Source organism: Anser anser (assembly GCF_964211835.1).
Source record: "Anser anser genome assembly, chromosome: 1".
Taxonomy (NCBI): Eukaryota; Metazoa; Chordata; class Aves; order Anseriformes; family Anatidae; genus Anser; species Anser anser.
Genome location: NC_139720.1, coordinates 211,965,939 through 212,036,859, shown reverse-complemented (window position 1 = coordinate 212,036,859; position 70,921 = coordinate 211,965,939). Strand labels below are relative to the sequence as shown.

The 70,921-nt window shown below is 49.2% G+C and overlaps 2 protein-coding genes across 2 annotated transcripts; one reads left to right on the top strand and one right to left on the bottom strand.

The window, feature by feature from the left end:
- Window positions 1-22,456: 22,456 nt before the first annotated feature.
- Window positions 22,457-32,309, top strand: LOC310892363 (unconventional myosin-VIIa-like; the record flags this gene model as incomplete). The annotated part of the gene is made up of 12 exons (XM_083820036.1): window positions 22,457-22,583; window positions 23,693-23,846; window positions 24,018-24,173; window positions 24,380-24,485; window positions 25,772-25,885; window positions 26,683-26,770; window positions 26,957-27,063; window positions 27,985-28,170; window positions 29,121-29,237; window positions 29,947-30,030; window positions 30,303-30,422; window positions 31,423-32,309. 12 exons carry the CDS (start codon window positions 22,457-22,459, stop codon window positions 31,510-31,512), a joined length of 1,449 nt encoding a protein of 482 aa, XP_083676162.1. The 3' UTR covers window positions 31,513-32,309.
- Window positions 32,310-34,005: 1,696 nt separating this feature from the next.
- LOC310898752 (glycerophosphodiester phosphodiesterase domain-containing protein 5-like) lies at window positions 34,006-66,272 on the bottom strand. Its single transcript, XM_083834180.1, is given in 16 exon segments — window positions 34,006-35,062; window positions 35,517-35,599; window positions 36,699-36,781; window positions 37,898-38,045; window positions 39,774-39,851; window positions 39,853-40,085; window positions 40,613-40,763; window positions 41,618-41,700; window positions 42,043-42,188; window positions 43,675-43,768; window positions 45,089-45,187; window positions 46,757-46,816; window positions 51,368-51,461; window positions 52,309-52,412; window positions 53,152-53,360; window positions 65,928-66,272. Coding segments are annotated over 15 exon segments (1,671 nt in total). The 5' UTR covers window positions 53,335-53,360; window positions 65,928-66,272; the 3' UTR covers window positions 34,006-35,030.
- Between the last annotated feature and the right edge of the window lie 4,649 nt (window positions 66,273-70,921).

Genomic DNA, 70,921 nt, shown 5'->3' with positions numbered 1-70,921 from the left:
TGGCAGCTTTGCTGCTCTGCCCAAGGAATTCATCTTGCGAGGGGAAACTCTCCATATTACATGAAGATGAAGAATATATACAAGGGGAGGAAGGCAGAAGATTTGGCAATGGGCTTCAGACGTTACAGACTCACGTCAGACAGTGGCCACCCTGTAGCCTGAAGGATGGGAGAAGACACCAAAAAAGCAAGGGACCTTACAGGCTTTATCTACGCCTGTAAAACCAGTGCAAGGGCTGTCACGTATCGCAGAGTGAATGGGGAAAAATATATGTATATATTTCAATCACAAGCCCAGGGCAGGGAGGAAAGGACTGATCCAGCAGCAGGTCTCAGCAAGAAGCAGGAATGAGTTTCTGTGCAACACAAGTGCTTTGGGGAGAGGAGAACTGGATTAAACTCACCCTGGAAATGACCAAAGCGATACGTACAGAGAAAGCAAGATCTTTTATCCGTTCCCTCTGTGTGCAGTTACTCCTCTTCAGAGCCACTCGCTATCCCACAGGACTACAGAAGCTTGTATCACTTAATGCATCGCTTGTAAGCACCCAGTGACGATAACATGAAAACCCATCCCATCCGACAGAATTGTCTGGTGACAGTGAATTCTCCAACCCTCCCTCAGCCCCGAGTTAAGAAATGCAGCAGTCCTTTTATTAAAAATCAGGATACAGTTCAACATAACGCCAGTGTTTACACCCGATCTCTCTAGTAGTTCCAGGATTGCTGTTGTTTTACATATCATTAGCAACCAAAGGAGTCAGTAGCATAAAGATATCAGTTCACTCGCTCATTTCAAAAAAAAAATAAAATGAATGCCCCTATGCTTCCAAGGAAACACTGTCCATGATCAGTTTGTTTTCTGTTGGCCTTGGTCTAAGAAGCAAGAGTTTTCACCATCATCTTGCAGGCAGATCTTATCTTCCTAAGAGCAATTGTTCTGTTTGCTTTCTCTTACAGGGCAGGTCTCCACGAAGCCTGACAGCACTAATAAAATAACCCTAAAAGAAATCCCAGTTGATTTTTCCTGTGATTTTTCTAGAATATCAGAACTATTTGAAAGCTGTTTAATTACTTGAGTTGAAACGAAAGTGTGCGGGGAAGGACCTTGATTCACACAATTTGGCAAAAAGATCACGACTTGTCCAACAGCTGCAAGAAGCACACACAGGCTTTCTCCTTGCTCCCCCGAAGCATCCAGCGGTGCTGCAGGAGGGCTGCATGGTCCTGCCCTCGTTCCCCTTCCAGTTGTTTTAGCTGTCCCGATTGCTGCTGCCTGCTTCCTTCCCTCCTCAAGTCATCCAAAGCAGAGAGCAGCCTCAGTGCTGGAAGAGCAGCTTGGCAAAAGCAGGAGGAGTCCAGCCAGCAGAAGATTTACTTTATTAAGATAAACATGGCCTAAAGGCTCCACATTATCTTTAAAAATAAACACAGTAAGAAATACGAAAACAAACTGGCTTTGCTACGGGTAGGTCAGGTTCAGATGTTCTCAGAAGATCTTCCCAGCCATAAAATATACCCTTCCCCTACCGTGCCCATCAAGGAGGATGGAAAGACAGTTCACTACGCAAGATCAGCAGCGTACCTGTTGCGTGCCCTCCCACATTCAGCAAACGATACATCTGCTACCCTTCAAGGCAGATCAAAGTTTTAAGAACACCCCTGTGAAGGAGGAGCAGGAGGGGACAGGGACAGGTAATTCGGTTTCTGTAGGGAACATCTAAAAGGCTTGACACGACGGCTGTGCTGGCTCCCCCGCTTTAATGGTTGTTCTTTGCTGCTTCTTTAGCAGCAAGAATCAGAGGAGTGAGACTAGAAAGAGGCTTTGCAATTTTCAGGAACTGGTGCTAGGAAGAGGAAAAAGGAAAAAAAAAGGTTACATTTCTCAGAACATGTCCCAAAAGCCTGGTGTTTACACAAAATATCAGGACCTAGACCTGTATGAACTCCAACAACCTCCAAGCAGGTGAAACAAAAAAGGCACGATGAGCAAGAAAGTTCACCGTGACTTTTGGGCCTTACCTGAACTGATAAAGAGCTTTGCACCCAACACATCCTAATTTCTCCAATGTTTATACACTCTCAAGACCAAGCAAGTTCTCCCAGGAAATAAATTCATGCAAAATCTACAGTGAAATTCTTTGTGGAAGGGAGGTGTAAGTAAAAGCAACCTGTGCAGTTCCAAAACATTGCACAGGGCTTCCTGCAGCAATCATCTCTCCATTCTTCCTTTCCTGTCACCACAGATCTGCTGAAAACATTGCCTTGGCCTTCTAAAGCTATTAGAAATTTTCAGAACAGCTGGGACTGAAGAGCACAGCAGGGAATTCACAACAGGACCAGTCAGGCCATCTCCTATACCAGGTGCTCTGTTCTGTTAAACAATATTGATTATCGAGCATGCAACAAGCAGTAGGTGGTGTCACAAAGTGCTTCTTGCAGCACATGTGGTGTTTGTTTCGGGGGCAAGGCTTAAAACATAACATCTGGAACAGAGGAAGAAGTTTTCCCTGTGTTCAGGGTTAAGTGGAAAGCTTGCAATACTCCAGCCTCGCAGAGAAAGTCTAGGTTGAGGACAGAGACTGACACAAAACAGCCAATCAGACGAGTGGAGGCATGAAGCCCACAAGCTGTTCAGAAAACCCAAAATAATTAAGTCCCCCAGGACTTCTGAGCATCAGAAGGGATCAACCACCCAATCTGAACACACTTCAGAGGTGGTAAAATCCGAGGCCAAAAGGTAAAGGCAGGCAGAAATGCTGCAGTCCCAATGTTCTCCTGCCCCAAGGAACACAACCCTGCTGCTGTCTGATACTCTGGAGCTGGCAAGTCCAGGAGAAAAAGTCAGCTTTCATCTACTGCCATTCTTTCTGCCGGTGATTAATGCTTCATTAGAGTCTCAGAAAGGCAGCAGCACTCCCAAAGCTGAACCCAGTAGACAAACTAAAGGAAAGAAGGGAACACCAAAAAAGAGACAACTGTCTCACAGTCGACGTCTGAGGGCCCCATCATCACCGATTTATTTTACAAAGAGATGAAGCACGTTTTCCACCCCCGTGGGAGGTCTGACAAAAGGAAACACATGAACACTCCTCATCTGTGTTGGTAAAAAGCCTGGGAGCTTTGTCCTTCACTTTCACCACGAGTCCAGACAAAGACACCAGGTTTTCAGTGAAATAACTGAGGATTTCTCACAAGCTTGGTTCCATCACCTCTGCAGGAAGAGCTGTATCTGGCAAAATGTGTTAACGCCAAACTGCTGCAGTTAATGCAAGACGTGCCCCTTCCAGAAAGCTTTGGGAACTCTCCCCCAGAAGGGAGACAACCAGAGCATTCGATAGCTGGAAGCCCTCCTGTTATCCAAATGGGAACAAGCACGGCCAGACCGCAACACCACAGCCAGATGTTAGGGTGAGCTGCGTGAAGAAGCCACGGGAATTAAGGGGCTCGGCAGCTGGCAGGCTCGGGGCACGGCAATTATTTGAGGTTGGTTACAGAACACGCTGCACAGCTGCTGCCAGTAGCAAGTACAGCACAAAAAGGAAAGTACTCTGTTAACGCTTCGTTAGGGATTTGGGGTTTTTTGGTTGGTTGGTTTTGGTTTTTTTTGTTCGTTTCTTCATGGTAAATTATCTCTGCTGTGCTTGTGACTTCAGATGACGCAGTATTTAAGACCCCAAATGACATTGCTCCACGTGCCTATTCTCACTCTAGAATGCTTAATTCCGTCCCGTTCCCCGGCACTTACCTGGAGCAGCTCTTTTGCAGAACCTCTTTTTTCCACGTCCATTTCAAGACAGCGATTTAGGAAGTCTCGGAATATGGGTGAAAGCTTTTCTGGATTCTGCAGTTCCGGAGTCCCGTTAGTAGCAATGAGATACAGGGCCTAAAGCAAAGCAAGCACCAAAGAAACAGGAGGTTACGAAGGTCAGACTCCAGCTGCAGATTACAGAGGCACCCATTTTTCCTCTCCCTCCCCACAGTTCAATGGGGAAAAACAAAACCAAAACAAACCCTTATCAGGGTGACTAATAAATGCTTAAGTTTCAGCAAAGAGAAGAGCTGCCGGCCCTATTTTTATGTGGATGGGATCCAATCCTTTTTGCTTTACCCTCGTAATCTGGGTTTGGATCCTGCAGCCCTCTCAAGGGATTAAGAGGACAAAACCAGCAGTCCAGACTGTGTTTACAGAGGGAAGTTGGCTGGCACAGCTCTGCCAGTGCTCGACTCCTGCAATAACTATATCCTCATGGGAAGGTACCCCTGAAGAAACAGGAGGCTTTGTTCTCTCGATACTTTGCCCAAATGCACAAGGCCTAAAAAGTCAATACTCTAAAGATGCAGTTGGTCCCTTACAAAAGATGGCCAGTAGGTTCTCAAGCAGCACTTAACACCCTACAGAAACAAGTGGAGTCGTTTTGCTGCTGCTTGGGAATGAAGAATTCTCTAAGAATCAGGAAATTCAGAATTCATCCACTGCAAAATTTTACTATTAAAAGAAAATCGCTAGATGCCTTTTAAAAGGAAACAGACATCTGGCAGAGGCCTTCTGAGCTCACTGCTCATCACATCTCAAGGTAGAGGTCTGATAGCCTGGGAACTGCAACAAGTTAAGTTAAATGAGAGCAAAGCACCCCGTTGCTTAGCCATCCTCATTTAACTCCATACCAACTTTTTCCTTTCGCATTTCTTCACTGCTGCGCTTCTCTCCCAAAATCATCTCCAGTAAAAGAGGTGGAAACAAGTTAAACAGAATTGTTCTAGATCCCTTCGTCCTGTTTAGCTTAGAAAAAAAGCCATAAAACTGGCTTACACCAAGAACAGCCGCATTCCTACAAACTGATAGAATTTCCCCTTTCATTAAAGAATACGAAGGGAAAGACACCAGCAGGGGCAAAGCCTGACTAAAGGCTTGTTAAACCTGGAGCTTTACTGGGAGCATGCAAAGAGGAACAATGCACCAGCAAGAAAAAGCCCTGTTTATAAAAGAGTAATGTGGTATTCTTTGAATTCAAGGACAGCTCTCTTCCCCACTCACAAGGATTTAAGAAGCCGGGCACTCTGGGGCCAGAAGGTGCCCCTATCGGCCTCTCCAGAAAGGGGGGAATTATGGATGCACCACATCATTAACTCAGACCCTACCTGAAGGTCTGCAACAGGAACAGCCTGTGCCCTCTGCCACCCAGAACCAGTCATGGCTTCTAACTTAAATGACCACAATCTTCTCACTACAGCATCTAAGGAGACGTGTAGCTGCATGTGATGAAACCACAGCGGAGGTTCACCTGCCTCCTCCAGAGCCCAGGTTAACCAGCAGGCTCAGCGAAGGCCTGAGGGCAAAAAAAAGGCACTCGCTTACTCTCAGGGGGTTTTCATTGAGGTAGGGGGGTTCTCCTTCGATCATCTCGATGGCCATTATCCCCAGTGACCAGATGTCCACTTTGGGCCCGTAGGCTTTTCGTGTCACCACTTCAGGCGCCATCCAGTACGGGGTCCCCACCATGGTGCTGCGCTTGCTCTGTTCGGGAGTGATCTGGGCACAGAAGCCAAAGTCAGCTGGAAAAGCAAAGAAGGAGGGAAGAAAAAGTTAGAAATCAGCAGGTTTCTCCAAAAACAACACGTACTGATGCCAATGCTGTGGTACAAGCTAGCCTGTTGCACTGCCTGCTACATTGCTGCTGCAAAGGAGGCCCTGGTTTTGTGGTTAACAAGGTGTTCAGGAGTAAGCTTCTAAATCTGACTCGCTGAGGCCATCAACATCACAGAGCTGCTCACTTGTCGATGTGATGTGATGGTGATCAGTAAAGAGCTGTACATGGATGCTGTGAAACGTGGCAGTGCAGCGTTTGGCAGCTGTAATACACTGTGTAACACATGCTCTCAAGCCTGTTCCTGGGTCTGTGAAAACAGAAACCAATGCCCAGTCTGTCCTCCCTCCACCAACACCCACCAGCATTATCTGGTCGTATTTTCAGTCCCAGAGATAGTATTTCCCCAGAAGATGTACCATCTCTCAAACACGATTTGCTTTCTAGAGCAAATACTGTGTTCAGAATAAATTTAAGTACCTAATTTGGTACTTATTATTTTCTTTGAGAAGACAGAAAGCTGGAGAGCCTTCCTGTGGAAATTGCTTGGCCCTGTCTTATTTGCATTTGACTTTCCAAAAGATCACAGAATAATAGAATCATAGGAAAATTAAGGTTGGAAAAGCCCTCCAAGATCACCTGGTCCAACCATCCCCCTACAAACAATGTCACCCACGAAACCACGTCCCCAAGCACCACGTCCAACCTTGCCTTGAACACCCCCAGGGACAGGGACTCCACCACCTCCCTGGGCAACGCGTCCCAATGCCTGACCGCTCTTTCTGAGAAGAAACGTCTCCTAATTGTTTTAATTGGTGAAGAGTAGCACTCTTTGTTCAATTCTTTGTTTTAATTGTTGAAGAGTAAGGGCATGACGTTTCCATTTTTCCACTCACCAGTGACATCACCTGACTGCCAGGACTTTTCAACTGTGATGGAGAGCGGCTTGGCAACCCCATCAGCCAGTTCCCTCAGGACCCTGGGATTCATGTCACCAGGTCCCATAGACCTGGACCTGTTTACATTCAGCAGGTGGTCTCGAACCTGCTCTTCACTTACCGTGGGTGGGACTTTGCTCCCCCAGCCTCCACCTACAGGTTCAGGGAAATGAAAGACTTGGGAAGCCCATCTACCAGTGCAGACGGAGGCAAAGAAGTTGCTGAGTACCTCAGCCTTCTCCGTGTCTGTCGTTACCAATTACTCAGGTATAGAAACTCACTCCTAATATAAGAAATTAGCCACCTCTAATCGCTTCCACACTACTATTTTCACCCCTCAGTTTATTTTCACAAATGTTAAAGGCGCATGGTGGCCCCTGGGGACTCCTCCTGTCAGCCCAGCGCAGCAGCCCGAAGGGAGCTGGGTCCTCTCTTGTGCTCTTCCTCGAGGCTCTGTGCAGAGGGGCTGACACCTCTCGCACAAGGGCTGGCGGGTGGGAAAGAAACACGCACACAAGCCCTGAATATCAGCAAGAGTTCTTTATTGCCAGGTGTTTGGTGGCTCCAAGCTAATGCCTGGGATGGAGCCTGCGCGACGAGGAGTAGGGAGCTCGCCGGGCCCTGCTGCGTAGCTACCGGTGTTCTCTCATGGCACGCAGCAGAGAGCTGCCGGGGTAGTCCCAGGTCTGATGTGGCCGAGGTGGATCCACTTCCATGGGTTCCTCCGCCTCTTCTTGTGGATCCACCTCCATGGGCTCCACGGTGTCAGGCAGGAGGACAAGCCAGTCCTTGCCTGGGACTGCCCACACGGGATGCCTCCCATCAGCTGTGTTCTCCGGCCAGGGTGCCGAACGAGGGGGTCGCCCAGTTCCATTGCCTGGTCCCATGCCACTCTCCACTTGATATTCATTCGTGGGTTTCACGCCGCCATCTCTTTTACGGCCACGGCTGGGTCCCTCGCTGCGATCTGGCCGATGGGCACGCCTCTGCTCCCCACGGCTCTCCGCATCACGCTCCCGTCTTCGCTCCACACCACCACTGCACCTCTGGTTAGGCCCAGGCCCCCTGCTGCTGGATGTCTGAGGGGCCGGCCTGTTCCCCGCATCGCTGCGGTGCCAGTGATATCTCCAATAATCGTCTCTGGGCCGGGCAGCAGGCTTCCCCCAGGCACTGATGTCTTTTGTGCCGCAGGTGCTGTCCCTCTGCCCATGAGACATCTTTCTCCCATTAGCTGCCATCTTCTCGGTGCTTCCTCAGATCGCTTCGCGGTCCTCACACCGAGGAGGGCTGCCGCTCGCCTTGCTCCTTTCTCTGGCCTTCCTCCTGCCGCTTACGCTGGCTCTCAGAGGACCGAGTCGCTGAGCAAGTGGCGGGCCAGCGGCAGGGGGCCTCTTTTATAGGGCCCGGGGCAAAGGCGTGACAGCGGTGGCCACTGTGACCTCAGCAAGGCTCTGTGATGGAGTGGCCCGTGCGAGGCCAAAGGCGGCTGCGTTGGGAGAGGCCTGGAAGATGCCCTCATGTGGACAAGGAGGAGGGCTGGGGGGGCTGAGGGGCCCCTTTTCTGGGGCTGGCTCCCCCCCAGGCCATTTGGCTTGACAGAGAGAAAGGCTGCCCCATGCAATCCTGCCTCAACCCATTTTTTCTCCCCATCTCCAAGGCTTAGAATCTCTGGTTAACAAAAGAAAACTCCATCAACAAAACCAAACCAGACCCATTCAAAAGGCTAAAGCGGTCACAGCTGAAGTACCCATCTTCAGGAGATCTTTGATCTGTTTGAGGGCAGCACAGCCCCAGGAATTGGAGGGGAGCAGCCAGGTTAAGCCCGGCAAGCTCACGGAGTTCAAGCTCTAAATTCTCCCAAAAGATGAGCCTCGGGACCAAAACTTGGGACCCTTCTGGGCAATAAAAATCAGGGATGCAGGAAAAACATCACTTATATAAAGTGCAGCAGTTTTCCCTGAAGCATGCGATAATAACCCTCTCTTCCTCTCTTGTACCTACCAGCGTATTGCCTCTGCTCCTGCTCATTCCCCCCACTTCGCTCCCAAATAATAAGACCCTGCAGAACTGTTCCCACCAGTGAAAACGCTAAATTTAGGTATGAAAAAGTAAAAGTTTAAAGATCCAGGGCAGGTTTTGTGTGTCCCAGTGCATATTTAGCCTTGGGACACCCCTCTGAGATAACCACAGGTACATTTCCCTCCCGTGCAGGTGGAAAAAAAAGGCAGCAGTGGGATGAGAGGACTGGGGTTGGGAAGCATTTTGCAGCCACGAGGTTTCAACCAGGACCTCTGCAGAAGCTCCTCTCCTTTGCCATGGGACTAAAAATAAAATAAAATAAAATAAAATAAAATAAAATAAAATAAAATAAAATAAAAACACTCAAGTAATGGTGTTGAGGGAAATACTGGCAGAGCCACCAGCCCCGTTACCACTTTTTCAGGCACTTTTGGGGTACGTTACCAGGCCCTCCGGTCTGCCTGGTGCCCGGCTTTGTGAAGTTTCACGAGGGGAGCAGCAGGATGCAGGATGACACAGTTTGGCTGCCGGGCTCTCATGGGACAAGGACATGGACATGGGATGCACATCGCAGCAGTGCCACCACCAACTAGTTTGCCAGCTCCCCCTTCCAGACGTTCCCTTTTTCTTCCCCCTCCGACGTGGGGCTCAGCACCCAAATGGCTTGTGAGAGCTCGGCAGGGCTCCCAGTGCCAGGAGGCTGAGCTGGGAAAGTCCTCTTCACGTTAGGCTTGGTTTCTTGGACTTCCAGCACCCAGCTCTGCCCTACAGCCACAAGCGGATAAAATCCTACAGCAGGGGGCTTGTGGGGGCACACGTGTCCTCCCCTTAATATTCCTTAATCCAAGCTGGGACGAGGCACTTGCACAATTATGTAGGTGATAAACTCCTGCTCTTGTCATCAGCCTCACCCTACTGACCCCACATGTAAAAGTGATGCTGGGGAGGGCAGCTTTAGGGACCGATCCCAAATCCTCCCCCGTTTCCTCCTCTGCACCTGGAGCCGCAGACACCAAGCTCTACCTGGGGAGACAGCAAGCAGCCAGGAGGGTCCATTTCATCATCTGCCTCCTCCTCTTCCTCCTCAAGCTGGGCTCTACATCCTGCTTCCACACTGGTGTTTCTCAGAGCATTAATGACTTCCAAACAGGTGAAAATAAGCAGTAGAAATCACACTTTCTGCATCAGCTTTCAGTGTAAAGTCACTTTGCTCTATCAAGTAAGATCTAATTAAAACAGATCAGAGAAACACAACTCCTTCAAGCACCCCCCAATTCATTTCTGCAAGCGTCATTGAAACAAAGGGGAGGAGAAGCAGGTCATTCATTCAGGTTTTATTTAAGGTTTCAGCTTTGCTTTCTAAATGACTGAGCTGACCCTAACAAACCGGGCACTACCGGAGAGTTACACCAAGGCAGTACAAAGAAAGAGAAACACGTTTTCCAGCTGATTTTAAAATGGCAAAGGCCCTTATTTCCCAGCAGGACAAGACACACAGACACCTGGCAGCAGGTCAGATTAGCTCCAGCTCACTTAGCACGAGTTGTTGCTCAAAGACATAAGGCTCAGTCCTCACTCTGAGCACCCCTTCATTGCACAGGAGCCCCCCGCTCCTTCCTGCTCCCAAACAGGATGCCTCAATCCACCGTAGGCTGCTCCAGCATCCTCCAAATTCCCTCAGCAGTTGGGAAACTGAGCTTTTACCTTTTGCTTCCACCTACACCTGCAACCATCCTCTTCCTCAGACCAACACCATCTTCTGTTGCCTTCCCACCCCTTCCCTGGGGGCATCCATTTCGGCTGCAAGTTTCCATCCAGCCCCTGCCGGCATCGCTGTTCTGCCACCACCGGCAGCTCCCTGCTTCTCCAAGACCCCAGCCTTGATGCTGAGAGCTGTCATTAGCAGCAAACCATGAGATCCGCCCTAGGACATTATCTATATGCTCAATCCAGTGTGTTTACAACCCCAAAATACATCCACATGTTCTCTATTACTATCAAAATAAGCCACTGAAAAGTCTCCGTATTTTATGCTAGGGAGACAAACAGACTCAGCCTTCACCTTTGACAGCTTCCATATGAAAGATGCTGGGGAATCTGTAAGCTCATAATTAAGAAAGGCGTTCAGATACGTACCGTTCTTCTTGGACTTTGGGCTGGACCTTTCACTGCCAGCTGAGCTCAGCAAACTTGAAGTACCAGCAGCCTACAGGCCACTTCAGCCCATCCTTGCATGGTAAATATCATCTGGTGATACCAACCCGTGATACCTTGAGACAGACACGTTCGGATACTAACGGAGATCTCAGCTCAGAAGCGATCTCAGCTCAGCCAGCCCCTCTCACCCAAACTCTTGGCCCCACTGAACTTAAATCAATCATTTGTTTAAAGAAAACCTAGGGCTGCAGTAATCCAGCTCAATATCAGCTCTTTAAATATAGGAAGCTTGAAATGCACCAGCTGCTTCTTAAATACGATATTCTTCAGTGCTTTGGAAAAAAAAGAGATGGGTTTTACCTTCCGCCACCACCCGGAGCTCTGGGAGCTGTAGCACGTTGTGCCATTTCGGCACCTAACCTGATGGGGTTGCTGAGGATCCCATAAAAACAAAGCAGGTTTTCAGGATGGATAGTCAAACTGAATATTTCATGTTCTCATATAGAAGAGAGAATCTAATAATCAAATAAATAAGGGCTGTGATTAAAAATGGTTCAGACTCAGTAGAATTAGTTCATACTGTAGGTATATTAAAATATATTTTAAAATGCTACCAAATCAGTTCTCTTCTCTTGGAAGTTGCGTTCAAATCCCAGCAGTAAGGATGTTCTCAGAAAAAAAAATAAGAATTATTAAGTCAGACACTTGTGCTAACAGCTCTCTGTAGTGACCAGAAAGTGCTGTAAAAGGCTATGCAGCAGCTGCCACCAGTGCTGAAGCTGAGCGATGCCCAGATGAACCTAAGAGTAGAGAAAAGGATCCATCTCTGGACAAAAAAAAATGTATCTCATTCTCCTAAACTAACTACATTCTTTTATTTATCTTTTTATTTAAGATTTCTGAGACCATGAAAACACGATGCGTCTGTTAACTTGGAATTGGGGCTAGGTACAAAGTAGCAAGTCAAACTCTTTCGCATCACAGGTTGGTAAAATAAAAACAGGAGAAGATGACATGTCTACAGCCGCTGTCTTACAGCTTCCCAGTGCATAGCTCTCAGTCCTTACCAAACCAGTAAGGACCAATCCACAGTCGAAGTCAATGAGACAGAAGCACATCACGGGCTTAAGAATGGGGAGAAACAGTCACTCCTGCAGATTCCTTTCCAATAGGCAACAGAGAATCCAGCAGAGTAACTTAAATACAAGTCACCCTTTTTACCATTTTTCCTCCTGCAGAAAAATAAGCTCACGGATTTGCTCGCAGGTAGGGCACATCTGCATTACCACTCTCACCTCAAAGGGGTGTCAAGGATGGAGTGGGAAGGGAAGGCGAAGGGAAGTCAGCAACACTCAGTACATTCATGGATCAGGTTTAATCCTGTGCTGTCAAAAAATGTCAATTGATGGGTCAATAAGACCAGAGCAACATTAGATTTTAGACCTAGTGAGATCTAGCCCATCATTCCTTCCCATCTACCCCACGCGTGGCATTTGAGACTTGCACAGAAAATAAAAGCAAACTCCTCACCAAAGAGAATTATCCGAGGGTAGTGGCCTTCCCTTTCCCGATCTCCACCCCAGCCCCAAGCAGAGGAGCTCATCAAGAGATCAGGTCCCCCCCAGGGCTGGCAGCTTTGCTGCTCTGCCCAAGGAATTCATCTTGCGAGGGGAAACTCTCCATATTACATGAAGATGAAGAATGTATACAAGGGGAGGAAGGCAGAAGATTTGGCAATGGGCTTCAGACATTACAGACTCACGTCAGACAGTGGCCACCCTGTAGCCTGAAGGATGGGAGAAGACACCAAAAAAGCAAGGGACCTTACAGGCTTTATCTACGCCTGTAAAACCAGTGCAAGGGCTGTCACGTATCGCAGAGTGAATGGGGAAAAATATATGCATATATTTCAATCACAAGCCCAGGGCAGGGAGGAAAGGACTGATCCAGAAGCAGGTCTCAGCAAGAAGCAGGAATGAGTTTCTGTGCAACACAAGTGCTTTGGGGAGAGGAGAACTGGATTAAACTCACCCTGGAAATGACCAAAGCGATACGTACAGAGAAAGCAAGATCTTTTATCCGTTCCCTGTGTGTGCAGTTACTCCTCTTCAGAGCCACTCGCTATCCCACAGGACTACAGAAGCTTGTATCACTTAATGCATCGCTTGTAAGCACCCAGTGACGATAACATGAAAACCCATCCCATCCGACAGAATTGTCTGGTGACAGTGAATTCTCCAACCCTCCCTCAGCCCCGAGTTAAGAAATGCAGCAGTCCTTTTATTAAAAATCAGGATACAGTTCAACATAACGCCAGTGTTTACACCCGATCTCTCTAGTAGTTCCAGGATTGCTGTTGTTTTACATATCATTAGCAACCAAAGGAGTCAGTAGCATAAAGATATCAGTTCACTCGCTCATTTCAAAAAAAAAATAAAATGAATGCCCCTATGCTTCCAAGGAAACACTGTCCATGATCAGTTTGTTTTCTGTTGGCCTTGGTCTAAGAAGCAAGAGTTTTCACCATCATCTTGCAGGCAGATCTTATCTTCCTAAGAGCAATTGTTCTGTTTGCTTTCTCTTACAGGGCAGGTCTCCACGAAGCCTGACAGCACTAATAAAATAACCCTAAAAGAAATCCCAGTTGATTTTTCCTGTGATTTTTCTAGAATATCAGAACTCTTTGAAAGCTGTTTAATTACTTGAGTTGAAACGAAAGTGTGCGGGGAAGGACCTTGATTCACACAATTTGGCAAAAAGATCACGCGTTGTCCAACAGCTGCAAGAAGCACACACAGGCTTTCTCCTTGCTCCCTCGAAGCATCCAGCGGTGCTGCGGGAGGGCTGCATGGTCCTGCCCTCGTTCCCCTTCCAGTTGTTTTAGCTGTTCCGATTGCTGCTTCCTGCTTCCTTCCCTCCTCAAGTCATCCACAGCAGAGAGCAGCCTCAGTGCTGGAAGAGCAGCTAGGCAAAAGCAGGAGGAGTCCAGCCAGCAGAAGATTTACTTTATTAAGATAAACATGGTCTAAAGGCTCCACATTATCTTTAAAAATAAACACAGTAAGAAATACGAAAACAAACTGGCTTTGCTACGGGTAGGTCAGGTTCAGATGTTCTCAGAAGATCTTCCCAGCCATAAAATATACCCTTCCCCTACCGTGCCCATCAAGGAGGATGGAAAGACAGTTCACTACGCAAGATCAGCAGCGTACCTGTTGCGTGCCCTCCCACATTCAGCAAACGATACATCTGCTACCCTTCAAGGCAGATCAAAGTTTTAAGAACACCCCTGTGAAGGAGGAGCAGGAGGGGACAGGGACAGGTAATTCGGTTTCTGTAGGGAACATCTAAAAGGCTTGACACGACGGCTGTGCTGGCTCCCCCGCTTTAATGGTTGTTCTTTGCTGCTTCTTTAGCAGCAAGAATCAGAGGAGTGAGACTAGAAAGAGGCTTTGCAATTTTCAGGAACTGGTGCTAGGAAGAGGAAAAAGGAAAAAAAAAGGTTACATTTCTCAGAACATGTCCCAAAAGCCTGGTGTTTACACAAAATATCAGGACCTAGACCGGTATGAACTCCAACAACCTCCAAGCAGGCGAAACAAAAAAGGCACGATGAGCAAGAAAGTTCACCGTGACTTTTGGGCCTCACCTGAACTGATAAAGATCTTTGCACCCAACACATCCTAGTTTCTCCAATGTTTATACACTCTCAAGACTAAGCAAGTTCTCCCAGGAAATAAATTTATGCAAAATCTGCAGGGAAATTCTTTGTGGAAGGGAGGTGTAAGTAAAAGCAACCTGTGCAGTTCCAAAACATTGCACAGGGCTTCCTGAAGCAATCATCTCTCCATTCTTCCTTTCCTGTCACCACAGATCTGCTGAAAACATTGCCTTGGCCTTCTAAAGCTATTAGAAATTTTCAGAACAGCTGGGACTGAGGAGCACAGCAGGGAATTCACAACAGGACCAGTCAGGCCATCTCCTATACCAGGTGCTCTGTTCTGTTAAACAATATTGATTATCGAGCACGCAACAAGCAGTAGGTGGTGTCACAAAGTGCTTCTTGCAGCACATGTGGTGTTTGTTTCGGGGGCAAGGCTTAAAACATAACATCTGGAACAGAGGAAGAAGTTTTCCCTGTGTTCAGGGTTAAGTGGAAAGCTTGCAATACTCCAGCCTCGCAGAGAAAGTCTAGTGGGGGACAGAGACTGACACAAAACAGCTAATCAGACGAGTGGAGGCATGAAGCCCACAAGCTGTTCAGAAAACCCAAAATAATTAAGTCCCCCAGGACTTCTGAGCACCAGAAGGGATCAACCACCCAATCTGAACACACTTCAGAGGTGGAAAAATCCGAGGCTAAAAGGTAAAGGCAGGCAGAAATGCTGCAGTCCCAATGTTCTCCTGCCCCAAGGAACACAACCCTGCTGCTGTCTGATACTCTGGAGCTGGCAAGTCCAGGAGAAAAAGTCAGCTTTCATCTACTGCCATTCTTTCTGCCGGTGATTAATGCTTCATTAGTGTCTCAGAAAGGCAGCAGCACTCCCAAAGCTGAACCCAGTAGACAAACTAAAGGAAAGAAAGGAACACCAAAAAAGAGACAACTGTCTCACAGTTGATGTCTGAGGGCCCCATCATCACAGATTTATTTTACAAAGGGATGAAGCACATTTTCCACCCCCGTGGGAGGTCTGACAAAAGGAAACACATGAACACTCCTCATCTGTGTTGGTAAAAAGCCTGGCAGCTTCGTCCTTCACTTTCACCACGAGTCCAGACAAAGACACCAGGTTTTCAGTGAAATAACTGAGGATTTCTCACAAGCTTGGTTCCATCACCTCTGCAGGAAGAGCTGTATCTGGCAAAATGTGTTAACGCCAAACTGCTGCAGTTAATGCAAGACGTGTCCCTTCCAGAAAGCTTTGGGAACTCTCCCCCAGAAGGGAGACAACCAGAGCATTCGATAGCTGGAAGCCCTCCTGTTATCCAAATGGGAACAGGCATGGCCAGACCGCAACACCACAGCCAGATGTTAGGGTGAGCTGCGTGAAGAAGCCACGGGAATTAAGGGGCTCAGCAGTTGGCAGGCTCGGGGCACGGCAATTATTTGAGGTTGGTTACAGAACACGCTGCACAGCTGCTGCCAGTAGCAAGTACAGCACAAAAAGGAAAGTACTCTGTTAACGCTTCGTTAGGGATTTGGGGTTTTTTGGTTGGTTGGTTTTGGTTTTTTTTGTTCGTTTCTTCATGGTAAATTATCTCTGCTGTGCTTGTGACTTCAGATGATGCAGTATTTAAGACCCCAAATGACATTTCTCCACATGCCTATTCTCACTCTAGAATGCTTAATTCCGTCCCGTTCCCCAGCACTTACCTGGAGCAGCTCTTTTGCAGAACCTCTTTTTTCCACGTCCATTTCAAGACAGCGATTTAGGAAGTCTCGGAATATGGGTGAAAGCTTTTCTGGATTCTGCAGTTCCGGAGTCCCGTTAGTAGCAATGAGATACAGGGCCTAAAGCAAAGCAAGCACCAAAGAAACAGGAGGTTACGAAGGTCAGACTCCAGCTGCAGATTACAGAGGCACCCATTTTTCCTCTCCCTCCCCACAGTTCAATGGGGAAAAACAAAACCAAAACAAACCCTTATCAGGGTGACGAAGAAATGCTTAAGTTTCAGCAAAGAGAAGAGCTGCCGGCCCTATTTTTATGTGGATGGGATGCAATCCTTTATTGCTTTACCCTCGTAATCTGGGTTTGGATCCTGCAGCCCTCTCAAGGGATTAGAAGGACAAAACCAGCAGTCCAGACTGTGTTTACAGAGGGAAGTTGGCTGGCACAGCTCTGCCGGTGCTCGACTCCTGCAATAACTATATCCTCATGGGAAGGTACCCCTGAAGAAACAGGAGGCTTTCTTCTCTCGATACTTTGCCCAAATGCACAAGGCCTAAAAAGTCAATACTCTAAAGATGCAGTTGGTCCTTTACAAAAGATGGCCAGTAGGTTCTCAAGCAGCACTTAACACCCTACAGAAACAAGTGGAGTCGTTTTGCTGCTTCTTGGGAATGAAGAATTCTCTAAGAATCAGGAAATTCAGAATTCATCCACTGCAAAATTTTACTATTAAAAGAAAATCGCTAGATGCCTTTTAAAAGGAAACAGACATCTGGCAGAGGCCTTCTGAGCTCACTGCTCATCACATCTCAAGGTAGAGGTCTGATAGCCTGGGAACTGCAACAAGTTAAGTTAAATGAGAGCAAAGCACCCCGTTGCTTAGCCATCCTCATTTAACTCCACACCAACTTTTTCCTTTCGCATTTCTTCACTGCTGCGCTTCTCTCCCAAAATCACCTCCAGTCAAAGAGGTGGAAACAAGTTAAACAGAACTGTTCTAGATCCCTTCGTCCTGTTTAGCTTAGAAAAAAAGCCATAAAACTGGCTTACACCAAGAACAGCCGCATTCCTACAAACAGACAGAATTTCCCCCTTCATTAAAGAATACGACGGGAAAGACACCAGCGGGGCAAAGCCTGACTAAAGGCTTGTTAAACCTGGAGCTTTACTGGGAGCATGCAAAGAAGAACAATGCACCAGCAAGAAAAAGGCCTGTTTATAAAAGAGTAATGTGGTATTCTTTGAATTCAAGGACAGCTCTCTTCCCCACTCACAAGGATTTAAGAAGCCAGGCACTCTGGGGCCAGAAGGTGCCCCTATCGGCCTCTCCAGAAGGGGGGGAATTATGGATGCACCACATCATTAACTCAGACCCTACCTGAAGGTCTGCAACAGGAAGAGCCTGTGCCCTCTGCCACCCAGAACCAGCCATGGCTTCTAACTTAAATGACCACAATCTTCTCACTACAGCATCTAAGGAGACGTGTAGCTGCATGTGATGAAACCACAGCGGAGGTTCACCTGCCTCCTCCAGAGCCCAGGTTAACCAGCAGGCTCAGCGAAGGCCTGAGGGCAAAAAAAAGGCACTCGCTTACTCTCAGGGGGTTTTCATTGAGGTAGGGGGGTTCTCCTTCGATCATCTCGATGGCCATTATCCCCAGTGACCAGATGTCCACTTTGGGCCCGTAGGCTTTTCGTGTCACCACTTCAGGCGCCATCCAGTACGGGGTCCCCACCATGGTGCTGCGCTTGCTCTGTTCGGGAGTGATCTGGGCACAGAAGCCAAAGTCAGCTGGAAAAGCAAAGAAGGAGGGAAGAAAAAGTTAGAAATCAGCAGGTTTCTCCAAAAACAACACGTACTGATGCCACAGCTGTGGTACAAGCTAGCCTGTTGCACTGCCTGCTACATTGCTGCTGCAAAGGAGGGCTGGTTTTGTGGTTAACAAGGTGTTCAGGAGTAAGCTTCTAAATCTGACTCGCTGAGGCCATCAACATCACAGAGCTGCTCACTTGTCGATGTGAAGGCTGGTGATCAGTAAAGAGCTGTACATGGATGCTGTGAAACGTGGCAGTGCAGCATTTGGCAGCTGTAATACACTGTGTAACACATGCTCTCAAGCCTGTTCCTGGGTCTGTGAAAACAGAAACCAATGCCCAGTCTGTCCTCCCTCCACCCACACCCACCAGTATTATCTGGTCGTATTTTCAGTCCCAGAGATAGTATTTCCCCAGAAGATGTACCATCTCGCAAACACGATTTGCTTTCTAGAGCAAATACTGTGTTCAGAATAAATTTAAGGACCTAATTTGGTACTTATTATTTTCTTTGAGAAGACAGAAAGCTGAAGAGCCTTCCTGTGGAAATTGCTTGGCCCTGTCTTATTTGCATTTGACTTTCCAAAAGATCACAGAATAATAGAATCATAGGAAAATTAAGGTTGGAAAAGCCCTCCAAGATCACCTGGTCCAACCATCCCCCTACGAACAATGTCACCCACGAAACCACGTCCCCAAGCACCACGTCCAACCTTGCCTTGAACACCCCCAGGGACAGGGACTCCACCACCTCCCTGGGCAACGCGTCCCAATGCCTGACCGCTCTTTCTGAGAAGAAATGTCTCCTAATTGTTTTAATTGGTGAAGAGTAGCACTCTTTGTTCAATTCTTTGTTTTAATTGTTGAAGAGTAAGGGCATGACGTTTCCATTTTTCCACTCACCAGTGACATCACCCGACTGCCAGGACTTTTCAACTGTGATGGAGAGCGGCTTGGCAACCCCATCAGCCAGTTCCCTCAGGACCCTGGGATTCATGTCATCAGGTCCCATAGACCTGGACCTGTTTACATTCAGCAGGTGGTCTCGAACCTGCTCTTCACTTACCGTGGGTGGGACTTTGCTCCCCCAGCCTCCACCTACAGGTTCAGGGAAATGAAAGACTTGGGAAGCCCATCTACCAGTGCAGACGGAGGCAAAGAAGTTGCTGAGTACCTCAGCCTTCTCCGTGTCTGTCGTTACCAATTACTCAGGTATAGAAACTCACTCCTAATATAAGAAATTAGCCACCTCTAATCGCTTCCACACTACTATTTTCACCCCTCAGTTTATTTTCACAAATGTTAAAGGCGCATGGTGGCCCCTGGGGACTCCTCCTGTCAGCCCAGCGCAGCAGCCCGAAGGGAGCTGGGTCCTCTCTTGTGCTCTTCCTCGAGGCTCTGTGCAGAGGGGCTGACACCTCTCGCACAAGGGCTGGCGGGTGGGAAAGAAACACGCACACAAGCCCTGAATATCAGCAAGAGTTCTTTATTGCCAGGTGTTTGGTGGCTCCAAGCTAATGCCTGGGATGGAGCCTGCGCGACGAGGAGTAGGGAGCTCGCCGGGCTCTGCTGCGTAGCTACCGGTGTTCTCTCATGGCACGCAGCAGAGAGCTGCCGGGGTAGTCCCAGGTCTGATGTGGCCGAGGTGGATCCACTTCCATGGGTTCCTCCGCCTCTTCTTGTGGATCCACCTCCATGGGCTCCACGGTGTCAGGCAGGAGGACAAGCCAGTCCTTGCCTGGGACTGCCCACACGGGATGCCTCCCATCAGCTGTGTTCTCCGGCCAGGGTGCCGAACGAGGGGGTCGCCCAGTTCCATTGCCTGGTCCCATGCCACTCTCCACTTGATATTCATTCGTGGGTTTCACGCCGCCATCTCTTTTACGGCCACGGCTGGGTCCCTCGCTGCGATCTGGCCGATGGGCACGCCTCTGCTCCCCACGGCTCTCCGCATCACGCTCCCGTCTTCGCTCCACACCACCACTGCACCTCTGGTTAGGCCCAGGCCCCCTGCTGCTGGATGTCTGAGGGGCCGGCCTGTTCCCCGCATCGCTGCGGTGCCAGTGATATCTCCAATAATCGTCTCTGGGCCGGGCAGCAGGCTTCCCCCAGGCACTGATGTCTTTTGTGCCGCAGGTGCTGTCCCTCTGCCCATGAGACATCTTTCTCCCATTAGCTGCCATCTTCTCGGTGCTTCCTCAGATCGCTTCGCGGTCCTCACACCGAGGAGGGCTGCCGCTCGCCTTGCTCCTTTCTCTGGCCTTCCTCCTGCCGCTTACGCTGGCTCTCAGAGGACCGAGTCGCTGAGCAAGTGGCGGGCCAGCGGCAGGGGGCCTCTTTTATAGGGCCCGGGGCAAAGGCGTGACAGCGGTGGCCACTGTGACCTCAGCAAGGCTCTGTGATGGAGTGGCCCGTGCGAGGCCAAAGACGGCTGCGTTGGGAGAGGCCTGGAAGATGCCCTCATGTGGACAAGGAGGAGGGCTGGGGGGGCTGAGGGGCCCCTTTTCTGGGGCTGGCTCCCCCCCAGGCCATTTGGCTTGACAGAGAGAAAGGCTGCCCCATGCAATCCTGCCTCAACCCATTTTTTCTCCCCATCTCCAAGGCTTAGAATCTCTAGTTAACAAAAGAAAACTCCATCAACAAAACCAAACCAGACCCATTCAAAAGGCTAAAGCGGTCACAGCTGAAGTACCCATCTTCAGGAGATCTTTGATCTCCTTCTATGACCAAGTGGCGCGCTTGGTGGATGAGGGAAAGGCTGTGGATGTGGTTTACCTTGACCTCAGTAAGGCTTTTGACACCGTTCCCCACAACATTCTCCTCAAGAAACTGGCTGCTCGGGGCTTGGACTGGCGTACGCTTCGCTGGGTTAGAAACTGGCTGGATGGCCGGGCCCAGAGAGTTGTGGTGAATGGAGTCAAATCTGGTTGGAGGCCGGTCACTAGTGGAGTCCCCCAGGGCTCGGTACTGGGGCCGGTCCTCTTTAATATCTTTATTGATGATCTGGATGAGGGCGTCCAGTGCACCCTCAGTAAGTTTGCAGATGACACCAAGCTAAGTGCGTGTGTCGATCTGCTCGAGGGCAGGAAGGCTCTGCAGGAGGATCTGGATAGGCTGGAGCGATGGGTGAGGTCAACTGCATGAAGTTCAACAAGGCCAAGTGCCGGGTCCTGCACCTGGGGCGCAACAACCCCAAGCAGCGCTACAGGCTGGGAGATGAGTGGCTGGAAAGCTGCCTGGCCGAGAAGGACCTGGGAGTATTGGTGGATAGTCGGCTGAATATGAGCCAGCAGTGTGCTCAGGTGGCCAAGAAGGCCAACAGCATCCTGGCTTGTATAAGAAGCAGTGTGGCCAGCAGGTCTAGGGAAGTGATTGTCCCCATGTACTCGGCTCTGGTGAGGCCGCACCTCGAGTACTGTGTTCAGTTTTGGGCCCCTCGCTACAGGAAGGACATGGACGTGCTCGAGCGAGTCCAGAGAAGGGCGACCAAGCTTGTGAGGGGTCTGGAGAACAAGTCTTACGAGGAGCGGCTGAGGGAGCTGGGCTTGTTCAGCCTGGAGAAGAGGAGGCTCAGGGGCGACCTCATCGCTCTCTACAGTTACCTGAAAGGAGGCTGTAGAGAGGTGGGGGTTGGTCTATTCTCCCACGTGCCTAGTGACAGGACGAGGGGGAATGGGCTAAAGTTGCGACAGGGGAGTTTTAGGTTGGATGTTAGGAAGTACTTCTTTACCGAAAGGGTTATTAAGCATTGGAACGGGCTGCCCAGGGAGGTGGTGGAGTCACCATCCCTGGAGGTCTTTAAAAGACGTTTAGATGTAGAACTTAGGGATATGGTTTAGTGGAGTACTTAGTGTTAGGTCGGAGGTTGGACTCGATGATCTTGAGGTCTCTTCCAACCTAGAGAAATCTGTGAATCTGTGAATCTGTGGGAGGCTGTGCTTAGTGGTCTAGTATTCCTTCCCAGTGATCCCTTACACAGCCTGAGACCACGTAGGCAGCAGGTGAATTACGTGGGGACATTTTCATCTCAGCTCCAAAGCATGCACCACTGCTGAATGTAGCTTACCAGACTGATCAAAAAACTCCCGCTCCTGTTTAGAGGGGTTGGCAGCCCATGGAGACAGACCAAGTCCTGTGAGATGTCTTCACCCTGGTGGGTTTGTTCTACTGGGCAATATTCTTTCATTGTTGCTGCCCATCTCCCTCACCACCCATTGCCATCACCCCTTCTCTTGTGGTTAGAAGCTTTTTTTTTTTTTTTTTTTTTTTTTTTATTTCAGTAGAAAAGGTGCTTGGGTAGGGTCCAAAAGGGACTTTTCTGAGCCCTAGGAAAGGAAAAATGACTACCTTTGGACACAGCGGGAGACAGATACTCTGTAAAACTGTGAATAGCCACTTGGTGTAAGAGTTCTTTATTCTGGTGTTGTGAACAGCCTTCCAGGTGAAGCACTGGTTACACACAGTCCATTTTATCCCTGTAACCTCTCCACCTTTCCTTTTGCTTTTCCTTTGCCACCAGGCCACCACCCAAGCACACCCTGAGCAGGGTCATGATCACCAAGAGCCGTGGGAAGGACAAGTTGTGGTGTTACACCCATGAGCCCATCAAACAGCCGTTGCTGAAGAAGATCCTGGGGAGCGAGGAGCTGTCCCAAGAAGCCTGCATGGCCTTCATTGATATCCTTCCACTTCCTGGGGCACCCCTTGGGCAACAGGGCTGACAGGCAAAGGGCTGAGCAGCTTCTTCAGAGACCCAACTAAAGCCCATAGAAAGGTTTCTGGTCCCTCTTAAGGGCTTTGGGACCATGTCATGGACTTGGAGATGGATCTGATCCCGAAATCTGTATTTGAGCATCCTTGAGAGCTGATGGGTGTCTTCTCCATAAGCAAGGTCCAGGGAGTAAGTTACTGAGTCTTGCAGGTACACATCGCTTAGCGGTTAACTCAACAGTTCTGTTTTGGCTTGCTTCAACTCTCCAGGATGCATCTGCTGTAGAAGGGAGTAGACCTAATCATTATGGATACAAACTAGTCCTCATGGCCTCAGGGACAGGGCTTGATGCCTGAGTATCACTTTCCTGGCAGAATAAAGACAGCATGGGAGAAAGAAGCTGAGTACAAATATAAATCTAACCTGTGGAAGTCGCCTTTGTGTTTTGGTAGGGTTTTGCTCTAGGATACAGACTTTAGTTCGAACAGTTCTGTTGGTATAAACCCGGTACTGATGCTACAGCACAGTTACTGCTGCTACAGTTTTCCTCCTAGCAGCAAATAACAGCAGTAGTAGGAACTAAAAGGACTGGTAAAAATTGAGAACATCTGCAATTTTATCATTCTCCTTTCCATGTTAAACACATTTATTCAGAATACTGTGACCTGTTGTCATGCAGAATAGGTACAATATGGTGAAGTGGTGAAGGTCATCATTTGGTTTATGTTACCACAGCTCCAGTGCTGTCTGCAGAGCTCTGCCTCATGACACCAGCTGAAAATCTGGTCTTTTATAGTGGTATCACTATGTGTGATCAGGTAACACAGTAGTCACAGAACTTCCCTAGGCCTACATCCCAACCACAAAGTGGTTCTTTCTGACCTGAGATGATGCATGAAAAAGAGAGAGAGCTCGCTGGACATCTCCTAAAGAAATTTAAAGCCTTACCACTGTGCCCCCTCCACCAAATTGCAGCCACTTCTGTAGTCAAATGTGGGATGTCTTTTATCACATCATCAACAGAAGGGCTTCTCCAGACCTCCCGCTTAGCTGATCCTTGACTCCTGCCTCCCACCAGTGCTGAAGTACATGGGTGACTACCCATCCAAAAGGACCCGCTCAGTCAATGAGCTGACAGACCAAATATTTGAAGGTGCCTTGAAAGCTGAGCCTCTGAAGGATGAAATCTACTGCCAGACCCTGAAGCAGCTTACGGACAACCACATCAAGTAAGAGTCGTTGGTTTTGCTTGGCCCAAAGACACTAGCCTCTGTTGGGCAAAGGAGATCTGGAGCCTAAGCACGTCTCCTCCCCTCTAGCTGAGAACCACCCACCCATGCCAAAGCACAGAGCAGTGTCCACGCCATAACTTTTTTCCTCCTGGATCTTTCCTCATTTAGGTACAGTGAAGAGAAAGGCTGGGAGCTGCTGTGGTTGTGTACAGGCCTTTTCCCTCCAAGTAACATCCTCCTGCCCCATGTCCAGAGGTTTCTGCAGTCCCGAAAACATCACCCGTTGGCAGCAGACTGCATCCAAAGACTCCAGAAAGCCCTAAGGTACAGCACCAAAAGACCTCCAGGTCCTGACCATGTCACAGCATCCAAATATGCATTAGAAATTACAAGTAGGAGATGTTTTGGTAGTAGTTGGAGGGACACTGGAAGCTCACAGCCTTTCTCTGCATTCAGCCAAACTGAACTAAAAGGACTTTGGGTGGAGGATGTTGCTGATGCTATGGCACTTGCCTCTCCCTGTTTTGCAGGAATGGATCCAGAAAGTACCCTCCCCATCTCGTAGAAGTGGAAGCCATTCAACACAAAACCACCCAGATTTTCCACAAGGTTTACTTTCCTGATGACACCGATGAGGTAAATGGGATAGAAGGAAACTTCATTTTTGTCAGGATGGATGTCAATTTTCTTATTAAAATCCCAGAAAAGGCTACTGTTGTTTCTGATTCAGAAAAAATTCAGCCTTCCCAGAAGAGTCTGAAACAGCAGCATCAGAAAGATCCATCCTTATCTACCTTGGTGAGGCAGGATAGAAGACTGGAGCTCAGGGGTCTGATTTCCTGCAATTCACCTTCTCCAGACATGGGTGCTGAGTCAGTCTTCACTGCAAATTTTGACTCCAGGAAGAGAGAAACAGGATGTGTTCATCTCCATCCACGCCCTCAGTGGTTCACAGGCCTTGGCCATCAGTTATTTGCAGCCTCAACTGACAGATTCAGTCCACCAAACCATACCCAGCTGGGTACCAGTCCCAGGGACTGGGCTGGGAGCTGGCAAGAAGGAAACTAAAATTATTCCCCATTCTGACCTGAGATGATGCAGAAATCATAACATCTGCACTCAGGAACCTTTCATTAATCATCTTAGACATTAATAAGGCATGTAGATAAATTGAGGCTGGAGCAGATAGGCATGTCCTTGCAGGTACTGCTCTCTCATGCTACTGATTAGTCTCCCAGTGAGGTTTGCCTGCTCCTCTCTTTCATCATGCCCTTGGGCACAACTAAATTCTTGTATTTCCAAGGGAGTTTATGTGAAAAGCAGTGCACACCCATGAAGGGAAAAGGGTATTCTTCTCCAGTAGCTGTGTGTGTGCCCATGTTTTTCTGTAACGGGGTTTTACAGATCTCCTGGGACTTCTTATCACTCTGAGTATTTTTTCTATGTGACTAGTAATAAGCTGCTTTATACACACGCATCTGTGTGAGAGCCAGTAGAAGGAGGCAGAGGGGACTTCGGCACGTGTCTGTGGTCCCTTTGACCATGGCAGTCACCCAGGTGGGCTGGCCAAGTAGTGTCCCTGTGGTACAACACGCATTTGCACTGAGGGGCAGTGGCACTGAGCTCCAGGCCATTCTCTCATGGTATGTGGAACATGGGTTCTGGTGGTTCAGGCAAACGTGGCCATGCATGGGACTGGCAGAAGTTTAAGTTCCCAATAAGTTCCCAATAAGAAGTTCATGGCTGAACTTCTGCAAATTTCCTTTTCACATGTCCAGAGCCACAATCCATAAAATCACTTCTTTCGTTGGTGGTGGGCACTTACATCTTTTCACATATCTGAGCCTAGAGCTCCTCGAAGAGAGCATGAAGCAGAAATTAATCTTGAGGTAGCAGTGGTGATGATCTTCCTTTCTTTGTAGGCATTTGAGGTGGAGTCCAGCACAAAAGCCAAGGATTTCTGCCAGAACATCTCCAACAGGCTGCTCCTAAAATCTTCTGAAGGCTTCAGCCTCTTCGTCAAAATCTCTGACAAGGTGAGTGACCCACACAGAGGCTGGGGTAATGCCAAAACACTCGGTGCTTCACAGCAATCATCCCAAAGGGCTTAAAACACAAACAGGCAAAGGTCTCCTGTGTTGAGAGCAGGTGGCTTTAACGCCCGATGATAGCACTGTGGCAGCCTGCTGTGTCCTGCTGACTGAGTGATGCAGCCAGTGCCACCCTATGTGCAGGATCTCACACTAATTGTGGCCCACCGAATCCCTGTGTGATCCAGAGTGAGGCAAGAGTCACTCTTTTTTTGCCTTTGTTGTCATTTTTGTCATTTTTTGCCCAAAGAGGTCACTGCATTGCGAATTAATTGAATGTTAAAGAGCACATGGGGACTGCCAGATGGAGCCAGCCTGGTCCCCTCTGGGTAGCTGTTCCTGTGGTGCTGCATTGATCTGGGGCAAAGGAGATAGGGTCCATCAGGAGAAAGAGGTAGAAGACCCATGTTGCTGAGACGGTGTCCTGGTTTTGGCTGGTTTATAAGGATTAAGAAAAATGTGCAAGCTTAGAGCTGCCTTGGGCAACTGGAAGAAATCTACAGAGATAGTCATCAGGAAGGGAAATTAATTGCTCCAGGGAAACAGGAAGGTGCAATAAGAATTAATGGGTGGAATTAGAGCGAGTTGTTGGCAATGGCTTTCTGGCATCAGCAGTTTGTAGCAGAGAAGTCTAATTGAGACAAAGCAGTGAGCAAAAACTGCAGGAGATGGGGCAACAGCCAGCCCTGCCTGTGGCCTCTCGCTGCTTCCTCAGCCTTTGTAACCATGTGCTGTGCCCCCAGGTCATCAGTGTGCCCGAGGGCGATTTCTTCTTTGACTTTGTGAGACACCTGACGGACTGGATAAAGAAAGCAAGACCAGCGAAAGATGGTAACAGTGACTTTTCTCCCTTTGGGGTCACGCACAGCCCTCCTTGAGCCCTCCAGCCCTTTTAAAGATGGGCCACGCTGCTGTGGTTGTGCTGCCCGTGCCAGCCCTGGGGGCAAAACCTGACAGATGACCTGGCTGGTGCTCTCAGCATTGCTCTCAGATCTGCTCCCTGCTTCCTTCGCACAGGTATAGTGCCTTCCCTCACCTACCAAGTGTTCTTCATGAAAAAGCTCTGGACCAACACAACGCCTGGAAAGGATTCGATGGCAGATTCGATCTTCCACTATTACCAGGTGCTCTGGGAACCTGAGATAGCAGCAGAGACTTTGGGAGGAATTAGGGTGGAAAGACTGTGTATGTGCAGATGCCTGAAGTTTTACTTTTAACAGAACAAAGTCCTGCCTTCAACAGAGAGCTATGAAGAACAGTTGGGTTGTATGGCAAGGACCAGGCTTCATGCACTGTAAGGCAACCAACTCAGCTGAGATTTGGGCCAGATGTTCTTGGGAAAGTAGCAAGAAGTGGGACACAGTAGCACTCAGCCTTAGCAGGGAGTACAAATTCACAAGCATTCTGAAGGTTTTCAGCTCCTTCATTCTTGGGCGTGAGCTGTGATGGTCCCAGCAGCCAGTCAAGAAGCTGCAGCTCTTCTGCACTTGTTTCATCTGGGAAGAAAGAGACACGTGCATGTCCCAAAGCTTTCTCATACACTTATGCAAATACACAGATGTTCCCTGTGTTCTTGCCTGGATAAAGCAATTATCCTAATATTATCATAGCCTCTGATGCTTTGATAGTTACCTGACACATTTTCAAGCATCTTTTCGTAATGGGGGAATAGATTGAAAAAAAAATGAAAAGGAAAAATAAAGGGAGGAAAAAAAACCCATTCAATTCCAATTGTCCATTACAAGGGTTGGATTTTCAGCAATGAGGGAGGGAGAACAAGACTGTAGGTTCACACATCTGATACCTACCACAGGGACCACCCTGTAACACGAGAACGTTTCAGGCCAGAGAGGATCTTTAGACATCAAGTGTGGTCTCAGCTGAGCAGCTGCCTGTCCACCACACTTGGTACAACAACTATGAGTGTTCCTAAGGCAGAGCCTCATATCCAGGAGCTGGAGACCTCCAAAAATGTGATTTAGCACCAGAGGGTGAAGGTCTGAGGTCACCCCCTCTATTTCTGAATGGCTTTCTTCCACATACAGGAGTTACCAAAGTACCTGCGCGGCTACCACAAGTGTACACGGGAAGAGGTCCTGCAGTTGGCAGCTCTCATCTACCGGGTGAAGTTTGAGGATGACAAATCCTATTTCCCCAGCATCCCCAAGCTTCTGAAGGAGCTGGTGCCTCAGGACCTCGTCCGGCAGCTCTCTCCAGATGACTGGAAGCGGGTAAAACAGCAGCTTTAGTCATAGGTCAGGCTTGGTGGGGGGAAACCCAGCATCTCGTGTGACTTGTCTGATGTTCAACACTGAAGTCAGGTTGCCAGAAGGAGTGACCCATGGTCCCTCTTGAGCCTTAAAAGGGCCACAATCTCTCCAACAGCACCAAGAGAAGGAATTGTACATGTGTTCAGACACACACACACGTTGTGGGCTTTGTGCTGCACGTTGCTGTGACTGTAGTGGTGGATGCAGTGCTGTATGGACACATCTAGGGGATGGTCTCATGTAAAGCTTTGTTGTTGAAGGCAGACTGCTGAGCAGAAAGGCAATTCTCCCCGCTTTACACAAGGAGAGCTGTGGCACAGGTACGGACAAGTCTAGGCCATAAAGTAATGTAGATGTCTCACTGCCAAGAAACAATCTTGTAAGTCCTTTCTGTTTGCTGGGACTTGAACTTGGCCATGTGTCTAACAAGCAAATTATTGGCTTCTCTGTGTCGAAGTCCCCTCAGTCCCTTCTGCTCCCAAAATTGAAAGATCAAAATTTATAATCCCTATAATGGAGTCATCAGTACAGCTTCTAAGAAAGGACCTACTTTAGTTCCAGGCTCTGCTCCAGTGACCCACCAACACTTCTGTGAAGTGTTCATTGGAGCAGAGACTAGAATAGATGTCTCCACCTGGAAAACTTCTCCAGCTACTTTCTTGGCCCAATTAATATTTACTCATCCCAAGAAACTTGCCATCTGAGAACAGCTAATAGGCAGGAAGAACTGATCACAGGTTCACCATATGCTGTGGTTTGTTAATGAATCTCAGCGAAAGCCCAGTTACCGTGAAGCAATTATGGTTTCTGGTAGGATAGTCCGTCTTTGTAGCATGATGCTTCTTTACCTGCAAAAATCTTTGGTCCAAGGTAATGCAAACCCTCCAGCTCTGCTGTCCTCTCTGTTGCAGTCCATCGTGGCATACTACAATAAGCACGCAGGCAAAACGAGAGAAGAAGCCAAGCTTGCCTTCCTAAAGATTATCTTCAAGTGGCCTACATTTGGATCAGCATTCTTTGAAGTGAAGGTACCTGCTCTGCCTGGGGGTTCCCTGGCAGCTTTGAGACAGTATCAGAAGTCCCGTATCATGGAGGGGTTCCAGGTATGCAGGGTTGTCCCAGTGCCTGGAGTGGAACAACCCTGATAAGACAGGGAAAGGATGTAAGTCTCTCCATCAGTAAAGGGCTGAGATACTCATTTATGGCTGCCCTGTCTCTTTACAATACTGGGGCATTGTAGAGCATCAACGTATCTCAGTCCTCTTCAGGTCTATCCTCGCAGCTGTACTGCTGAGGAGGCAAGAGCCATTCTCTGTTTTGTGAAGGGAAAGGGGAACGTGTAATTTTCACACACCTGCACACACTGTGAACCCAATCCAGATCACCCATCATGGCACCAGGTTCCCATCACAGGCAGGGGAGGCCAGTAGTGATGAAGTCCAAGAACTCTGGGCACCTTATTGCAACCCCCCATACTCAGGGACCATACATTAAGCATGGTGTGGAAACATGACGCTGAAACCGTTCATGATATCTTTGAACTTAGGCACCTTAATTTCTGTCATGTTCATTAGATGGCATAGTGGATCTGAATAATATCCTGTGATTTTTCCACCCAGAGTGATTTAGCTGCCAAATGTAAATGCAAATGCTGGCAGAAGATACTGGGTGAGGAAATAGGAAAGCACCTGATTTAGCACGACGCTTCCCCTAACCAGTTCATCTCATTTCCAACAGCAAACTACAGAGCCAAATTATCCAGAAATCCTTCTAATTGCCATCAATAAGCATGGAGTGAGCCTCATTGATCCCAAAACCAAGGTAAGCAAGACTGAGGTCTTCACCAGGTGCTCCTGAGCCAACTCCCCAACCCCTTACAGGGTTAATCCCAAAGGCTGTGCTATTCCACCAGCCACATGGACCTTCCAGTAGAGCAGTCCTCCACGAGAATGGAGGATCCGCAGTCTTGCACTTCACTGCTGTTCCTGTGAGGCCATGGTATATTCTCATTTCAGCAGACATCCTTGGTCTGCTTGAAGGAAAGTTAAAGGTTGAGGCTCTCGTGTTGAGTGTGAGTCTTGTGTTCCCACCAGGATATTCTCATCACTCACCCCTTCACCAAGATCTCCAACTGGAGCAGTGGCAACACCTACTTCCATATAACTATCGGCAACCTGGTGAGGGGAAGCAAGCTGCTCTGCGAGACATCCCTGGTAAGGAGTGTTAAAGATTGATGGGCACAGTTAGAAAAAATCCTGACTTTGGCAGGCTAAAATAAACTGCTTCCCATAAGCCATGTCTCAGGGATTCTCTGGACTGAAAGTGGTCTCATAGAAGACCCAACAATGTGTGTTTTTCTTTTTTTATTTTTATATTTTTTCCCCTTGATTTCAGCACTGTCTGGTTGCTATCTCCAGAACAGCTTTTCCTAGGGATGATTTAGATATTAAGTATGGGGATATGTTAAGTGTGTAAGGCCTCACCTCCTATGCATCCATGGAGAGCTTTATGGCAGCACAGAGTTCATCCAAGACTTCCCTGCCACTGCCCCCAGGGCAGTAGCACTGGACAAGCCTGTAGTAAGCAAACAAGCAGCACTCACACCATGGCTCTGCCCAAGCAACTGGGGCTCTCATTAGGTCCATCTTCCAAGTTACAGGCAAGCCTGAGGTTCTTGGGGCATTGCCGACCCAGGAACATGGGACACTGCTCCATGTCACTGGAGTGAAAAACGTATCAAAGCAGATGTGGGCTCAGGGGGTGTCCTTTTACCAAGATCCTTTGCCCAGCTTGTACCTACTAACAGCCACAAGGAAAAAAAAAAAGAAAACAAAACACTTCTGCTTAGTCTATCTTAAACTCAAAGCATGTAGGATAAAAAGTCCTGTCCTGTTATTAATTTGGGGCGTTCACATTATTTTTGGCCATTTGAAAAATCCACTCCCCTTCCAAAGCTCCACACATCCTTAGCCTCAGCAGCCTCCTGGGAGAGACTTGCGCTGTAAATTGTGTTTGATCCTTGTGTCAGGGCCATATCACTCAAGGAGAACTGTGGAAAAAGGAAGAAGGAAAAAGAAAAAAAAAAAAGAAGGGAAAAATATACCTGGAAACATATATATAAGTTAACGACTTGTAGCAAGTGTGTTCAAGAGGCATGAGCCAGAGACCAAGCTGTGCTATAAAGGCAGGTAACATCTTCTCTCTCCTCACCAGGGCTACAAGATGGATGATCTTTTGACCTCGTACATCAGCCAGATGCTAACAGCCATGAGCAAACAGAGGAGTGCAAAGGGTAGCAAGTGAACTGCAAGAAGCCACTGGCAGGTGGCCATGGGGCTAATTCGCCAGCTGAGGGCTGTGGGGTACCCATGCAGCTGGGGGAGAACCTTTGCCTCCCAGATGTGGAAGATGAGCCGAACGCCGTCAGGGAGTTCGCTGGACTCTGACCTCGAAGGCTCCAATCCCACCTCCCCTTCGAGCGAGGATGACTATCTCTGACCCCCCCCCCGTCCTCCTTCCCCACCCTGCAACCCGACTCCACCTTAAACCTCAAAGATTTCCAGGGGACACCACTGCTCTCAGGCAGTGACTGAGCAAAGAAACTCCGGCAGGACGTTTGCCTGAACCCAACAGCTGGCATCGCAAAGGCTCTGGGAAGAGGATTTGTGTGTGTGTGCGTGTGCGTGTGGCTTGGTTTGGTTTGTGTTTTTATTTTAAGTAAAGAGAGAGCTATTGAGATGCTAACGGCTTTTGGTGAGCTTATGGGCATTTCAGGTTTGAAGAGGAGTAGCAGAGCCCCAGTCCATGCTGGAAAGGTGTCTGATGAACACTGCGGGGCTTGTTTTTTGACATCACAGAAGAATACACCGTGTTCTTAAGGACAGGAAGAAAAAGCAGGCTGGGAGGAGCACATTTTAACCAGGAATCAGAACAAACAAACCACTGATCGAACAGGCTAGAGTACTGAAGTGCTGTCCGTGCAATGCTGGAAATATTTAAAGAACAAATTTTAAAGTTCTGTTTCTTCTTCTATTTATTTTTTAAAATATTAAAAAGAAAAAAAAATATCCCGCAATTTGCGCTGGTATCTGGACGATGACTCAGGGCTGAGGGCGACCTGCAGGACAATTCCTCGCCCTAGGATCCCCCTGGCACCGTGACAGCCAGTGACTGGGGCACATCTTCCCCAACCTAAGGGCTCAGCTGGAAGTGAAGCTCAGAAGATGTCATCTCCTTTTGCCCCCCTTGTGTCCAGACAAATTAACCCTGGGAGGATCTTTACTGCAAGCTTCAACGTGGACGTAGGGATTTCGAAGTTCCTGCTCTTGGAAGATTGTGGCCAAGCCCATGTGCAGAAAGGGCTCTGATCTAAACACGGACTTGGCCATCACAGCTGGAAAAAACTTAATGATTTTGTTGTGCTTTTGTGTGTGTTGCTGTATAAAAGGGCTCTCTGCCAGTCCCGGTTGGAGCCTGAAGCACTCTCAGAGAGCACAGGCCCATGATTTCAGAGGGTTTTTCTCCATCTTTGGTTGGCCCTGCCGATCTGCTGGCTGGTTGTCCCATTGTCCACCCAGCACCACGCAGTGTGGAGCAGCTCCTTTGGACCAGAGCTGGGACCTGCCGGCAGAGAGGAGGCTAAAGGCATGTCGCGTCTGGGGGGAGGTAGGGGAAGGAGCATGGGGTGCCTTTCCAAAATCCAGGCTTCAGAGGAGCACGTTCCTGGGCAGGTGGCATCAGGAGGGGTGAGAAGTGTCTGCTGAGAGCTGATGTTGGTGTCACTAACCAGTTAAGCTCAAGTAACCCTTGCTGGGCTTACTGGGCTCAGTCTCCCAGCGCTGTGGCACCAGGAGCACTACCTGCCAGGCCACCAGGAGCACGGCATCTGACGGGGATACAGCAGTGGCTTTGGACCTCGGTCTCTCCACCAAAGCAAACAAAATGCTGCTTGGAGACGTCCACCAGCCAGCCAGGGCTGCTAGGAGATCCCCCTTACCACCACGACGAGCCTCCAGCCACCCCTGCCGCCCACAACACGCTCAGTAGACGATGCAGCCTAGCAATGTTCTCCAGTGCTGGTCTGGGCCAGCTTTCCCCCACCGCCACCCTCGTCCCTTCGTTCACAGCTCTGTTGGCCTCCCGTGCACCCCACCATTTAGGGGGTGCTGGGACTCTTGTGTGCGTGTGCCTGTGTGTCATATGTATTAGCATCTGCTGGCCTCTTTGTATTCACACCGAGCAATGTAACACGAAAAAAAACGTATGTCCAAGTGAAATATTCTCATTAAAAGGCATAAAGTGGCTTGCGGGAGGCTGTCCTGCACTGTGCGGTCGTGGTGGTGGCTCCACGGGTGGGATCAGGGCCCCCAGGTCCTCAGCAGGGAGAGGACTTCTGGTGGAACGGGGCTCCTGGTGAGAATATCCGGCAAGGGGGAGCGAACCGTCAGTGGACACAAAAATTAAGAAAATTAAGAAGGGGGGTAGGGAGCTAACACCATCATTAGGATCCTTTCTGCACGCTTCATAGATCTGGAGCTGCTCTACACCAATCCTTTTGCCCTTTTCCAAGGGAAGCTACTGCTTTTTCGCACATCTAGCCTCCAAAATACCTCAAAATTGCAAGCTTAGAAAATTTGAGTGCTTTTCAGCACAGTTAACTTTGAAACCCTGTACTTCCCTTTCACCTTTTATTTGTGATGATATGTTTAATCAGCAAAAACACACCTCTGAATGATGATGATCTGAATGCCACGTTCTTCCCCTTTCCCAATCCCCTAGAATAAGAACAAAACAGGATTGGAGAGCCAAACTGTATTTAAAACATCACCTAAAATTTACAAAAGAAAAAAAAAAAAAGTTTTTATTATCTGTTCAAGTAGAAATGTATGGCTTAAACCTGGAGATGTTCACATCTCCCTTGCAGAACAAGGCATGGAATTCCTTCCCTGTATGTGCCAGCAGCCACCGGGAGAAATGAAAATCGGAATAAATCCCAGGATGCAGAGCAGGTAACAAAGACCTTCCCAAGGGAAAAGCAAACAGGACACCTCGTGGAACCAGTTCACACCCAGCTCGATGAAGAAGTGTTGTGCTCCTGGTTACTGTCCCGGTAGTCACATGGCCAAGGCACCAAGAAATCCTTTAGCATCTGTGGAAAATACTCCCTCACCCACAGCCAGGGTGAAGTCTGTCCCATTGGGGTTTACGGCAGGACTAGAGGAGGGGAAAGGAAAACCTAAGCTGTCCCTGCCTGTGTTATGGAGAGGCACAGACCCTGGTGAACCATCCAGCAGCACTTGACCGTCGTGGTGGGGCTGGGGAGCTCCTGGGGCTGGAGCAGACCTGAGAGGAGGAAGGGAGTGTGTGGACAGGAGACTGGAGAGATGTGGACAACCAAGGGCAAGGAGGACCAGAGGGTGCTCGGGTGTTTGCAGCGAAGATAAAAACAAAGCTGCACAAACAGAGGGCTTACACACTGCAGGAGGGCTTACAGGATGAGGTACAGTGGTCTCAGAGGGAAATGGTGGTTCCTACACGAATCCTGCCAGGGAGGTTTAATCCTTTCACCGTGGTGCACAGCTTCGTCATGGACGCAGCCCCATCTGTGCTCCTTTACACCCCAGGGATCCCTGCCAGGCATGGGACTGAGAGGAAAGCAACAGGAGAACAAGGTCAGTGCTCATCTCCATTGGGGTCGTGGTGGCAAATGGCTGCCCCTCGCCAGGCAGGCTGCTGTTTGCACCTCAGCAAGGGGCAGCAGGGCAGGCTTTGCTCTCCGATCCTCCGCGAGATGGCAGGTCTGCACCTCCTCCTTGCCCGCGTCAGGCCACGACAGCAGGCATGTTGCTGAGCTCTGCAACAGAAGACAAGCAGTGAGCTATTGACACACCTCCAGCTATTTTGCCAGCAGTCACAAGCAAACAGCTTGGCCAAAAAAAATCCTGCAGCCCAGGTTGGGTCATTTTGTCTGCTCCTTTAGTCCAGAAATCTGGCGCATGGGGGTATCCCCAACAGACCCCACCTTGCCGTGGAGATCTGAGAGTGCTCAGTGCCCTTCTGTTCTTTTTTCACAGCATCCCAGAGTAAAGCAGGTCAGAGGGGACCTCTGGAGCTCTCTGGTCCAACCTCTGCTTGAAGCAGAGCTCAAGGTTGCTCATGGCTTTGATGAAAAGTGATGTTCATCACTGGGGAGGAACCACAGCACTGCACCCATGCTGAGATAACCCATCCATCCTTCACCACGACATGGGCGTGACAGAGGTGACCCCGAGCAGGATCCATCTCCTGCCCCCCCTCACCCCGCTCACCTGTCCTGAACTTGTTGTAGGTGCCGCTCTCCAGCATCGAGCCACCATCGTGGGCACAGCAGGAGAAACTCCGCTCTCGCCACCTGCCAGGGGCAAAGTGCTTGGATCAGGCCACTGCTTGCTGTGGTTCCCCCCGCAGCTCCCTGGAGCCCCGATCACCCTTTTTCTACTTTGTCAGGGCAGGACCTGGCCTGGTACCTGAGGGTTTGCTCAAGTTTTTAGTGAGAAGGGATCCTGATGCACAGCTGTGATGTCTAAGTGTCCACGTTTCACGTGTAAAACAGCATTTTGAAGGCGCCTTTTTGACTAATCCCTCTCCAGCCTTCCAAAGCAAAAGTATAGCTGTCTCTCCTTTTCCACACCAAAGCACTCCACATAACCACGCCATGCTTATAAGCAAGCCAGGCTGCTCACCCAGGATCTTCCTGATCTTTCCCCCTGCTGTGACCCGCAGCAGAGCTGTGCTCCCAGCACCCCTGCAGAAAACAGCCCCGAGCTGGCTGGTCTGGTCCCTCCACCCACCCACAGGCAGGTGAAGAGCTGAGCCCAGCACCTCCTGCTGTAGGAGCACAGCCTGGCTTCTGATCCAACCACGGCAGAGCTGAGCATCCAGCAGCCTGACCCCAGTTTCTCCGTTATTAAACATAGATAATGTCTTGGACAGCACAGAAAGAAAGAAAATAGTGTCTGTGACACTCAGGTATTTCTGGGTATATTTCATATTTCAGATAGTTCGTCTGGGAGGATGGATTCCTCAGTGACTCTGATATATGCAGACAGAGACATGAGGTGCACAAATATTAACAATGAGAGCTCTCCTCCTAAGTTACATCCAATGTCCAAATAATCTAAATAGTAAAAAATAGAAAAATCAGTTCGTTTTCCAGCTTTGATAACTGGATTCTGCTGCTACTCTAAACACACCAAGTCTGCACTGAATCCTTTGGGTAGGTGATGTCTGAGTTACCAAAAGGAAAGGGAAATATATAGCAAGCAGGAGCAGTGCAGAGGTTTTTGGAGACTTTAAGGCCTTTTTTTTTTTTTTTTTTTTTTTCTAATTCTTCAAGAGGAAGATGTCCTCTAGAGCAGTTTTAACCCTTCAGGTCACTGAAAGCATCCCTTCGTTCCTCCAAGGGGGACAACAGATGAGGCTAGCACGGCCACTAGCAGCTCAGTAGTTACCAGTGCAGAGCGAAGATGAGTGAGATGAGGAGCACAGAGGCCAGGTCCGTCAGGATCCACATGATGTTGTACTGCTGCGGCGTCTGGAAGGGAACAACAGAGGACGTGTCCAACACCAAGGACCCCGAAATACGCAAGAAAGCTGCTCTAGCTCCTCCTTGCTTCTTGATCCTAGCAATTCAGCTCCCTGGTGTGCATGTGAAGTAATATCCTTACGGTGTTTAAGGTATTTGGTGGCATTTTAAAGAGGTCACCTGCCAGTGGGTGTTGGTGCAAAATCATCAGTCTCAATAAGGACAAGTCCGCTGGGTGGCCAAGGAGACTGGACCACATCACAGTAAATACAACAGGGACTTGTTTGGACAGGCAGGCCCTGTAGTTTCCTTTGCTTCCCTATGACATTAATATCAACAGATGGCGTTTGGCTGCCCCTGGAAAAACTGTACTTAAGTGAAAACCAGAGAGGGGCTGGGTTGGCTCCTGCTTCAAGTCCAAGAGCATCTGAAGATTTGTCCTCACATCAGACCACTCCCGCCCTCAGAATGGACTGAAATGATGCGGTTTTCTGGGTGGGAGATGGAAGCACTGTAAAATCTACTTCAAGAGTGTGAAACCAGTCATTCAGAGTGGTAACCTGAATGCAGGGACTCTGGTGAGACCAGTGACCCAGGTGCTCCGTAGCCCTATAGGTTGTCAAAGGCACAGTAGAGGGCAGACAAGCAATGTGAAAAGTTCCTCACAGCAGGTTTTTTTTTTTTTTTTTTTCCCTTTGGGCTTGTGACAACAGACCAAGTTGAGAAGGAATGTAGGCGTTCCTGGGATTTAGGAACTTTTGACAGCAATAAGGTTCTTTAGAAGCTTAGAGATTGAAATCCTCATGCGATATCCACATGTACCCTCAAAGGCCCCTTCCTTTAACCCTAGACAAGTTTCAGTATGACTTATTTTCCCTCATGTCAGGCCTGAGTCTCCAAGTCCAGCCAACCAGGGTTCTTCTCCATGGACCAAAAAGAACCAGGAAATGAGGGTGATGATACCTGGTATGGCTCAGAGGAATGAGGTAAACCAGGTTCATGTTAAGTCCGTCTGCATGCAGAGGGACTTTATTCATGCACAAATCAGCCCATGGTCTCTAAAGGTAGCCATGAATATCTGCCCCCCATTTTGTACCCCGGGAACAAGGGAGGATCACTGCTTACCATGAGGAAGAGGGGCTGGCTGAGATTCTTCAGCGTGTGGACAGCATTAGTGGTCACAGAGTGTGCCCCCGAGCACCACGCCAGGGAGAAGAGCCACGGCTCGTTGATCACATAGAGGTTGGTGGTGATGTTTGCCTCAGCGTATTTCCTTTAAAAGACCAAGAGGCAATTGCCTTCATTAAGGAAAGCAAGGAGGTTAGTACTTCCTTTGGGCTGAATCAAGGAGAGCTGGCAATTCTGTATGGCAATTCTGTCCTAACTTGTTATAGGACGTAGGTCAGGAACAGAAAGGAAGCCCAACCAGCCAATAATCGGTTGATAATATCTAATTCCAACCCCTACATGGGCAGGGACACCTCCTGCTAGGTCAGGTTGTCCAGAGCCCCTTCCAACCGGCCTTGGGCACCGCCAGGGCTGGGGCACCCCCAGCTCCTCTGGGCAGCCTGGGCCAGGGCCTCAGCGCCCTCAGAGGGAAGAATTTCTTCCCAACGCCTCCCCGAAGCCTCCCCCCTGCCAGGCTCCAGCCGGTGCCCCTCGTCCTGTCCCCCCAGCCCTGACAAAGAGTCCCTCCCCAGCTTCCCTGCCCCCCCTGCAGGCCCTGGCAGGCCGCTGGCAGCTCTCCCCGGGGCCTTCTCTTCCCCAGGCCCACCACCCCCAGCTCTCTCAGCCTGGCCCCACAGCAGAGCTGCTCCAGCCCCTGAGCATCCTCGCGGCCTCCTCCGGGCCCGCTCCAGCAGCTCCGTGTCCTTGTGCTGGGCCCAGAGCTGAACGCAGCGCTGCAGGGGGGGCCTCCCGAGAGCGGGGCCCAGGGGGACAATCCAGCTGGGGGCTGCCAGCTCATATTCAGTATTCCACCTAAAAATGCATTTGTCATCTCCCAATAGTGTGTTTAAAATAATCTTCAAGGTCATTATTCACATTTCTTATGTTTGCAGCAACAGCTGGCCATCTGTGATGTCCTTATAAGTTACTGAAATTTAATATGAAGTGATACCATTTCTCTGTATAACTCTAAGGGAATGTATCATCAGTATGAGTATTTGTAAATTTATCTATAGTCTGCCCAGGATTTACCCAGATTTACCCAGATGGATCTACCTAGCATTTTAAATGTTGGGAAAATTATCATTAAGAAAACATGGACATTATTATTATCCAAAGGGCTAAACGTTTTCTTATACTTGTTTTTAATTATTTTTCAATGCTTTTGAGCATGGGAAAGAACAAAAAATCCTGTTTACAAAAGGAGAGCTGGATAGGTAAGACATTTCATATGTGTTTTTAAAAATATCTGTTTATGTAAGACAACCATTTTGGAGAATCCTTCAATAAATGTGGAGCTTTCCATTGGAGAGATTACACTGTTAGTGTGTCCCAAGCAACAGAGTACTGGTAGCAACAGAGACAATAATGAAGTCTCCAAAATACCATCTACAAGAGTGTTGTGTTCTCTCACCACAGCATTATGCACTCACACCGATGTTTGTGGAGGCCATAGGAGGTTAAATAGTTGTTTGTTCATTCTCTATGGTTCATTATTAGCAATACTGAGGATGGCATGTGTAGAAACCTGGAGACACCTGCATCCTTCTAGTCAGAAAATCCTTAGATCCCAGTGAAGTAGATATGGACTTGGACAAGGAGGGGTGCTACCCTCCTTGCTACGTATGCTACCTCTTGGCCCTACACGGGGTATACAGTAGGAATGAAATAAAGTCCTTCAACTCCAAAATGTAACAGGGTTGGCCACAACCTAAAAGAGCTCTTGCCAAAAATGGTGTAGATCCTAGAGCTGGTCACCGGAGGGAGGCATTGCCACACACATGAAGCAAATATCCTCTAGACAACAGCACTTCGGGCTGAAACTGCAACCTACCGGATATCTTCACTGGACATTTCAGTGTAGGCCAGATTGAGTTTGACAATATTGTCCATCAATAGGTCTTCAACTGGGCCAGCCTACCAGATTGGGTCTAATCCCGGACTCATTGAGGATGACTTCCAGGGTTCTGTTGATCCACGAGTACCTGTAAGGATGTTTCTCTGGAGGGCGGTAGAGATCAAATATAACAAGTTTATTCTGACTGTCTGCAAGGCGCAAGAAATTACTTAGCTTGTAAATTGACTGATTCATTGCCTGGTTTTGATCTGCCCTTGACAGTGAGCCCATGCATGAAAAGGGTTTGTCCTAGAAACAAACAGATGTAAAAAGGAAATCAGTCAGCCAGTCATATCTAGGAGCAAGCTGCATGCAAACATTTCATACCTCTGTAAGCGAAAAAGTTTGGCATCAACCCTCAGTAGGTGAGGATATTCTATTCTGCTTAGCTCTTCTACCTGAGAAACATGGATAATTAACCCAGATGACACTGCTTCTGGGACATAAATTGTGTAGCTAGCTCTGCTGTTCTTCTCTGTCCCATCACGTAAACCGTATTACACACAGCACCTTGCACAAGTACCTGTTTTCTTCTTTCTCCAGACCATCTGTTCTGCTGCTGCCATGATAAGGAGCTACAAGAACACCCACCAGCCAAACAAAATAGGTCTCCTAGGCCTAAAGGCCAAAAGGACAAAGCAAGGAGACCCCCAACTGAATGACTTCTACCAACTAAGTGTGGGCTCAACCAAAAGTTTCTCTCCTAACTTTCATACTAATAAGCTGTAGCCAGCCAGTGTCTCTTCTACAACATCACAGTCATTTATGGTGCTTGCCTTAAGGAACCATGCTCCAGCATTCAACTCCTTCAGGGTATCCCAGGAGAACAAGGCTGCATTTTGAGCAGTGTCGTTGGGATAGACCTCCCTGATGTTGGTTGTCCTCCTCAGGCTGCTGTCATGCATGAGGAAAGGAACTCCGTCGTAGCTGTTGGAGAGCAAGAATTCAGGTCACCTGGAGTGGAGATCATTCATGGCACAAGCAGAGTCAAACCAGGTGAGAACAACGTGTGGGCCACCATGAATGCAGCAGTACAGCCTCCCTTAGAGCAGAGGGTAGGGTAGGAAAGAAGGCTGACACTCAAGATACCAAACTGTTTCAAGCTTAAATATTTCTGGGTGACCTTGGTGAAGCTGTACCTCACTGTGACTCATTTTTCTCAGGGGCAAAGTGGAGATGGTGGCATTTATGCCTGCCAGCCCCTAAAAGAAAATGGGTAGTAACTTGTGGCCAAAGGCTCTTTTTGCTGACACCAAAGTGCTTCTACAGGTTTCAGAGGACTGAAGTTTAAATGGATAGAAAGGCAAAATTCTCTTTTATAGAAAGGTCTTTATTAATAGAACACCTAAGTATTAGTATTTTAGTTACTTAGTGCCTGGAAACTGCTCATCCTGCCCAGTAGGTTAGAAGGTCATGGCAAGGAGTCCCATACACAAAGGTAATTAAAGGTCTAGTAATTATATCAATGATGGCACAGGTCTAAATACAATTTTCTGGTGGTTTCTAGGCCTGATAAGACCTTCAGTGAGGCCTGGAAGTCAGACTACAGTAGGAACTTGTCTCTGTATGTTGCAAAAGTATTTAAAATATACTGTAGAAATAATGACTGTTAGATAAGAGCTTATTGAGAAGAGCCATGTCCCACAGCCCTTAGCATCATGCAGCAGCTGAGGGACCCTGTCCCAGCCGTTGGCAGAACCAAATTGCCCAAAATTACATGGCTCCAAAGGCAACTCTTAGAAGAAGTATCTGCTTTGGGAAGTGTGATGTTTTTCCCTTACCTAATGGTGACATCTGTTTCAAGACCATCCCCACCATGTTCAATTGTCTTCTGAAATGACATCTCAGTGTTTTCTGGTGCCAGCTGGGGAAAAAAAATGGGCCATGAGCAGACTGGCTTTAGACACACTCTGGAGGACTCTGTAAATACTTTCTGTCTCCTTGTAACGCCTGTTTTGTATTAAAGGACCACCATTATCTTGTTAAAGTCTCCCGTTTGCTTTCTTCCACCTTAGCCACCAAACCCACCATGTCTCTCAGGGTTCCCTGTTAGCAAACCCACAGAGCGATCATTTGGCACACAGTTCCAAACGGAAATGTCTCCCTTTCCACCCTCCATTGATTTCTTGGGGGGAAAAAATGATGATGATGAAGGCAACAGCACACAGGATGAGGAAATGATGTAAAATAGCTTCTCCAAACCTACCATCGGTGCTCCGCGGTGTCCAATGAGGGCTGGCTTTGGTCCAAGTGTCCCCTCCTCTCTGATGCAAGGAGAGTACATCCCCAGAGGTATCAAGAAAAGAAAGAGAAGGATAGCCAGGTATGGACCAACAATTACCACCTGAACAACTGCAAAAATTTGAAGGAGGAATGCTAGAGTTAATCCATTTGGTAGCACAGCGTTTGCCTTGCAGCTTGACTTTTAATACAGCCCTCCAGCTAAGTAACTGTTGGGCTTTGTCCCATCCCATTTTCCATCCCTTCTTCCCCTAATTTTCACCGTCTGTCCAAACAATACAGTCCAGGACAAAGAAGGATTTGGGCTGTTTAGGCTAGGATTGCAAGTTTTGTGCTGCAATTGCATCTCACTATGCCTTCCAGCAAGACACAGCCTTCATTTCTTTTTCATTGGAGATGATGCAATGCAATTTCCCCCACCTGTAGAGGAATGATCCTCAACAGAAGGATGCTTTTTTTTTTTTTTTCTTACTCAAATAAGAGCAGGCAACATTTTAAAGTTTCATTCCCCTCCAGGTGAATGCTTCCCTGGTTCCTTCAGACTGCTGTCAGTGGCTTTCTGTATGTGACATGCAGTCTCCTACTGACACTGACTGCATGGGTACTGCATCTCAGAAACCTGCCAAGTCATTACCTATGGTCTCTGGAGTCTGTTGACATATTACTCAAGAGTCCCAGTGGGCAACCTTCACCTCAGAGAATGAAACAGTTCCTCTGAGAAGCACCTGTGCACCAAAATTCCTTATTTAGGTGGGTACCACCACCCCTCTGCACACTGTATTAGTGGCTCTGAAAGAACTTGGGGTTACACCAAGTCAATGTATGGAGTTGAGTGACCATTAGGCACAGTGGGTTGTAAAGTCTTGGGTCCCAACATGTTCCTCCCTACCCCCAGCTGCAGTTAAATGTAGAGAAATTCCTAGGTAGGAAACAAAATGCTCCCACCAGCACATTCTGTCTGAAGTCAATGGTTTCTGTTACAACTCAACATCTGCAGATGGGTGTCATGTAGACAACACTGGATATATGGAGAAACTGGGTCAGAGAAAAAGAGCCAGAGCCAGGCTCTTCTGCAGTTGTTCTTGACTCCTTGCCCTTACACTTCCTGGAGCTCTCAAAGGGATAACACCAGGAAAGGAAAGCAAAATTCCTTAACAACCAATCTGAAAGCTCTTTTCCCCATCCTATCTGGCTTCTCCTAAGATCCTCTAGTATGGACTGACTTTCTGAGACAGTGAAACTGAGCATAGCAATTTCGGACACTGGTTGCTCTCTCCTGCAAAATTCTGACCAAATTTTCACGCATGATCTAGAACTTGGGGACTTTTGCTAATCTCCTTATCTTTAGGGCTTGTCACTACCTTGGTATACACCAAAACTTTGCAAGGTAGCATGCAAATCACTAACAAGTATGGACAGGCCCGAGACAGTGCATAGGCTAAGCCCCAGCCCTGCTAATTTCTCTGGAATACTCAAAAACTAAAATTCAACTCTAGCTGGAATGTGGATGTGGGAGGAAACGGCTCCTGCACGCTTGATTTTCCACACTGATATGTGTCTTTTGTCATACAGGGAGCAGGAAGCAGAGCTACTGTACCTTTCTTATCTGCTCTGATGGCATACAGAGCCATGGGCCAGGAGAGGAGGACCATGATAGTTATTGCCCCTATGTGGAGATAGGGGGCTGTGATCTGGAAAGGAGAAAAAAGGATTTTATTCAAAGGATGAAGTGTCGATACAGACAGAAACAAGCCCCAACACAGCTGCAGCCTCCCACATAGATGGGCTCCTGCTGTGGACATCAGCAGTTTATCTTCTCTCCCACACCCAGGTTGGATCCACAAAACACCTCCTGAGTCAGGGCAGAGAGATGTGCCTGGCTGGTTCCCCGCACTGAGGAGTGCTCCTCACTTCAGTATAAAGCTCTCCTTTCCTCTCAACCAGCCAAAAGGGACAAGTCTGTCCTTGTCCAGGATGGTTTGGCAAACAATCACCTTTACTACTACGTCATAACCTGTGAACATCTTCCAGAGAGCACCAGTTTTAATCCAATCTAATCCAGTCCAATCTTATCCATGTAACAGTCATCTCCACTGCAACTAAATCATCAATCTAATGTCAACAAACCGGAATTTCCTCAGCCTTTCCTACCGCTTGGCCAACTCTCTAAAATGTAAGGGTTGAAGAAAAGCAGAAGTCATTGAGAGATGTCATTGTGTGTGAGAACGTCTGCCCTGGATACCTGATCCCAACTTCTTTTGACCAGAAGCAGGATGCAGTTGCATAAACAAAGGTGCCACCTGAGATGTCCAGGATATTTGAGATAGTTATGCAGGGCTAGTGGACAGAACACAGGATCTGCTAAAGACTGGTGTCCTTTGGGAACAGCAGCTGAAGCATCTCAAAGGGCATGAACACCCAAAATAAACCACACCTGTGGGAAACCCAAAAGATTTTGTGTCTCCTTCTCCCCATCCTCCTCCCCTAGAGTCTGAAAAGGGGAGGAGAAGCTGACACTTTCTCTTTACCTTTGCCAGTGCATTAGCCCTGATTCCCTTCCTCAGGGAATGAAGTTCTTCTGGGTCGCAGGAGACTGAAATTGGGCTAATGCTAAAAGCTGCTGAGCTGGCATGAGCTGAGTAGGGAGTGAGTTCTCACTCCAGTAACCCCACCAGCCAAACGGATCTGATTTACCTGCCCTCAGCACCTGCTAATTAACAGTGCACTTAAAACAAGTTTGCCAAAAAAAAGGGAAAAAAAGATACGACTTCCCCAAAGGAGACATGTTATATCAAACAAATAGCTTGATACCAAACCTCAGGTCTTGGCTTCCTTCCTTCCTACGGGAAATGTTAAGTCTTAATAAAAGTCTATGCAAAACTGCACAGACTGCCAGGAAAACCCATGTGAAAAACATTTACCATATGGAATATTTTCCACTGATTGCCACACAATACTTCAAGAAACCAGTTGCTTTTTTCAAAGAACCTCCTTTCAAACAAACCTCTTACCTGGAATGAGAGGCGGACTGTTTTCCACTGATCTCCCCAGAGTACAGATAATATGAAGAGGGCTGTGATAGAGAAGCCCAGGACAAGAAAAGTCCCAATCTGGGGAGATACAAAGGACATTAATAAGCTTTGGTATTTCTGCATAGGGTGTGCAATCTATTTGCCTAACAGGCTTCTTTAATCAGCTTGGACTCAATACATTCGGGATGCACAAGCTTGGCTGTGCCACTTCATAGACAAAGAGATCTAATGGGACTAAAACCAGACCCACAGTGCTATAAATTGGATTTTCTGTATGGCAAAACTGATTTTACAAGTTAAGTACCTAACCTGAGTCAGCCCTCAAGGCTCCCTCTCTAGTCACGGGAGAAAGAGAGGAATTTACAGAGGTGATCCATTTCCACTTGCTTTATGATAAGGGATGCCTCTCTCTGTCTGTTGATGCAGATGGAGCCTAGATGAACAACTATCGTTAAATTCTGTAGTTGGCTGAACTCAGAAACACCAAGTTAAACCCAAAAGAGACATCAGCACAGCTTCCTTATGCTGAGTTGCTTTGGAAGAGGCTTCAGCAACTGCAAACTTTTCTGTAGTTCAGAAATAAGAATTTAATCTTTAACTAAAAGAAAAGTGAAGGGGTAGCTCATTCTGTGCTGTGGCTTCTTGCCCAGGTTGGTACCAAGCAGTTATGATGGCAGGCTCTTCCTGGAACCTTATTTGTCTGCTGAGAACTAAACACAAGTAGAAACTGGAACCAAGGCCCTAACTAGTCTTCAGGGAGATCCTACAGATCAGCATCCTAATAATCAGCCCCTAATCTCTTCCACATAGGGACGCAGTGTTGGTATTTTCCACAAATTGCTCTACAGCTTTCTGGATCTTCTGGAAGCCCATTTTTGATAGTAAAATTGATCGTTTCCACTGTGTAAATGAAGAAACAGAGGATGGAGTATTCTGACATTCAACTATTCCCCTTCACAGCAAGATTTGCAATCTTATTACGCTTTCCCCTAAGCTTCATGGCTTATTTTTTAAAAGCCTCACCTGGCTTTCAAGAAGTTCTTAAGAAAGGTGGTTTCTAAAGCATCATTTTGCAGCAACAGCTCCCTGAGGAGTTGTTTCTATGCCTTCCAAACTCCACGTGGCTTTTCCAAAACCACCCCAAGACGAAAAGACACGGGGCACCAGGATGCCTTGGAAAAGCCAGGTTTCTGTTCTGCAGAGGAAGCAGCCACTGTTTTTAAAGCTGTTGGGTCCTGCTACAGGGACTTACGCTGTGCTCCTCATGGAAACTTTGCCTTTGTCTACATGCAACCACATGTAGGCATGTCAAATGCAGACATCCTCACCTCAGTGAGTCACCACGGGCTCCTTTTAGAGCCAGTGGGGAAAAAAGGTACTTTAGGTGTGATTCATCTCATCTCAATTTAAGTGTCTATGACCAGCTGGATGATTTGCATCCTCGGAGGGTTCATTTCCCTCATCTGACTGCACAGGGAGCTTGGGGTGATTAGCTCACTTGGAGATATCATTAGTACGGATATTTAAAGCCTCCTAAGATTAACCTCCTCCCTCTCTCCTATGATCTAAGCTGTTTTGCATGCAGGGAAACACCACAGGCTGATGGTTTAAAGCATGGTTAGGGTTACCAGAAAACCCTCTCCCCACCTTGTGACTCCAGTGCAGGTACAGCTGCTGACCTTCTGCAAGCAAACACATCGCTAGGACCTGGGAAAGCAAGAAGAGATTGTTTGCATCCTGGTACAAAATGACAAAATGAGGCATTTCTGGAATTATTTTTGTATAGGGAAGTCACTTTACTCTAGACCTTTGTGCACAATGGCAAGGCAGGACAGGTGGATGGAGAGAAGCGGTTATTGCTACAGTAAATATGTTCCTGAAATGGCCAAGCACTCACCAAAACTGCCTTGTAGGGTCAAAACCTTCTCATGGGTGACAGATAGTTGAGCATTTTGGGGTACACACTTTGTGACTGCACTCTGATATATAGAATATGGCCTGGGCCAGCAGCCATGACATGAAAAATAGAGCAGCAACCTTACTTTTTTTCTATGTATTTGTTGTCACTAAAGGCACATCATCCATGGGGGACAGCTCAGGGAATAAAAGTCTCAAAAAAAACCCAAAAACACAAAACAAACAAACAAACAGAAAAACAGAGCAGAGAGCAAAGGAAAGCACACAGTGACAGTAATTGCAAGAAATGCAAGAAATGCACATCTCAGAACGTGGAAAACTGCCTTGGAGATTCAAAACCTCTGGTTTGTATTAGGTTAATTTTTAATTCCCAGCTGTGGCCCTATGGCTGGTGTGCTCCTTTCCCTGCTGGCAGGTTGGAGCCCTTGGGGATCAGGGTCCCTTAAGGACAGCAAAAACCCCAGCCAGGGCAGGGGACAACCTGAGATGCCCTGAACACCAAGTAAAGGATGAGGAAAACCAGTCCGTGGCTCTTCTGGAGACTAGCTTCAGGTTGTCACAGACAACTGATGAACCTGATGACAAGTTTCACCAGCCCAGATGCCTTGCTGCTGTGCAAACACGTGGGTCTATGCTCAGGTGCATGGAGCAAGCTTCCCAACAAGTGTAAGGGATGGTCTGGGAACCAGTATCACCAGATATGAGGGTTTAGAGAAAAAACATCTGTTAGCAGTCATCAGTGCTCCACTGAGACGATAATTTATGATCCAGGTCCTTGCAGACTGTAACACAGTGGGACTGTGTGAAAGCAGGACAAAGAGATTTAGGGCAATAATGTGCTGGGAAGGGGAGCTGTTCTCCTGAAACCCAACTATAAAGGAATGTAAGGTGATTCCGACCCAGCTACAAATACCCTCTCTTTCCAGGATGATGCTGATTTGAGGCAAGATAAGCTCAGCAGAGAATACAGATCAGCCTTTAAGGGCTACTTGACATGTCAGCCTCCTTTAATTGAATCCTACACCCAGGACATGATGAGTAACCGCGGGAGCAGTTCACAGAGAACTGAATTACTGCTGAAGATCTTAAACCAGGCACATTTAAATAAGCCATTTTAGAAAAATGAAGGGAAAAGACACTTTCAAAATCTCCCCTTTTCTTCAAGCAATGTTACGAAGACTTGGTCCATGCCTAAGGTGCATCCAAACGCCTACTTCAGAGGCCGTGCTCAACTAGACTCTCCCCTGCTACTCCTGTGTAACTTTCCTACAAAAGATGCAGCATATTTGGGGATGACATTGGAGGAAAAGCTCATTTTTATGGATAGAGGTAACGGCTCATTACCAGCTTACAAGAAGAATAATCACCAAGTTTCATCCTCGGATGGTGAAGGAGGAACTCTTGCAGTTGCTCCACTGGTCACTGGAGGAGAACACGTCTTGATGGACCGGTGAGATGATGTGATGTGGACAAGATCTGTCCTCTGTGTGCTCTGGCTCCTCAAAAGCTGCCTCAGGACCTGTCTGATCTGCTCTTCCATGGAGAGCAGCTGTGTTTAGCAGTGTCTCACACGGTTCCACCTACAGCAAGACTTCTTCAGGCCAAAGGACAACCACCACCAGCAGGTCTGGCTCCTCCAAACTGCTCCTACACATACCCTGGGATTCACTGCAATGGGGGCTTGACAGCACAAGCCAGGTTTCTACATTCACTTTCTGGCAAAAAAAAAAATGCAGGCTTTCAGAGCTTCCATGATACCCCAGTCCCTCAGGGATGAAGGCTTGAGGTCACTCTTTGGGCTTCAGTGCCAATGTACAATTTTGAGTCCTCTTCTTAGCGTATGAATGCAGAGGCCCCAGCACATCTGAACCCCTTTACATTATACAGTCAGGAGTTACCTCCTCAAAAACCCCTTGGAATGAATGTGTTTAACTGCAGAGAGGCAAATATCATCTTCTGTGTTTGAAAGACTGAACAAGAAAGTATTTTTCTTCTCCCCTGAGCCTGAACTGTCCTGCAACAAGACCCCGCAGCTTAACCTTTTAGCTCTAATGGGGATGAGAAGATTGCCTTGGGAGTGATAACAATTAAATTAATTGAAACTGATTGTCTGAAGAAAATTACACTGATGCATGCAGGCGGAGAGAGCCTCTGCACAGACAGCAAGTGCTTTGTTGTGCAGCACTTTGTTCAGCCACTGGTGGCTGCTGGGCAGAAGAGTGTTTGCTTCAGTGGTTCACAATAAGGACGTGGAAGGAGGCCTCCAGGCCCCAGTTGGGTGGAGGAAGAGACTACGATGCTCACAAACAAAACCACGCCAAGCACTGCTTGCTGTAAAAACTCTGCTCCAGCAAGGGCATCAGCGTGCTCAGCTTTCTGACACACGGGACTAGTGATGCAAAACATCACAAGGAAGCATTGCCTGGGTGAAGATCTCTGGTCCTTCCTGCAACACGTGGAATCCTCCCTCCTCCACATCCCCATCCCATGTCCCTGCAGGTCAGGATGTCTGTCCCAGGTGATTGAAATTGGCTGATTCAGCCAAAAACTGTTGAGAAATAACAGGCAGGCAGCACAGCCAGCCTCTTAGGAAACAAGGCAAAAGCAAGTTTTCACACGGAGCCAACATGGTCACAGCCCACCATGGTTCAAAAAGGGTTTCTACGTGTGCCTAAGACCTGGTGAAGAACAGACCATGGTTTAACCTAAGTCTAGCTACGATGTGTGATACCAACAGTCTTGTAGGGAAGTCACACATCACAGGAACCACCAGTGGCTCAATGCAGAAGGCATTTCTGCTGTGTTACGCCCCCTGAACATCACTTGGGTAGGAGGGAGAAGTGCTCAGGGAAGTGCCAGCTGGCTGTGGTTGCTCAAGAGTGCTGAACCTCTGGAGATGAATGTTTTTGCTGGGATAGCAGTAGCCTGATGCACCCCAAGGTGGGAGGTCCCTGACTTGCTGTAGCCATGCCCTGCCTCTTTTGCCTCTGTGGAAAGCCACTGCACATTTTGAGATAGCAGGAGCACGAACAGCCTTGTGCCTCCCAGAACTTAACATCAGTGCATGCAGGAGTCTTGCCAAATTAGGCACGATGGACATAATGATGCAAGCAAGAAGGGCAAGTGCCCTTAGAAATACCCAGTGACTTTAGGTGGGTTACTTAACAGCTTCATGAAGATGAGGAGCAAATGGATCCTGACCGCACATGCATCTTTGGCAAAGCTCAGAGTTGCCCAAAGTAACATTGCAACCACCAAACTACCCACACTGATCCATTAACACCAGGAAAGCTAGGTAGACCTAGCTAAATAACAGAGATTAAGCTCTACAGCCACCAGCACGCCTCAAAATCCTTGTAATTAAATATTGTTATTTGACCTACTTAAAGATAAGTTATTCCACAGCTTTTATAATGCTATTGATTGCTTGTAGCATGGCCAAGCAGCTGTCCTATTTCTCACTTTGTTATTTTATTGCTAGCACTGAAATAAAATCACTATTTATTTGTACTTCAGCAGGGACAAAGGACCTTGGAAATCTGTTGTGTTGGGCACTGCGTGAGCAAGGCTAAGAGAGGTTCCCTGCCACGGGCAATTTACAGGCTGGCTATATGATGAGACGTCAATGAACGGGTAGGAGCAGCAGGAACTGATGATAAAAGCCAGTTGCCTTGGTCACAGAGGTGAGTCAAAGCCACAGCGTCAGCCCCAGCACCTGGCATCTCAAAACGCAAGCTGGAGCAGGAATGAGACTGAAAGTGGGGAAAATTTAATGCAGTTTGGAAAAGTGAAGACCTCAGGAACATAAACCTCTTTGGGCATAAATTTAAGGAGTGTTTTGTGACCACATCTGCGGTCTCCAACTGGAGACAAGCCCTCCAGCAAGGCAGAGAGAATCAAGGCAGCTTTAGTGATAATGTTTCCCTTCTTCTCATGAGTTTTACACTTCAGGGTTAGAGGAATAACTCTACTTTGACAACCCATCACCACTACAAGACTCAGATCTCCATACTTCCCTGCTGTCAAATAACAAAACTCAGCTTCCACATAACCAATACTGGCACAGCTTTCCTTGTTTTGATGGAGAAATGGGTCAAATTCACCAAAGGGAAATCACTGAGGGAAATCACAGAACCTACATCTAGCTCAGAGACACCTGTGTTGAAAATGCTCATCCGCAGGTGGGAGAAAGTACCACAAATGCTCATTGTGTTCCCAGTCCTCCCCAGGTAGCTACTGTCAAGCGTCAGGGCAAGGCTGAACTTTGGTCTGACACATTAAACCATCCCTGTATTTATTTTCTAGGCCCGTAACTCACTCCTTAACAGGAGCCTTACTTACCAACAGCAGCGCGATGTACATGAACAGGATTGCAGCCACTACCAGGAGAACAAGAGACCAGAGGAACCAGAAGCCCAGGTTCCCATAGTTATACCTAAAAAGCAATAAAACCTTATCATAGCATTTGTGGCACGTTAGCAGAAGGGGCTGCAGGGAAAATATATTTGAAGGAGAAAACGCCAGAAAGCTGGAGGAGCTACAGAGGCGTATCCCAAGCAGAGAGAGGGAAGCTTTCCTTTCTATCCAAAGGCTCAATAACATTATTACACCTGAATAACATTATTACACATTATTATATATTATTATATATTACATATATATTTTATATATTATATATAATATAATATAATTATTATTATATATTTGTATTATATATTATATTATATATAATATTATATATATTATATTATTATAACAATGAATAACATTATTACACCTCCCCTTCTCATGGTATTTGAGCTATCTGGATGGCATCTGATTTTAGGGGCCAGATTTACATAACTGCTACCTACACAGTGCAGAAGGAAAGGATTTGCATAAAACCACACTGGTTATTTCTCTGTCTCCAGACTGGGAACATGAAATTCTCTTTGCTCTGCGATAGCTGCTGCAATACCTCTGATGCCAGCCACTATGCTTCTTCGGAGGGAACAGGAAAAAAGGAAAGATGACCAAGGGAAGGAAAGAGCCATTTAGTCCCTTTCATTCACCATTTTTGCAACAGCGGCTGTTATCTTTCTCACAAATCCACACTTAAACCTGTACACCGTAGCCAAGCAAAGGGCAGAGCCTCAGCACCTCTGGAGACCCTGGGAGTTCATTTAGGGTGCCAGAACCAAGATGTGAAGGGACCAAAGCTTTGGCTCGTGACTGAAGTGCCCGGCCTACCTGGGGTGTCTCATTAAAACCCGAGTGGGAAAGGAGGAAAACGTGGCACTTACCAGTCAAAGTTGTTGTAGTCATTTTTCGCTTCACCCCACATGTACAGGAAGACGAGAGAAAAGCAGAAAGCTCCAACGAGCAATGGGAAAAACACGCATTCCCGCTAGAGAGGGAGACGAAGGACAATCGGTCAGAGCCTCGTTCACTCCAAAACAAGCAGAGCAAACAGCAGTCACTGCTTGCTTCTAGGCTGTCCGTGAAACACGTGGCTTGATGCTGGACCTTCTGAAGCCGACCTTCTCCTACGAGGAGAGGCTGCGAGAGCTGGGGCTGCTGGGCCTGGAGCAGAGGAGGCTCCGGGGGCTGCCAGCCATGGCCACCAGCACTGCCGGGAGGTGCCGAGAGGCCGGAGCCAGGCTCTGCTCAGGGGTGCCCGGGGCCAGGCCCAGAGGCCCCGGGCCCAGCCTGGAGCCCAGGAGGTGCCCTCTGCCCCTCAGGAAGCACTGCTGGGCTGGGCGGGTGCCGGAGCCCTGGCACAGGCTGCCCAGAGAGGGGCTGGGGGCTCCTCCTTGGGGATCTCCAGCAGCCGCCTGGACGTGGGGCTGGGCCCCCTGCTCGGGGTGGCCCTGCTGGACCAGGGCTGGCACCACAGGGACCCGCAGCTGCCCCACACCACCAGCCACACGGGGACACTCTCTCCATGGTGGCACAGACAAACTGAGCCTGCCAGAGAAGCACAGCAAGCCCTCCAGCCCCAGGAGCTGCCATCTAGGACACCAAGAGACCGCGCTGGGCTCTAAGGGAGGTGAGGCCTTTGACCCACAGCATCAACTGCTTCTCAGCTTGGACTGACTTTTCCCAGTGCAGAAATGAATGTCTTTGCTGATTCTGAGCTAATTTACCGTCTTGCAGCAGCATTTCCCAGGCTCGGTCCTTCTGCGTTGGTACCGCTTCCACCGGCAGCTGTAGAAACCCGCCAGGCAGGAGATGAAGGGCTGGTGCTCGTACCTCTGCAGCAAGTGCCGACGTACCACCTTCAGCTTCCCAAACTTGATCCTCTTGAGGCTGGTGGAACTGGCCTCCATCTGAAGAGCTTTATCTCATCTTCCTCCTGAAATGAGGTCACAAGATTGATGTGAGTCTCCTTGCCTTCGGGGTAAGCTTTTTGTGTCAGAAGGAGAGGAATTGTTCCCAAGAGGATGCAAAGACCAGCAGGAAAGGTGGCTGAGGACACCCCACCTAACTTTACACCCCTGAGAGAGATGTCTAGAAGAAAAGTACGGTCATTTCAAGTCCCCTGAGTGGTCAGTGGTTATAACTTTGGTGCTCTGCATCACCTCTGAGGGAACCTCTGCCTCCCTTTGACTCTACAGGGAGCTCTGGGAAAGGAAATCATTAACTTTAGCCCTCCATGCAGATTCCCAAATAATGTCAGATGAACCTGAGATGAACTTAGCCATGGGAATTAGCTCAATATCGCTGTGACCTCTCTGCAACCCCTTACCAGTTTAAGTAGTTCAGGTAGGAAAGGGACCAAAACTCTCCCAGGACACAGCCCTCTTATCCCAGAAAAACTGCAGCGCTGCAGAGACCGATCCCTGATGGAAAAACTATTTCCTGACTCAAAGAGCTCTACTGGCAGCGTGTTGGAAGGCCAGAAAGAACAGCTGTAAAGATGCACACATGGGAGATCTGTTCATAATCGGGACTTTAAACAAAGACTCCGGTGGTAAGTTGCAGCCGGTGTTAGCAGTGAAGCAAACAGCACAGGGGTTGTGCCAGCAAAGAGCAATTTGCCCAGCAGGGCACTGTCGAGACCACAAGGAAACATTAAGGAAAAATAGTCCTGTGTTGGCAGACGAACAGGCACCGCTATCCATCGCTTCTTTGGAGAACAGAGATAGCCTGAGATGCTCTCCGAGTGCCATAGTGCCCCTGAGTCCATACCGGTCATGTTCAGATGCAGGCATATCTGCTGCAAAGTCCCAGCTCAGGAGTCCAATCCCCTTAATTTATCTGATGTAATAACAGTAATTTAAGAGCAAAAATGAACAGATTGCTGCACTACACACGCGGGTAAAATGTACACGTAAATAGTTTGCAAACAACTCCAAGTCCTGCGTTTCTTTGCAGAAATGAATGGATAACAGCTTGCAAATTGACACTACATAAAAACAACCCCAAAAATCCAGCCCTATGATCAGTTTGCAGAAGGCACAAATAAAACAAGATGCAAGTTAAAACGGAAATGATGCTCTCCTCATGTATTTCCTGCTATATGTTCCCAGCCTAACAGCAGCTGGGTTGCAAAGGAGAGGGGATGGAAATGAAGCACAAGAGTTGTCAGATCAGGCTGGTCCTAACCAAGAAGTGCCCGCATGTGCCATGCCCTGAATGCCTTCCTGAGACAGAGGTGTTTGCCCATCCACGACACTCAGTTCACCAGCATCAGATCCGGAGGCAGCAGGAGGTCACCCCCTGGTAAAAAATTGATGCTGCTCTCACATGGCGACATGGTGAGCCTGCTCTTGAGTAACCCAGCACAGAGGGTTTGTGGGCTCTGTGCCACCGGTGAGTGGTGTAGATGACATTTGATCCTGCTGTCCTAGTCACCTGGACTAAAATATACCTGGCATAAGCCCAGCGATTGCCAAATTGCCCCAGCTGTGTCTTCTGAATACGTTTGAACCTTCAGAGCTCTTACCAGAAGGTTTACATGTGCCATGCGGGTGCAGTATTTGTTACCTTCTAGTAGGATCCCTAGACCATGATTTTCCCCATCAGTGAAGCACAGCATCGTTTTTTTCCCCAGCCCTTTATTTAATGCTTCATCCTTTCCCTCCAGCAATAGCAATGAAGACACTGGTTCAAAACCAGCAGCTTTGCTGTCAGAGGACCATGAAATTTGCTACTGCATTCTTAATGGAGACACGAGGCTCACACATCGATATTTATCCATCAGTGTATAGGATTTGACAGGAAAACTGATGGCAGAGACCTCAGCACATTGTCCTCTCCATCTGGCTGGCGGGATGTTAAATCTGGATGTTAGTCGAGATGTTAGACTAGCTCTCTCATAAAAAGGGTGATGGAGATACCACCAGCTCCCAAGACAGGCTAATCCTCTCTGAATTTGCTCTACCATTAACAGTTTTTTTTCAGTGCCTGGCCTCATGTCTAACAGTTTAAGCCCACCACTTCACGACCTGATCTTGATGGATCTAGAGAGGAGAGTAAATGTTTCCTCTGTTACGTATTTCACAACTGTTTGGATGACTGCCGTCTCGCTGGAGCTTTTGGAACGGGTAAGCACAACATCTCACATAATGGGAAACATTCACGTAGCAGCCTTTAAGAGAGCTTCAGTCTTAACCACGGCCAAACAAACCAAGAAATCCTCTTGAGGATCCACTTCCTGGCAGCATGAGGTGGGTTTGGGATGTCCATGTGCAGATCTCAGAGCCCTCGGTGCTCAAAGGGTTCATCTTGTCTCACGGCTGAGCCCTGGGACCCCGGATAATGTCCTCAGGGGACCCTGGCACCCACTGCTTGTCATCCTTTTGGGAAATGACACTTAGAAAGCTGAAGTTTCGGAATCTCAGTTTGCAAATTCTGCACCGAGGAACATCTGCAACCCAGGAAACGTCTTCAGAGCTGTTTATAAGAAGGAGCCCATCATCCTCAATCATCCTCTACCATTCTGCCTCTCCAGCATGGACTGACTAGGGGATGAGAGCTCCTGGGGCTGAAATCCTATCCTGCCCAAAAGAGAAACAGCAATGCACAGAAGACCTTGCAGTGACTTGCCAGCCCCATCCAGAAGTACAAGAGGCTGCCGGAGGTTAGAGACCAGGGATGCCAGTAAAGCCATTATATCACAGCTGGTGGGAGCAGAAAGCTTTCAGCCAAAGCTGAACGTGCCCTGCTAAGCCCCAGATCATGACTTGCCCCACAGCTGCTCCTGCTCCCACTGGGCATGCGGGGCTCACACTGGAAAAGCAAATGGGAGACTTGGAGCCCCACGGCTGCAAGGGACTGCTGGGTCCACTGGGGAGCAAAGCACAGGAGATGCTTGAGATATCGAATAAAGAAGGCATTTATGTGTAAATTCAAAGGAAAGGGTTGATAGGGATAAAGAAAACCAGGCCTTTCACACAAGGGCAGGCAGAAATGTCCCTCTCAGCTCCAAATGGGTTCAAATCCTCAGCCTCCCCGTCCTTCTCTTTCTCTGTGTCCTCAGATATCGTGTTTAATTTAATGCAAGCTTCCTCACACCTCTGCCCCCTTTCGCTTTCTCCATGACCCTCCATCCCACAAACTCATCCTTGCTCCCAAATTTCCAGCCTGCTGTTACAGCTGCACTGGGGCGTTCAGAAGCCACAGAAACATCTCTCCCAAGGTATGGCCGAAACTGCAATGCCTCAGACCACATCAAGCACTGAAGCCTTTGACTTCACTAGCACCTGATCCCAACAAAGATAATATCCCAGCTTCTGGACCCAGCAACTGGGATAAAGGGGCAAAGAACATTGCAGCATATGGTGGGTGCAGAGTCCAAAAGACAGGAGGGCCACACGAGGATCTGGAGCAGTTCAGCCATTGTTAGGACACAGCAAGAGACCTCACAGTGCTTGGTCTAGATTTGAAGCAGAGTGCTCCTAAAACTTGGAGGCTGCCTGCAACCCCTCCCCAGCTCCACCAGGCAAAAGTAAATGGCTGGAAAAAGGGGACAGCATACCCCAAATCCATTCACTGGGAAAGCCATGGGAGCAAAGAGCAAGCAGGAAAACATGCATCAGCAGGAGAGCAAAGTTTAGGGCTTCAGCAAGTGAGCCATGACAGCAGTAACACATGTTTTCCAGCTCCATAATCCCAAGAGACCTCAGGTCTTTCCCTTGCAAACAGAGACTGTTTGCTCACAGATAAGAGTCCCCGTAATTGCAGGCATTTGAGCGGGGCTGCTCATTTCCCACTGCTCGACAGAGAGGGAGGAAAAGCATGAGAACTAGCCCGGGGGGTGGTGGAGAAATGAGCTGGAGAAAAAATTGGGAAATATATTCAGCTGCAAAGCCTGGATGCAGAAGGTAGTGCAAGCAGAGCTGGCTGGAGAGGCAAGCGCACGAGCAAGGAGAGGATCCTTGCCTCATTATTGTTATTATTATTATTATCTGATGCTTAGAGCTGGGGAACTCATCTTCTGAGTGGTAAACAGGTACAGAAGCCAAACCTGGCATCACCTATAGCTTTCTCCTTGAGGCTTTGAAGTCCATGCTTTCTCCTCAGCATCATGATGCTTTGTGAAGCCTGATGCAGGCGGCAGGTAGGGGTGATCCATGCTTTGCCCATCCCATTTCTAAGGAATTTGGACAGAATTTGGAGAGAAAGTAAACCCTGTGCCAAGGCTGAGCCTTCCCAGCGCCTGCAGCTCCTTCGCCTGATGGTGGAGATGCCACTGAAGTCGCCTGGCACAGGGACCCCCAGTGCCATCCCTCTGCTCTCTGGGGACATCACACCCTGCCCCTCTACCTGGGAATCTTCAACATTATCACACCAACAAATCAGAAGGACTAAAATCAACATCCAGACATGGTGCTGGTTGGTCACCGTCCCCATGAGCTGCACACAGACCTTGCCACCAGCCAGAAAACTCAGCAAAGAGCCTCCCTTAAACCTGCATTTCCAGCTCACGGTGTGCCCAAGGATCTGGATCACAGCCTTGGTTTCCTCTTGTTCCACTGCCATCAGCCTTCACTTTCTTTTCAGAAAACAGAAGAGGTTTGACACAGGGAAGGAAGAAGGTTGATATGAAACACGACTAGTCAACACCTCCCTGTGATACGGGATATACATCCTTTCCTTTCCCTGGCAGGTGATAATTATAATTTATCAGCAAGACATTCAACAGCTTCTTTATTAGCCCTAATTATGCCTTGCTTCTGCGTGGGATCCCAGGGAGGATGTGCAGCTCGACTCGAGTGTGTGCAAAGTAGCCCTGAGGACTGATTAGCTGTCGGTTTGAGGCAGATGACAGCCCTCAGCACACAGAAATGCTGGGCCTTACCCCAGAAAATAATGAATGAACATGGAAAGAGAAGGGGTTAATGAGGAATAAGTGCTCCCGTGGCTGCAGGAACAATACTCGTTTCATTTTGTGTGCTCTTGTACACCTCCAGCATGCAGTGGCTGTGGCTCTCAGAGCTCTGGGGAGGTTTCCAGCAAGGTTAATGTCCCATGTTTTGCAATATGCCTCCGCAGTTTGAACAGTCATAAATAATCACGCCTGCTTCAGACAAATGAACCTGAAAATACAGATGAAGCTTTGCATCTCTTCGGGTTGCAGAGGGACTTACAGAGCAGTCTTGGTGCTGGGGCTCAAAGGTCAGCCATCCAGCGTGAGTTGTGCTCGGAAGGGGTGCTGTACCCTGCTCAACACGAGCCACACTGGCTGGTTAGACCAGGATTCATCTGAGGATGCAGGCAAATGGATTTTCCGAGGCAACCAACCATGTATTTTGGGGTGGAGGTGGGGGTCAACTTGACAAGCCCTACAGGAACCCCAATTGATGAGGATGATCGGTGCGGTTTTGGAAACACTTCTGCCAGCCCCAGGCTTCTGCACATATCCCTGCGTGGAGAAGCAGACATCACTCCGATGGTGATGGGCTCACCTCAGAGCAAAGCCAGGCATCATCCATGAGAGTCTGGAGCAGAAAAGGTACCTTAATCCCTGCCTTTATTTCAGAGGGCTCATCATAGGAAGGAACGCTTCAAAGTTGAACCACGTTTTAGCCCAAATTACTTCTTTTTAAACCTCTCCTTTCCCCAAAAATTGTTTGGTCTCCCTTCACTTCAAGAAACTCTCACAGTACGCTCTCGTGTTTTGACCAAGTTTGTCCCCAGCCCCCGGGGTTGACTCATTATCCACAACCTCTTGCAGAACCCTCGTCTAATCCTAATCATCATCATCACAAATCACAGCTGGTTTTCTTCATCTTCAAAGCACTTTGCGGGCTGCCTCAGCGAATGCGTGCCTAGGAAATTATTGGCCAAGCCTCAGAGCATGTGCGATGGATTTTGTGCAAATGCTTTCAGTTTTGTGTTGAAACAGGCAAGGGGAAATTGTCGTGTTTGTCAAAGGGCCTCACAGCACTACAATAGATTTTTCCCTCTTTCCTGCTAGGAGCAAAATGAGTGTTTAGAATAAAGGCAATGAATAGTAGCTTAGTGGCTTGACATAAAAATAAAAATAAAAGGAAGAAGAAAAAGAAGGGGTGGAGAAAGACTTCCCAAGTGCCACAGCATTGGCTGGACTTTTGGCTGGAGCCATCCCTCGTTACACGGAGACTTCCCAAAAGGGCCGCGTGGTTTTGGGTCTGCAGAGGTTCGCCTGCTGCCCCAGTCCCTCCATCTTCGAGGAGCAAAGGTGTAGGACTGGCACGTATGGGGATGCTTTCATCTACAGAAATTTTCCTTTGAGGGGGAACAGGAGGTAAATCCCAGCATAGCTGTCCCGTCGGGTCGGGGTTTGAATTATTTTTGCCTGCCAGTTGCTTGTAGAGAGGTTCCAGCCCACCTACCTTTCAGAAAGGTCCACCCAGCTCACCCCGCTGTCCTTCTGGGAAGTCCTGCCCGCCCCAACCCTCCTCACGGAAGGTTCCACCAGCCCCAACTGTCCTTCCAGAAACTTCCACCGCACCACTCGAGTGAAGGCCACCCCCAGCCTTCAGCCCATGCCAGTCTCAGGTCTCCAGGACCCCAAGGACTGAAGCTTCAGCCCCTCCATCATGGGGGGACAAGAGGAGGAGAGGGCAGAAGCTGCACCGACCCCTGCCCTGGGGCTCGTTCCTCCAGGGAGGGGATGCTCCAGGGCCAAGGGGAGAAATGGGGGAGAGAAAATTCTGGCTGAGAATAATGAAGTCCTAAACTCTGACATCAAGTGTTGACCCAAACGTAGCAGGTTTTTATGCTGTGGTGTCTCTTTCCTGTAATTTGTCATGAGCTAAAATGTGGAGAGGGTCCAGTTCAGCCATGGAAGGGCCTGAAAAACATCAGAAAACTCAAGTAAAATAAAATAAAAGGTCGACATTCACTCATAGGACATGGCTCTTTCTTTCTCCTAGAAGACGAATTATAAGGCCTGGAAACAAGGTGGGACTATGTAGGTGCAGAACCAGGGGTAGTGCCCCAGGAGAGCCCAGATCTGCACACCAGGGTTGCCAGATATCGGGGTGTTAAAGGGCTCCACTTGCAACGAGCCCCGGGATCGCATCGCTTCCCAAACTTCCCTTTCAGGCTCGTTTCATTCACGCCCACGAGAAAGCTGAAGGGTTGAGAAATCCCCCGCTGAGCAGCCAGCGTCTCGCACGCGATGCTGGAGCAGCAGCAAATGAGGTGGGATGTCCCGGCTGGGACAGGAGATTTTTTTTGCTTAAAGTGAAGAGGGAAATGCTGTGTGGCATTAAATATCCATTAATGCAGAAGCAAGGCTTCTTTTTGTCCTGTGGTACCTTGCTGCATATCCCTAGAGACATGATGCACTGCACAGCATCAAATTTGGGGTTAAAGGACCTTGTGGGGGTTATTACCCGCTAGACCAGAGCTTGGGGTGGGCTTCGAGCCTCCCTACATGAGACTCATCCCTCCTAGAACCAGAGGGCACTCCCTGGGCAGCCGTACACGGTGTCTTTACCTGCCCTGCCTCTTCGGGCCACTAGCCACCGTGGTGGCCAGCCCCCCAAAACACCCTGGAACAGCCACGGCATTGCCCCACCACATGTGGGGTGGCACACAGGTAGCTCTGGCCCCATTGCTGGGCCATCAGCAGTTCCTTTCTTCTGTTTTTTACCCTGAGAGCCTTCATATAGCTGATTTGTAACCCATGAGCTTGGGCTACAGCCCCACATTGCTCAACATGTCCGTTATATGGATGTCCAGTCTTTTGGGGGAGCTGGATTCCCTCCTCTGGGCACTACAGGTGGGCAAAGGCAGAAATTAGCCCCCAAAAGGGTCGGGAACTGTGAGCTTCCAGCTGTGAGCACAAGGAGGTGGTTGAAGCCAGATGTCGGCCCCATTCACAAGGCAGCTGACAGCCCCGAGATTAGGGACACGGTTTGGTGGGTGACATTGGTGGTAGGGGGATGGTTGGACCAGATGATCTCGGAGGGCTTTTCCAACCCTAATGATGCTGTGATTCTATGAGATGTCCGTGTCCACATGTCATTTTGGTCATGCCAAGAGCGAATGGGGAGCACTGGGGAGATCCTACCTACAGGTCAAGCCTGAAAACAAGCCTGAAACTCAAAGCGACTGGTTTGAGAGGAAGCTGCTCCCCACATTTCGGCATGGTCAACAGGAGGGTTTTGTCCTCACCTGGCTCATAGCAACTTTGCAGGTGGTGCAGGGCATGGGGCTGTGCTCAGCACGGTCTCAGGTCACACGTGGAGCTCAGCCTGGGGCTGTGCCCCTGGGTGGCCCCCAGCTCTCCAAGAAGTCTCCGCCACCCTTGAAAAGTGGCCACAGCGAAGAAAAAAGGGCTGGGGAAGGAGGAGGAATAAATCCCTTGGAAGCCAAAAAAAAAAATAAAAAATTAAAAATGGTGCTCAGAAAAGGGGGGAAACATTCCTTTGAAGATAAATCCCACTTTGTGCAGTTCAGCACATCCTGGCTCGGCTCCCACTCTGCTCCTGGGAATTCCTAAGCGGCTCTTTGTGCCCTACTGCTCAGGGGAGATGATGAGATGGGGACGCAGCGTGGGGGACCCCCGCCGGCCCCCCCAGCCCTGCTGAGGGCAGCGCAATGCCGCCAGCGCCATCTCCAAGGGAAGACTTTGTCAGTCGGCCAAAAGGGGGAGAAGAAAAGAGGTCTGCAGATCACATACCTCCGCCGGCGGCTCTGCAGAGCCCTATTCAGCCAGGACAAAGGACGGGGGCCCTGGACGGTCACCGCCCGAAGCCCCCAGCGCCGGCCCTCCCGCGGGCTGCCCGTGTTAAAGTTCAGGGTTTGGAGCAAAACAGCCCTGCAAGGAGGGGAGGAAGGGACGCTTTCCACGCCGTCGGCCGGAGGTTTCTCTATTCAGCTATCCGCAGCATCCATATGCATCAGGGCTGGCCCGTTTTTACCCCGTAACAATGCCGCCCCGCTGTTCCCAGCGCACCCCCCTTTCTGGCTAATTCAGTGCTACGCGTTTCTGCATAAGTCATCGCAGGATAGTTTTGAAGGGATTTAGGGAAAGGATGGCCTGACACTCAAGATCCACGCCCAAGATCCCCATCCTGACTCCAGCCTCCCAGTGCGGTGGAGCCATCACCCAGAGCCTCCTTTTCCCCCTCATGAACATCTCCATCAGCAGTCATTCCCTGTGCCATTTTCCATGGGGCAGGGGCGTGCTGAAAGCACGGTGAAAGCAGCAGATGACGACTTCACAGCTCATTTCTTTTTCACCCATCGTGAAAATCTCCAGGGCCTGCTCAGCAAGGCAGGTGCATGGTGGTTTTCATCGCATGGGCACCACCTCATGCAGAAAACCAGCGTGCAGGACCCCGATGGACAACCTCAGGACCTAGGGTATGGTTGGCTCTGCTGGGTCAACACCCAGCAGCGCTCACATCCCAACAGATCAGAAGAGGGTAATTTATTTAGCCGTAGAGTCTGTGGTGGGTGTTTCAATTCCTCTGTTTTAATTCCTCTAGGACCCATCTCCTCCGTGTTTGAGTGGTTACAAGGAGTGAAGAGGAATGGGTACAACTCAACCCATCCAAGAGCAGGCATCTTGAACAGGTTGGATGAACACAGCCAGAGTGCCAGGGCATGAATCCAGCCCAAGACATAAGGACATTCATCACTCCAACCCAAAAAACCCAAGCACCATTTCTTGGGCCTCCCAAGTTGCCTCGATTTAAGTATGGCCCTTGGGCACCAAAGCCCATTGCTGCCTGGAAACCCTGCCTTTGCTCTGGGTCTGTCCCCGCTGCAGTAGGAAGAAATGCAGGATTTCTCCATGCATGGTTAAAGGAAGCAGTCACGGGGACCACAGAAGTTCAACAGGCTGATTGAAGGCGGTAGTTCCCAATGCTGTAGTGCCTCATTCTTGTGGAATGGCCCCAAAACATCAAGCCCCAACCAACAGTCACCATAACACAGTAACACAGGCACAGCCTGGCAGCAGGCGAGGGAAGGAAGAGGTAAAGCACTGCTTGTGTAGTTTGGGGGAAGGGGAAGAAAAATGGATCAGAGCCGTTCACCTGCATTTCACGCCCAAATTGGGATTTGCCTAAGCAAGAAGCTTTAAGAAGTTTTCAGGGAAACGGAGCACTTCGGAGAGCGCTGACCCCGCAGAACCTCTCAGACCGCTTTAAGGCATGAATCAATTAAAGCAATCACGGAGCAAAGGTTAATCAGTAGCAAGTACATCTTAAGAAATAAGTAGCCTTTTAAAAAGCCATTGCTCCTGCCAATTCCTCCCCCCTCCCCTTCTTTTCTAAAGTGGCTTTTAGTTCTCGGACTCTGGAGACCTTCCAAAATAAGTCCTGTTATTAAGAGCGGCTGCAAAATCATGCAGCGGCAGGGGATGGACCCGAGGTACTTGCAGCAGCTCGGTACCACGGGGGGCTGAACACCTTCCAGGGGCCTCCAGCTTAATTAGAGCAGATGGAGGCGGGAGGGATGAGGGATTGCTTTTTGCAGTTAGTTTTGAGAAGGGAGGAAATGAGGCGGGAGGGTAAGGAGGGGACTGGCTCCACAGCAGGTCTACGCAAGCAGCGAGGCTCCAGCCCGAGCATGCAGGCACACGGCGGTGCTTCGAGCTGTTCCCGTGCCGTGTCCTGCCTGCAGAGGTGTTCCTCCTTCGGGCAGCCTCCTCTGCTCCCCTGCACAGGGTGTCCGAGCCGAGCCCATGCTCAGCCTGGTGTGAAGCCCACCGCAGGCATCCTCTCCGAGCTGCTCCATCCGTTGCCTCCCTTCCTGTGGGATCTGGAGCCCAAAGGATCTTCCCAACTTCTTATCCTATCCACTCTTCTCTGAAATAGTCCAAGACCCTCCTGTCCCAAGCCACCAAGAGGTCACTTGGGCAGGATTTGCTCCACGTGGGGAGGATGCAGGAGCCCATGTGCCGGGTTAGGGCACCTCAGCTGATGGGTGATGCCTTCAGAAGCCGCTTGCACACGATTATTACAAATATTTTTCTGAAGCTTCTGGGCTCTTGCACAGCAAGCAAACAAAGCCTCATTGCCCCAAAGCTACAAATGTAGAGAAATAATGCTTCTTGTATGTCTTGGCTGTTATTTTATCACACTAAACACCACCATACATCAACTATTTGCACAGAGGAACTTCCTAAGACACACGCAGTCCCGCAGCAAGTGATCACCAAGATTAAAGAGCTGCTTTTTCATCACCCCTAATGACACCTCAAGCCCAAAAGACACCATCCAGTCACCTCCTCGGTCCAATGCCATGCCATATTCTGTGATTCTGTGATAAGAAAGCCACGGGACCGGCTGTGAAACCCAGCTTTCTATTTCTCCGCAAAGTTTCCAGGTCGCCCTGGAAACCCTGCACACCTTTTAAACATTTCAATTGCAAAGTTGCAAAGAGGCAGCTTTGGCTCCCTTCGCATGCGGAGCATTTTTTCAGTTAAAATCCAGCTGGTCCCACAGCACATTCTGCATTTTCTTTTGTTAAATGCAGCTAAACTCTTTGAGCAGCTGTAGGAAATTATTTCCCTTCTCCTTTACCCTTCCACCTGGTGTCATGTGCCGGAGAATAAGTCCAGAGAGAGACTCCCTTTGGAGACCTGGATTCCCAAAGAAAAAGTAGGAGGGAAGAGAGGGTGATGTACACCCTCTGGACCTCCAACCAGATGAAATCTGCGTTATCCAACCCCAATTGGTCCCCGCGTTGACACCAGCTAACCGAGCTGCTCCTGATTTACACCAGCACTCAGCCCTGCGCCAGGGCACCCAGCCTGGGGAAGGGAAGAGGTCGCCCATCCGAGCTGGCTCGCAGCGGGTGGCAGACCCGAGAGCCTTTGCCCCCTTCCAGCCATCCCTAAGAGGTCTCGATGATTTGCAGCTCTTCCCAGATGTTTGCCCTTTCACGGGTTATTTGCTCCCGGGACGACCTCCCTGTTCACACGCCGGGCAAGCTCGCGGAAAGAAAGAGAGGCTCCTTTCTCCCGTTTGCTATGGAAACAGCCCTTTATCCGAGGCATTACAAATGCTCAGCTGCCAGCTCCCTCCCACCAGCCCCCGGCTCCAGCAGCCCCACCGGCCACCCACCGCTCACGTCTCTCCCCAGCTCCCCTTCCTCCCCTCAACAGGTGACGGCAAACTTCTCTGGCAGGGGTGCCAGAGCGAAGCCGGACTCCTAAACTCCTTTTTCTCTCCAAGAAGTCACCGGGAACACCCCCCTTTGCAAATAATCCCCTTTTGTTCCCGCTTCTCCCCATCCTCCTGCTTTTCGGGCTTTGTTTCTCTGCCACCCAGGCAGCAGCTGCGACAATCGCCCCGCTGTCGGACGCCAACCAACACTCTCAAAACTCCGAAGAATACAAGAAAAGTCCTAAAAATCCACCTTCCCCCTCGCAAAGCTAACTTTTAGGGCAGGCAGGAACGGGCAAGGAGGTATGCATTTCACATAGGTGGGGGGAATCTTTAGCACGAGGACGTTGGAGGTAACTCACCTCGCCGGGACGCACATGGAGGGGTTATTTTTTGCTTTCTGCTGCTCTTGGATCGCTGTGTCCTCTGCTCGTGACACTCAGGACCCGAATGGTGGCACCGCTGTGTGACACCCAGTGTTAGGGAGGCTGCCGGAGCCGTCCCTCCCACCGTAGGAGGGGCCACGTGAGGCTTCATAAATTCAGCCCCCCGAGGCTGGGAAAATTAAAATCCCATCGTGGGATGGGGGCATGGCTCCTGGAGGAGCTGGGGACTCGTGGGTGAAGCCGGGTTTTATCCGTCCCACGCCCTGACCACCCAGAATGTGAGAGGCTGGTGTTAAAACGCTGCCCTGGCAGAATTATGTGCCCGCAGGTTGGGATTCGAGGAGATATCCCAAAGGCGATTTGGGCAAGACATTGCTGATCTTCAGAATTAAAATTAACAAGCTTCCTCCTGGAAAGCATCTCCTGCAGCCATGAGCCCGGGGCATGAATCTGTAGCACACAATTTCTGAGCAGCCCCAGATGCAAACAGTGCTTATTTTATTTTATTTTATTTTATTTATTTTTTATTTTGCAATGGTTTTTGGCTTTAAGATCTTAATCCTATTAGAGACATAACTCCCTTTGGAGGGGGTGAGGGGCAGATCAGTGCAACAAGAGCAGTTTGTGCGGTTGAATTTTGTAACTTCCAATGCATGGTGGCCTTTTGGAGGGATATCCGTGAAGTTTCTCAGGCTATAAGGCTTACCTTACACAGCTCCAACTTCTATTTAGTTCTCCACTGCACAAGAGGCCAAAAAAAAAAATCCCCCCTTGCCCCAAAGGGCTGCCTGAAATGCCACCACTGCAGGCTTTTCATCCCCATCACTTTTTACACTGGGATTTTTCCTGTTGGATGAAGAGAAGGTCCCTGAAAAGAAAATTCAGCAAACTGCTGTCTAAATGGAGAGGAGAAGAAGGGGGCAGAAATGATGGCCCAGTGTTTTTTAGGCAGATCACATTACAAATATAAACTTTTGATTAGAAGATGGGCCACAGAGATGACAGCCTGATTCACTCTGAAACCTAATGACGAGCAAAGGGCATATAACAGTTCCACTGTAAAAGCAGTACTGGTAATCCTTGGGTAGCACTAGATCCTACAGTACCATCATTTTCCTTTGGAGTTAGAATATTAAATAATGAGGGAGCCACAAAAGGTTGCCGAAGGCAGAAGCAGCTGTTTCTGTTGCTGCTTGTTTCTATTCCTGACCACCTTCAAGCTAACACTCAGCTGGCTGGGGTAGAGGCACGGCGTGGGGCTGTGTGCAAGCCTGTAGATAAATTACTTGGTTTATGGTCTGATTTCTGGAAAACTGATAGCGAGGGCAGGGAAGGGTGAGACTGAGAAGCCTGATGGCACTGATACGATGCAGGGAGCAGCAAGAGCAGCTTCCCCAGGTACCTGACAGGTGGGTGTCCAGCAGTTTTAGTCTCTGGGGTTGATGTGCTGGGTTATCCTCCTGAGCGGTGTGCTTGTGGCTGTGCTGAGCCCAGTTTCACTGCGGTCCTTGCCCGGGCTGCCTTTCCTCCAGCTGCTGCATCCTCAAGGTGTGGACAGGCTCCATTGGGTATGTGGGGAAAAAGGGGACAGGGCTGAGCAACGTCATCAGCACAAAACTCCTCCCTGCAGCAAAGGGCAGACCATGAAAAAGGAAAGGACCATCACTGAAAACACAACCAAAGCCCTACCCCAAACCAGCAAATATCCCTGCTTCCCCCCCCCCCCCTCCAAAATACCAGCGTGCTTTTGCATCCTGCCCTTTCCTCTGGGTGCAGAGACGCAAAGCCCTCGGTTTGCTCTGCGATCACCTGGCAGATGACGTAGGGGCAGGGCGGGGGCTGCTCTGCCTGCGGTATCTTTGGCTCAGAGTTCAGCAGCTTATCTCAACCAGAAAATCCTTGCCCGGTGTCCCGGCCGGTGTCCCAGCCCTTCCAGCAGCTGACATTGAAGGGAGAGCAAGCGAGCGGGGTTGTTATCACGCTCCACGTGATGGACCTCATCCAGACCTGCTTTGCACCAGGACCTGCTGGAGCCCTGCCCTGAGGTTTATGAGCCCATAAAGAGGGCATCTGTAACAGCCCGGCTCGGGGATATCAGCCTTGAACTCCGCTGAATTTTGCCTCTATTCGTGTCAGGAGAAGATAAAACCGCGGGGGGAACGGCACAAACAGGGAGCGCCGGGAGCAGGGACATCTCGGTGCCCAGGTGCCTGACTAGATGCAGAGTCCCGGGCTGCATTTTGGTGAGAAATAATCACATTTTCATCCTACCACTGTCCCCCAGTGGCTTGGGACATTTGTATCGATGGGGTCGGTCACCCCTGGGCTGAGCTTGTGTCCCCACTCCATAGGGTTGCACAAGGAGCTGCTGCGGAGCCTTGACAGCAGGTGACTCGTGCAGGGAGCGAGGTCCCCGTAAGATTAACCACAGAAACTGCAGTGTTTATGGGCAGGAACGATACAGGAGGAGGGCAGGAGGGGACTTCAGCCCCTGCTCTCCCCTGGGGTTGTTCTCCTGTGGCAGCAGGCAAGTCTGCCTTTTGCAGGGAGCTGTGTCCCACCGAAAGGCAGAAGGTCCAGTTAGCGATGGGCTGGGGGTGGAAAGGAGCAGGGGTTCAGTAAGGAGAAGCACAAAGTCCTGCAGCAGGATGTGCTGGGGGCCCCCAGCTGGGCAGCAGCTCTGCAAAAATGGACCTGGGGGTCCTGGTGGGCACCGGGTGGAACGGGAGGCAGCCACGTGCCCTTGGCACTCAGAGGCCTCGTGGTCTTCTGGGCTGCCTGGGGCAGAGCAGGGCCGGCAGGCCGAGGGAGGTGATCCTTCCCCTCTGCTCAGCGCTGCTGAAGCCGCCCCTGCAGTGCTGGGCCCAGCGCTGGGCCCCCCAGCCCCAGCCCGAGCTGGGCACCCTGGGGAGAGCCCAGCGCAGGGCCCCCGAGGTGCCGAAGGGCCTGGAGCACCTCTGCCGTGAGGAGAGGCTGCGAGAGCTGGGGCTGCTGGGCCTGGAGCAGAGGAGGCTCCGGGGGCTGCCAGCCATGGCCACCAGCACTGCCGGGAGGTGCCGAGAGGCCGGAGCCAGGCTCTGCTCAGGGGTGCCCGGGGCCAGGCCCAGAGGCCCCGGGCAGAGATACCTCCAGACCCTCGACACGGGGCATGTCTGAATGTAAAGACTCTGAGGGCAGCTTCACGCTGAGCAAAGGAGGAGCAAAGCCCATGTAGACGTGCCAGAGGTTTCTTCTAGAGCCCGTGACCTGCTGGCTGCACACCTTACCCAAAGCGACAGAATTTAAACTCAAAAATCAGCTTTAGGCAGCCAGGCAGTTTCTCCTGAGCCCTGGGACTTACAGCTGGGCTTTGAGCATCTTCTCCTAATGAGCTACATCCCTCGGGCAGGCAGCCAGCTGGGACCACACAGATTTATCCTACAGCCCAATGCAACACCCAGCTACAGGGAGCACAAATACAGGCTGTGGTATGGCCAGGGAAACTTTCACACTGCACCCCAAAGCTCTCCCTCCCACAGCAACAAGCGCTCTGCCTCTTGTAACTCCATTGCCTACTCTCCTTCATGGGGCTGGTGCTGCTGCATTGTGGTCCGGCTTGCATGGCATTACAAAAAAAGGGTGAAAGCCTGTCCTCTCCTTTCTTCTTCTCTGTTTCATGGCTGTCTTTTAGTCATCATTTTGCTCTTTCCCAGCAGAAACTAGGAGTTTGCAATGCAGGTCAAACAGGAGGATGCAACTTGTGATAACCCAAAGGTCCAAGGAAGTCTCAGTGAAGCAGATTCAAGGAGCAGCGAGGAATGAAAACCCCTGGGAAAAGCTCAGGAAAATGCCAAACGTTTCTGTGCCTGAGCAGAGTGAGGTGGGGGAGACACCGCTGGATGTCGGGAAAAGAACACAGAGAAGTTTTGCTTTGTTTTCTGCCTGCTCTGCTGCTCTGCACTGCCTCCTGCCTCACGCTCCTCCAGATTCAGTGGGTCAATCTGGACCAAGGCGTTTGTCCCTTCTCTGGTGGCCCCCGGGTTATAGGGACACCCTGCTACACCCAGCAGGGACGTCACAGCGAGGTTCCCCCACCCCTGGGTTACAAACCCCATGGCTGGGCGCCCTTTAGGGACCAGCACCAGCTGCTCCTGAGCCCCACTGAGTTTGGAGGGGCTCAGATTTGGTGCTCCAGTTTCGATGTTTCCAACGGCCCAGGCTGTGCTTGGTGGCACTTGACCTCTCCAGAGGCTTCTCACCCTTCTGCCCATGGCCCTTTATGGCACAATCCCAGTGTGCTCGAGTCCTGGAGACCACTAGAGGACTTTAGCTTGAGCAGGACAGGGGAAGCCACCTTGCACTCATCCCATAGCTCTAAGCAGGCCCTGATGCTGGTGCCAATACCTATCAAACCCACCAGCTGTCACAGCACAGTGGTGACAGGTCCCTTCCCTCTAATCACGCTTAGTGAGTATGGGGCCACCAGAAGGCCCCGTTAGACCTGGGGAAGCACGAGGGCACCTGCAGGCACCCACCCTGCTGATGCTCAGACATGCACCCTGGGGGCTCTTCTCTTCTCTTCTCTTCTCTTCTCTTCTCTTCTCTTCTCTTCTCTTCTCTTCTCTTCTCTTCTCTTCTCTTCTCTTCTCTTCTCTTCTCTTCTCTTCTCTTCTCTTCTCTTCTCTTCTCTTCTCTTCTCTTCTCTTCTCTTCTCTTCTCTTCTCTTCTCTTCTCTTCTCTTCTCTTCTCTTCTCTTCTCTTCTCTTCTCTTCTCTTCTCTTCTCTTCTCTTCTCTTCTCTTCTCTTCTCTTCTCTTCTCTTCTCTTCTCTTCTCTTCTCTTCTCTTCTCTTCTCTTCTCTTCTCTTCTCTTCTCTTCTCTTCTCTTCTCTTCTCTTCCCTGCTCTGCTCTCTTTTCTCTGCTCTCTCCTCTCCTCTCCTCTCCTCTCCTCTCCTCTCCTCTCCTCTCCTCTCCTCTCCTCTCCTCTCCTCT